General features: G+C 44.2%; 2 protein-coding genes across 2 annotated transcripts; both read left to right on the forward strand.

Moving 5' to 3' along the window:
* The first annotated feature begins 452 nt into the window (after positions 1-452).
* Positions 453-17,240, forward strand: LOC133384227 (RING finger protein 212B-like). Its single transcript, XM_061626141.1, has 14 exons — positions 453-552; positions 1,053-1,105; positions 2,054-2,128; positions 4,403-4,518; positions 5,030-5,090; positions 5,225-5,253; positions 5,759-5,805; positions 11,192-11,234; positions 11,739-11,796; positions 11,906-11,966; positions 12,317-12,356; positions 12,673-12,800; positions 13,021-13,082; positions 17,214-17,240. The coding sequence occupies exons 1-14, from the start codon at positions 453-455 to the stop codon at positions 17,238-17,240; spliced, it is 900 nt and encodes a 299-aa protein (XP_061482125.1).
* An 8,599-nt stretch (positions 17,241-25,839) lies between these two features.
* Positions 25,840-54,786, forward strand: STMN4 (stathmin 4). Its single transcript, XM_061626510.1, has 6 exons — positions 25,840-25,931; positions 34,166-34,258; positions 39,448-39,543; positions 41,746-41,954; positions 47,103-47,294; positions 52,051-54,786. The coding sequence occupies exons 1-6, from the start codon at positions 25,853-25,855 to the stop codon at positions 52,108-52,110; spliced, it is 729 nt and encodes a 242-aa protein (XP_061482494.1). The 5' UTR covers positions 25,840-25,852; the 3' UTR covers positions 52,111-54,786.
* The last annotated feature ends 17,303 nt before the right edge of the window (positions 54,787-72,089 follow it).

Below are 72,089 nucleotides of genomic sequence, written 5' to 3' on the forward strand. Positions count from 1 at the left end.
AAAATGCACTGGAAAGTATGAGATAACAATTGCTTTTTGCAACATTGTGTAACCTCCATTCAAACAAATTAGAATTAATGCTGAATAAATAGTGTCACAGAACCTCTCTGCAAACTTTGTATAAACAAATGAGGATGAATGCTCATTTAACAGGTCATCTACAAGTGACCTCAGTTATTTAATTAATTGTGAAGAACTGGGTATATAATAACACCAGCAGTACAGTTATTGATATGGACATCCCTTTCCATGCTTTCACTCTATCCACCATGGAGAAATATTCCAATTATAAACTGTCCTATCTTAAAATATGCATATCACACATCCATCTATCCTTTCCCAACTCCCTTTATTCCAGCACAACGCCATGCCTCCATCCTCATAGTTCTATTGAACACTTTTCCTGACAGGAGCTCAGTGGGAACTCTACCTCAGCTCTCCCATTTTGCAACATGGATTGGTTTCATTGTAACCAGTGCTTCAGACAGGATGGATCTGATTTTTGTGTCACCAGTTGCGGACACATATTTTGCAAAACATGTGCTGGCTCAGGTAAGAGCACCAACACATCATTTGTACTGTATCTAGGATATGACATTCAAACACTCCATAATAAATAATATATAGTCTGTAAGGTGACACAGGACCCTTTGATTGACATTCAATAAATCACCTTCTACAGATGTGCAATAAACCTTCATTTCAGCCTCCTGTACATGCTTGCACATAAGTACCGTACATTGCTAGTGTTTGTGCTGTTTAAGTCCCCAGCTCCATTCCGCAGACTTATGATAACATTAAAAAATGCTAGAATCTTAACCCCTTGGCTAATCAAAAGCCAAGAGGTCAGAAATAATTCATTTTTAAAATTGTCAATAAATTCCTTAAATGGACTATTTTAATAAGCAGAACAATTTTAAGACAACCTAAGGATTTTGAAGACTGTCTCATGATTTCAAAGGACTGGTTTATCTTCTGCTTTTAGAACAGTTAATGTTATTTGTAGTATTTTTCAATACATATACTAACTTTTTACATTTTAATCCTGACAGATAAATGCCCATCTTGTGGAACAAGCAGCAAATATTTGCTTCTCAATGACAGTGTAAGTTGTGAATTACCTTCTTCCTTTGAAGAAGAAGATGGTGGTGCGTTCCCGCCTTAAGAGGGCCTCCCCAGATCCAGAAATCTTTAACACGGTGGTTCCCAAACTATTTTTCCTTCCCACTGACCACTTGAAAGTTGCTGATTGTCCTGATGTACCATTTAATAACTTTTCCCCCTATTGTAATGTGTTGTGCGAGATGCCATATTGTTTTTAATTGTATATTTATTGCTTCTTTTATTTCTTATATTGCATTGTATTACAATTTGCATTCTATAGAATTGTTGTTACTCATTCTCATAACAGGTGGAATAATTATTTCCATGTTAATGGCTCAGGAACAAGGGCAGAGGCAAGATTATTTATTTAATTATTTATTTGTTTATATTTATTTATTTTATTTTATTTATATACCGCCCTAAGCCAAAAAGGCTCTCTGGGCGGTGTACATAAAAGATAAAACAAGGAAGATATATAAATACAGTAAATAGAATCAAAAATCAAAACAACAAGCAACAAAAACCAAGCAACATCAAAATATAAGAATAATAAGATACTGTTTAAAATACACTATAAAAACAATTATTAAAATACATTTTAAAATGCCTGGGAGAATAAAAAGGTTTTCACCTGGCGCCGAAAAGATAGCAGCGTTGGCGCCAGGCGTACCTCATCGGGGAGACTATTCCACAATTCGGGGGCCACCACCGAGAAGGCCCTGGTCACTACCCTCCGAGCTTCTCGATGGGATGGAACTCGGAGGAGGGCCTTAGATGTCGAGCGCAGATTGTGGTTGAAGTTCATGGTTTTGGGACTAGGTCTCTTTTCAGTTACAGTGCCAACTAAAGCCTTGAATGTCTCAAATTCATCAGCCTCTACAGGAGATTTAATGGGGCTTGTCCCTCATCCCTTATTTTTTTTTTCTGTGTTTGTTCTTCTAACCCACAGATGCCCCCAGAAGAAAAAAAGTTTTTCAAAAGCTGTATTGAAATTGCACTTGGCTATATTGCCCATATTTCTCAGGTAAGACTAATGATAGCCTTGATTCTGAAATTTGTTCCCAGTTCTTTATTCAGAAGTTCAACACAGAGCTCCATAAGAGGCCTGGATAAGCAACTGGAGCTTATATGTCCCTGTACTTCAAAAGAAAGTTTGGCCTATCCATGTCATATGTCTCTGTGAAGGAAGTGTTTTAAACTGAACTGTATTAAATATAATTCTTGGATGTACATTTGTTTGGGGATACGAGGTTGACTTGTTAAGTCTGACCTGTCCAGCAGAGATCAAAGGGGAAGGTAAGTTTCATTGTGATGGTTGTCACATAGGCATTGTTTGTAGCATGATCTCAGAAAACAAACTTCTCTGGAGGGGGGCATATTATATGGCTAAACTGAGAAGGAGCTGGACATGGTGAAGATCAACAAGTTTCCCAGTACAATTCAAAGTCATTGTCTTTAGGGTTGTAATTAGACTTAGGGGAAGTGGTTTGCATTTAAACTCAGTGTTTATTTTGACTGATCTTTTGCTCCATGGGGAAGTTGCTTGTATGCTAGTAACCTTTCCTTGTTAAGCATTTTCTTTCTAAAATCATTTTCTTTATCTTATAGCTATCTTTTAACTTTGCTTCATTAAACTCTTGTGGTTCCATTTATTTACCAAAGTCTGAAGCCAAATCACATGCTATTTTGAATTGTTCTAAAGGACACACAAGGGGGAGATTTTAGGCTGATTGGTGATTGGAGCCTTGCAGAAAAATAACCCAGTCACCTGGTGGCAGCAGATTCTGAGCTGGGAAGGGTAGGTGTACAGAAGGGGACATTCTGTTTGATCAGATCTCCCTTCCCCAGATGGCACAGGACCCAGGGTGCAGCTAGAGTGCCATCAGTCTCCATGACTGGGAAACTGTCATCTCCTCTGGGGCTTCAGGATGAACAATAATCTCCAGATTCCGAGCTTTATTTTCTTTTTAACAAAGTACATTCCTTGCATTTTTAGAACTTGAGATATAAGGCAAAACATACTAACACCATTCTCACCTTTTGTGACAAATTAGCCTGCTCCCCCCTTTTAGTGTTTTATTTTGCTTCCCCCAAAACAATTCCTGTGGGCACCTGTGTGTGTGTGTGTGTGTGTGTGTGTGTGTGTGAGAGAGAGAGAGAGAGAGAGAGAGAGAGAGAGAGAGGTGGAAGGGGAACATATTGTGTGCCACCCCAATCTCCAAGTAGTGTGAGACTTCCATGGGTTCCTGCGCTTACCCATGGTTTGGTTTTCTTGGAAAGAAGGTCAGTGGAGACTGGTGTCTTGATGATATGTGGTTTATTTTCACACATTCACAGCCTGAGCGACCCTATGAATAGGGTTTTCATGAGGCTGAGAGGCAGTGACTGGCCCAAGGTCACCCAGGGAGCTTCATGGCTGTGTGGGGATTCGAACCCTGGTCTCCCAGGTCATAGTCCAACACCTTAACCACTACACCACACTGGCTCTCCCAGCTTCACTAGGCTAGACTTAAAACACAAGCCTCTCTTCGGCTCTTGGATGGGGAGGGGGGGCAGAAGGGCCTCTCTCCTGAAAAGAGTTCCAGTAACAACAGGATCTCTCTGCCCAAAACCTTTGTTGTTGTTGTTATGTGCCTCCAAGTCAACTACTTATGGCGACCCTATGAATCAGTGACCTCCAAGAGCATCTGTCATGAACCACTCTGTTCAGATCTTGTCTATTCACCTGTTAATGGGCACTTGGTAGACCCATTAGCTCACCTGGCCACTCTATTAGATTAACAAAGGAGACTAGTTTGACCAGTAGAGCAGGTTTCTTGCTTGCATATCCCAACTTCAGATACAAGTTCACAAGTTTGAAGGGGACCCAAAGAAATCATCTATCTCAACCCCCAAACCCATAACAATATGTATGCATGTGTCTGTGATAGGGAGAAGTGTGTGTGAAACAGAAAGAGAGACAAGAGGGATGGAGATATGAATATGTGTTCTGTTTATATGTGGTTTGTGAAAGAGAGGAAGAGATGTACGTGTGTGTGGCCTGAGCTGGGCTGGGCTGGGCATCTGGTATATTTTTTCTGGCACTGGGAATGGTCCCTGTTGTTAGACAGTAACAGCATCATTGTGCAGGTGAGAGAGAAACCTTTAATGTTTCGTTTGTATGAATGAAGTGAGTGGTCATATCTCTAGAATGGCAAAAGCCATTCTTCATTTCCCTAAGCAGGCAATAGCCCCCAAATCTAGTGAAAATCAATATTAACAAATTCCCATAACCCATTCCCCTTGGTTCTCTTCTTAGGTATGGACTTTCCAGAAAGGCCAGATGGAACTGTTGGCCTCTTTTTACAAATACAATGCTTCAAAGGCTGAAGGAGCCCTGCAGCAAGCTCAGCAAAAACTAACGACCCAGGAAAAGTGAGCCATGCAGATTGCATTCATAGGGGGAAAAAGGCAAACAGTGTTAGTCATGTCTGTAGAGTTATTCAAGAAGGCCTACCCTGTATCTGCACTGTTCACACACTTCATCTACAAGTGTCCTTCCCTTTTCTCTCCCCTCTGAAAGAAGACTCGTGTCTGTAAAGCCATAGGAAATATCCCAAAATTATTGTTTTATTTTACTCTGAGAGAAAGTAGTTCTTTTCTGTTTGGGGGACAGGGGCAATTGATAAGGTGTGTGGCAAGCCCTCATGGTAATGCTAACATTTAACATTAGTCAATAGATTGGCTTCTTCCTAATTTTAAATTTATCTTAAAAAAAAAAAGTTAGGACAGAAGTTGTTATGACTCTAGAGCTGTTCCTTTCTGTCAGTACTTAAATTATTGGCAATAGTGATTAAAGGTTCAAGGTTGGGAATGAAAGAAAAAGATGCTAGGGATATTGCTAACTGCTTTGCCAAGCCACCTATTTTGTGTGTTAACTGCTTAGGGAGCTACAGGCACTACGGAAGGAGAACAGGGAACTGAAGAAGAACCTCAGCTTCTTGAAGGTAAGAGGTATTTCTTAGAAATAAACCCAAATCTATGTGATTTGCTTCCTGACCCCTGCTGCTGGAAGAGAGTGAAACATAAACCATCTTTCCTGCTTGTGTGTATGGGCAAATTCTCCACTTTCTCTCTACAGGATTCTCCACATCATCTCCAGAGTAGCAGGTCAGTGTTTCTGTTCTGCTTTTTTGGACATTTGCCAGGAGTTGCAACACATGAAATGTAGGCAGTAGAGCATGAGAGGAGAATCTCAGGCTTGGGGGCTGAATGCAGCTCTCTAGGACTCTTCCTAGGCCACACCCCCTCTTCCCAGGTCATACTCCTCAATACCCTGCTCTGTGCTTTCCTTGAGTGCATTTGTCTGGCTGGGATGTGACCATGAACTATGATAATGCCGCTTGCCTGAATGGAGGACAGATATGTGTGCATATTTAGTGGCTTCTGACTTTTACTGTACAAAAATAAGACTCATACCTGTTGCTCCACCCACTTTTGCCCCTGCCCACTACAGGAATGTGGTCCTCATGCTGAAAAAGGTTCCTCACCCCTGCAGTAGAGACTTTTCATACCAGAACAAGTATGCTGGGTTTCAGGCCCACACTTGACATCTGAAGCAAGAGAAGCAACGTTTCCACCTTGACTGAACAAAATTCTTTTTACTTTGTTGTAGAAACAGCACACCAAGGCTGGTTGCCATCACACCCCCTTTACAGGCAGGTAGGAAGATGGGCCCCATCTCAGTAGATCTCCATTTGAAGCTTTGGGGCAAATGTGAATTTGGCAGCATATCTTCTTGTGGATGAACATGTGAGTGTATAACGTTTGCCTGGGTGAGTCCTATGGGGCTTAAGTAGAACAAAACTTGCAAACACACACCAAAACAAGATGTGCTGATAATCATGGGGGACTGGAATGCAAAAGAAGGGAACAGAGAAGAATCAGAAATTGTGGGGAAATGGGGCTTAGGATATAAAAATGAAGCAGAAGAAAGACTTGTTGAATTCTGTGAAGCCAATAATTTGTTTGATGCAAACACATTTTTTGAACAACTCAAAAGATGACTGTACATGTGGACATCACCAAACGGTCAATATAGGAATCAAATTAATTATATAATTGGTAGCAGAAGATGGAGAAGTTCCATACTTTCTGCAAAAACAAGACCAGGAGCAGACTGAGGTACAGATCATGAACTGGTCGTATCGAAAATCAGAGAAAAGCTAAAGAAGAAGAACAAAGCAATCATAATGCCAAAATACAATTTAAACCGTATCCCAGAAGAATATAAAGATCAAATACGGTAGGGCCCCGGTTTACAGCGATTCGCTAATATAGCGGTCTCAATTAGACGCAATTAGACTAAAGCCCCACTCATACGGCACTTGTTCTGCTTTTACGGCGGTTTTCGGGCATCGCGCGCCATTCTATTCAATGGGTTCCACTTTACAGCAGTTTTTGCTTTACAGCAGGGGTCCGGAACATAACCTGCCGTATGAGTGGGGCCCTACTGTAAGGAACAGATACGAGGCTTTAAACTAAGTTGGTAGAGAACTAGAAGAACTATAGATTGAAGTCGGAGACATTATCAGGGAAGAATGCAAAAAGGCAATACCTCTAATTAAAAAGAGAAAGACCTCAATGGATGACTGACAAAACTCTTAAAATGGTTAAAGAGAGAAGGAAAGCAAAAGCAAAAGGAGAGAGCTTCGGCTATGGGGTGGTAGATAGATAGATAGATAGATAGATAGATAGATAGATAGATAGATAGATAGATAGATAGATAGATAGATAGATAGATAGATAGATAGATAGATAGATAGATAGATAGATAGATAGATAGATAGATAGATAGATAGATAGATAGATAGATAGATAGATAGAAACACGGTCAGAACCTTAAATGCAACAATACAGCGACTAGTACGTAGGGACAAAGAGAACTATTACAATAGTTACTGTATAGAACTAGAAGAGGACAACCAAAAAGGTAGAACAAGAGCCCTGTTCCAAAAGATTAGAGAAATGAAAGGAAAATTTAAACCAAGAGTAGGGATGTTGAATAATCAACAGGGGAACACAGTGACTGACTGAGATGAAATAAAAGGAAGATGGAAGCAATACACTGAAGAACTCTGTAAAAGAGATGACAGGATGACAGATTCATTCATGGAGAAAACATATGATGAAGAACCAGAAATTTTAGAATGTGTGGTGGAAGCTGCTCTTAACAAAAATCTGTCAAGAAATATGGAAAACTAAACAATGGCCCACAGACTGGAAGCGTTCAATATACATCCCAATTCCAAAGAAAGGGGATCTCTGAGAATGCAGTAATTATCGAACTATTGCCTTAATATTCCATGCAGGTAAAGTAATGCTCAAGATTCTACAACAAAGGCTCTTACCATATATGGAGCAAAAAATGCCAGATGTCCAAGCTGGATTTTGAAAAGGAAGCGATACCAGAGATCATATCGCAAACATACATTGGATAATAATAACAATTTATTTCGGTCGTTGACCAGCAGAACAATACAGAACAATTTGCATGTAGTTTATAGTTACAAGATAAAACTTAACTCATCAATAAGCTAAGAAAATATTTTAAAATCATTTAACTAAAACCTTCCTGCGAGCAATGGCAGCTACTCAAAATTTCGCTACCAGTTCTGTAACCTCGTGACATCGGTCCTCAAGTAGACTACGAATGTATGGCGTGTCTGGGACTCTCGGCATTTTAGCCAAACATGGGGTAATAAAAAGTTCAAGGAGGTCGAGATATAACGACCACTGAAGTAAAACGTGATCAATAGTTTCCACAACACCGGCTTCACAGAGGCATAGCTGGTCAGTAAAAGGAATTTTCTTGTACCTTCCTTCCAAAAGTGCTGAGGGGAGTACATTAAAACGCGCCAATGTGAATGATCTCCTATACTTGGTGATGCTCAATTTGGTTAAATAGCCCGCAGGCGCTAAGGAGCTCACACTGAGCAGATAAGGTGGATATGCCGCCACACAGCTCAGATTATTTTGTAGTTCAATGTCATGAAGATGTTGGCATATAACTTCCTTGGCCTTGCTATAGCCCAGGCCTATTACCACCGACTGTGATAGACCGATCAAATGTAATTTATTAATTACAGCAATTTGCCATCGTGATTGAAAAGTGTCTATCAGAATTAGTGGAGCAAGCCCTAGGGGAGCAAACAGCAGTTTCAACCAAAGGTTGAACCTATGAGTACAAGCGCGCGTTTCTACCAATAGTGTCCCAAGTTCTAAACGCAGCATCACATTAGGATAATGGAACAGACCAAGGAATTTCAGAAGGAAATCACCCTGTGCTTTATAGATTACAGCAAAGCCTTTGATTGTGTAAAACTATGGAATGCTTTAAAAGAAATGGGGGTGCTACAGCATCTGATTGTTCTGATGCGCAACCTATACTCTGGACAAGAGGCTACTGTAAGGACAGAATATGGAGAAACCGATTGGTTCTCCATTGGAATGGGTGTGAGACAGGTGTATTTTATCACCCTATTTATTTAATCTATACGCAGAACATATCATACGGAAAGCGGGATTGGACCAAGAAGAACGAGGTGTGAAAATTGGAGGGAGAAATATCAATAATTTAAAATATGCAGACAATACTATGCTACTAGCAGAACCAGTTATGATTTGAAACGAAAGCTGATGAAAGTGAAAGAGAAAAGCAGGACTACAGCTGAATGTCAAGAAGACTAAAGTAATAACAGAAGATTTATCTAACTTTAAAGTTGACAATGAGGACATTGAACTTGTCAAGGAGTATCAATACCTCGGCACAGTCATTAACCAAAATGGAGACAATAGTCAAGAAATCAGAAGAAGGCTAGGACTGGGGAGGGCAGCTGTGAGAGAACTAGAAAAGATCCTCAAATGCAAAGATGTATCACTAAACAGTAAAGTCAGGATCATTCAGACCATGTGTTCCTGATCTCCATGTATGGATGTGAACGTTGGACAGTTAAAAAAGCGGATAAGAAAAAAATCAACTCATTTGAACTGTGTTGGAAGAGAGCTTTGTGCATACCATGGACCGTGAAAAAGACAAATAATTGGGTGTCAGAACGAATTAAACCAGAACTATCACTAGAAGCTAAAATGATGAAACTGAGGTTATCATAATGAGAAGACATGATTCACTAGAAAAGAGAATAATGCTGGGAAAAACAGAAGGGAGTAGAAAAAGAGGAAGGCCAAACTAAAGATTTTATTTATTAATTTATTTATTTATTAAATTTATTAGTCGCTCATCTGGCTGGCTGTCCAACCACTCTGGGCGATGTACAAAACAAAAACATACAAATACATTAAAACATTAAAAATCTCAACAATAATAATAAAACCTAACCCACCCCATAAGCCTGCCTGAATTGGATTGATTCCATAAAGGAAGCCACAGACCTGAAGTTACAAGATCTGAACAGGGTAGTTTATAATACATGCTGTTGGAGGTCACTGATTCATAGGGTCATAATAAGTTGTAATCGACTCGAAGGCACATAACAACAATTTTACAAAACAATATAACTGCTCAAAAAGAGCTAAACGGATAGGTTATTTAATATAAACAATGCAATAGTCCCTCTGAGTCCAAAGACAAAATTAAACCATTCTTGTTGACAAACTTTGAAGTCAGCCAGTCCACACATGTTCTCTAGTCCACCAAGGTGCTAAACACTTCAGAGTTGCTTCTTTGCACAGAGCTTTAGTCCCCAAGTGATAGGACAGCCACAGTTAATGGCAAACTTATATTTTACAGTGTAAAGGACATTGATGCAAAGTAATAAGAGCCCAAAATTGTTACTTAGCATCCCAATAGAACAAGCTTTCCCTCCTTCCAGCTCTCTGCTATGTGACTCTACCCTACAGGGCTAAACCAAGCCAATCATGGGGGTTACAACTGCATGTGTTACAGCTTTGCACATGTATGAATAAATGTAACCTTCACTGAGGAAGAGAAAGTATGCTTGCAAATGTGCACATGCGCTATACTGCATACTTTTCATGGAGGGATGCAAATATGTCAACATACACTGAGGTATGAAAACCAGATTACAAGTGTGTATGCCTCTTTTTGTCCTTAAGCATTGAATACCTTTTGGGGAAGAGTCATCGTTCAATGGTAGAGCATATGCTTTGAATGCAAAAAATCCCAGGTTCAATCCTTGGTATGTAGGAGGCCCCTTTTCTCAAATGCTGGAGAGCTGCTGTCTGTCAGTGTCGATTGGGGTAGCCAACATGGTGTCTTCCAGATATTGTTGGATTACAGTTCCCATCAGCCCCAACCAGCATGACCAATGATCAGAGGTGACTGAAGATGCAGTCCAACAACATCAGGAGGGCACCTCATTGGCTATACCAAGATAGACCAGTGGCCTGACTCAGTTTAGCAGGGGTAGGGAACTTCAGGCCCATAGGCCAAATGTGGCCTTCTGAGCCTCTTTGTCTGGCCCATGGGACTTTGCCTAGGCCACACCCCTTCCCAGTTCACACCCCTATCCCCAGACTACACCCTTCAGGTGTCCTGCCCTGTGCCCTCCTTGAGTGCTTTTGCCTGGCTTGAATGTGCCCTTGAACTGTGATTGTGCCTTTTCTTGCCTGAATGGAGGACAGAAAGATGTGTGTGTACTGTACAACTGATTTGTATTGTACAAAGGTAAAATTTCCATCTGTTTCTCTACCCACTTCTGCCCCTGGCCCCATGTACTACTGGCATGCACACCTGGAAGGGTGCCCATGAGGAAATGCAACCCTGGGGCTGGAACAAAGTCCCCACCCCTGCAGTATAGGAACCTTCCTATGTTCATACCTTCCTTTTGACTACAGAAGAAGCTGCCTTATACTATCAGATCAACAGAATACATCCCTCTAGGATAGTAGCATCTTGCCCCGAAAGAGAATCTGCTTCAGAGCCTGATGATCCTCTTTCCATGCTATTCTTTAAGCAGAGTTGTCAGGAACTGAACTTGGGATCATCTATATGCAAAGCACTCGTTGTTACCACTAAATTAATCTTCATCTTGTTCCTCACAATAACCCACTACCTCATACTTTGCAGTTACACCACGGACCAGTTTCCAGCACTCCAGCGAAGTGGTCAGGTAGGCACAAAAGGAACTTAATATTCTTTGGGTGTGATGAATACTGGGACAATATGAGAGCTTGCTCAGAATTCCAGAGGCACATAAGAAAAAAAACAAAGTTCTGGAAACCATATAACTGTAGAGGAAGAAAAATAGAATATACATTCAAGAGGTGAATTGTTCCAGTCAGTGCAGGGATGGCCTGCTTTACATAGGTTCCCTTTGCTGCTTGCATTCTGCCATAGAATGCTTCCAGCTGTGAGCACTGCTGCTGCTTTCTATTCCCCAAAAGCAAAGTTTGATCAAAACTTTTTCAACCCCTCCACCACCTTACCTCCCCCAGACCAAATTCAGCAACTATGCAAATCAAGTTTATGTAGTATGTGGATTTTCCTTAATATGCATACATTGATTTATTCCAGTCACAGAATTTGGATTCTGTGGCTACTGAATCTGCTTGTTTATTCAGCTTCCTGTTCTCACTAAGGAGCTCTTGATCTTTTGTGCCTCTGTGCCCCATAGCCGCTCCTCTTCCATGGATTCCATTTCCTCAAGAATCAGTCACCTACCAAACTGGCAAGTGAGTTTCCACACCACCACCTCCTTCTTCTGAGGCAAGGAAAAGATAGGAGTGGGCATATTAATGCTTCTTTCAAGACTCATAGTGGAGATGTCTTGGTTTTTCCCAGCATGCTGCAGGTGCCTCCTGGCAGGATACTCATGGCAGGACAACCTCGGCTGCCTTTAATGGTAAGAAAACATGGAGTTAACTCAAGGAGGTTTTAATGCTACAATGAGTGTCAACGACAAGGGTGACAACACAGGGCTACGACAACCAGAATGGAGAGTTTTCTTCTTGCCCAAGGATTTGAGACACAGCCTTCCCTGGCTCAAGACACCACCTTTTCAGCCAAGCTGGGAAATGTGTGTATGGGGTTTTTTTGTTTTGTTACATCAGTGTAATTATATCCCTGTTGTCCATATTCTTCACCCTAAATTAGACACTGAAGATGAGATCCCACATGCTAAACCGTATTCTTCTCATTTCACTTTCCCATAGATTCTCTGTCATTCATACTAGGTATAATTCTATTTTCCAGCTACTCCTTCTCCAGCATCCACTAGCAGTTTAATCTACAGGTGAGTTTGAGGGTGGGGTGTGTGCTGTTCCATCCAGGATGCTGCTATCTCATCATCATAAAGCAGGTCTGTTTAGCTGTCTGTTATTGTACTTTTCACTTCTCATTGTCATATAAACATAAGAAACTGTCTTATATTGAGTTAGACCCTTGATCATTTTAGTCTAGCACAATGTTATCCACTCTGACTGACAACACTCTACAAGGTCTTAGGGAGAGGCTTTTCTCGTTTGGGGAGATGGAACATAGGACCACCTGCATTCAAAGCATGGGCTGTACCACTGAGCTATGGTCTCTCTGCTGCTATTCACTTTCAGGGGTACTTCCTCCTCTTCCCACACGCCAGGCTTCAATGTTGTCGCCCCACCCCCCACCATGGTGAGACAAAGTCAGAGTGGCAACAACAGGTGCCAACAGGAAACCCCAAGCTTCAGCATTTTCACTGGTGAGTAGGTGACAACCTACTGCTATCTAGAACATCCTTTATTTCAAATTTTACCTCTTCTGTCTCCATGCGTAACTTTGCAGATCATGCCACATTGTAACAGAATTTAGAGTTGACTAGGTACGTTCTTAGCTCTTCAGAATGCAGTCCAAGAAACTGGGGTAAAATGGTTTACCCTGTCCATATCAGTGTTCAATTCCTTATTGCTTTTGACCCTCAGATCAGGTGGAAGGGGATCGCATGCCAGAATGTCACAGCATCGAGAGGTTGCACCCCATACAGGTGAGAGGGAGGGTGCCTCCAGACTATCAGTAATTTCTGGGAGGGAAATAGGTTTGTACAGTTAATGTGGATTAAAGTGTTCTGTTGCATTAAGCTCCAGCACAACAAATCCACATAAAAAAATAGACTTTTTGCACTTTGGAAAATGATGGGGAAATGCATTGAAAAGTGTGAGATGAACCAATGATTAACAGACAGAATAAATGCAGGATGAATGTTCATTGTCATTTGACACATCTGGCTCTTAACACAGTTGCCTCTGAGAGCTGTCTCCGGCATTGTGGAGCCCACTTTGTACCTTGGTACACCAGTGAATTAAAGGCAAAGAAACAGGCTGGATGACGGCTAGAGCACACGTGGCGAAAGGCGTGTTGTGGGGGTGATCGGACACAAGTAAAACATCATAACTGTGCCTACTGTGTGGCGGTGAAGGCAGCAAAGAAGACCCACTTCTCTGCCACCATCACATCCTCAAGTAGCCTGCTCACTCCTCTGGGTTGCTCTCTCCTGAGATAGCTGAAGTCCCTGGTGAGTACTGCAAGGACAGGAACCTCCTGCCTGACTCTGGCTCCAGAGAGAGGCTGCAGTTAATCATGCAGCCTCTTGCATCACCTCCTGGCTGACTCAGGAGGCATAAACGCCTGGCTGCCCTTGGGAGGCGGGTCTACCGCCGGCGGGTTCACCACCAAAGGGGTGACACCAAAGGGAGTTATCCCTCGGGGAGTCCCTTAGGGAGTCCTGAGGGCAAGGGTGCTACCCTCTTCTATTTTTTAAAAAACCAATCTAGAGGAGATTGGTAGTGGGGAGGGCATATGGCACATGTGTAGTTCCTGCACAGGGTGAGAGCCTGTGCAGTGAACTGAATGATAGGAGAAAGTTGCCAAATGCCTTCAGAGTGAGAGTCTGCAACTGGCAGAAGGCTGGCCCTCCCTGTGTGAGACGAGGGAGTAGATGTGCCCTGTGTAAAAGATATGGAGTGGGTCTGACTGTTCCCAATTCTCTCAGAGGCCTACTGGGATAACTGGTTCAGGTAGGTTTTGTTGGTGTGCTCTTGTTGGGTCCATATGAGGTGTTTAGGAGGAGTCTTAGTTAGGAGAAACATGGGTGATGCCACCCCAATTTCAGTGATCACAAGTAGAGAGAAGTATAGCCACGGGGAGGTGGTGAACTACCATAGAAGACGAGGGCAAGGCTATCTATGCCTTGTTCTTTGCTCCCACTCCTTTCATGGATGGGTTCCTCATTGCTCATCTGCTGTGCCCACTGACCTGTGTGTGTTGTTGTTTAACACCAGATTGGTGCAATAAGACTACACTCATCCATGATTTGATCATGGATGAAGGTGCCGATTTGGCGTGCATTACCAAGACCTGGGTGAGTGAGCTGGGAAGAGTTGATCTGACCCAGCTTTGCCCACGTGGATCCTTGGTGCAACACCAGCACAGGCTGAAGGGATGGAGGGGAGGAATTGCTGTGGTCTACAGAACTTCCATCTGTCACCAGGAAACCACTCTGTCTTGGAGCTGGCTGTGAGAGCCTGCACCTGGTGTCAGGCCAAGGACACAGTAAACTAGGGTTGCTGCTGGTGTACCATGCACCCTGCTGGCTGGCAGCTTCTCTGACTGAGCTGGTGGAGGTCATCTCGGCTGTGGTGTTGGAGGAGCCCAGAACGATAGCGCTGGGTGATTTCAATGTCCATGCTGAGGCTGCCTCTAGTGTTCCGGCTCAGGACTTCATGGCCTCCATGATGACCATGGGGCTGTCTCAAGTTGTCACCGGCCCGACACATAGGGCAGGGCACACCCTCGACTTGGTTTTTGCTCCACATGGAGGCAGGGATGGTCTGGAGATAGGGGGGATGGATGTCACCCCATTGTCATGGTCAGATCACTTCTTGGTGAAGTTTAGACTTATGGCTCTGATCCTTCCCTGCAGGGGTGATGGACAGATTGAGATGGTCCGCCCCCAGAGACAAATGGAATCCATAAGATTCCTGAATGCCCTAGGGGAGTTCCCAGTACATAGAGCAGGTGACCCAGTTGAAGCCCTTGTCATGCTGTGGAACAGCGAGGCGTGTCGGGCTCTTGACACAGTTGACCTGAGTGCCCTCTCCAGCACTGTGGAGCCTGGTTTGTACTTTGGTACACCAGTGAACTAAGGGCAATGAAACAGGCTGGACGACAGCTAGAGCACAAGAGGCGAAAGACATGCTGTGAGGCTGATCAGGCATGAGTAAAACATAACTGTGCCTACTGTGTGGAGGTAAGGACAGGGAAGAAGGCCCACTTCTCTGCCTCCATCGCATCCTCAAGTAGCTGTCCGGTGGAGCTTTTCCATATTGTCAGGGGTCTGTTGACATCAACTCCAGGAAATGGAGTCTTAGACCCTTCGGAGGCCCACTGTGAATTGTTTGCAAGGCACTTTGAAGTTAAAGTTGCTCGCCTCTGTAGCAGTCTTGATGCCTCATCCACATTTACTGTAGTCTCCAGTGAGGTGTCCAGTGCAATGTTTGCTGCAACTTCTTGGGAACGGTTTCAGTTGATGCGGCCTAATGACATAGACAAGGTGCTTGTGATGATGCAGCCAGCAACGTGTCCTCTTGACCCTTGCCCTTCTTGGCTTATGAAAGCTTGCCAAGGGGGTTTGACCGAGTGGATCCAGGCTGTGGACAATGCATCATTGTGGGAGGGAGTGGTTCCAGCTGCCCTGAAAGAGGCAGTGATTCAACCTCTCCTGAAAGAGCCCACCCTGAACATTGGTTTGTGACAACTACTGACGAGTCACAAATACCCCCTTCTTAGGGAAGGTGATTGAGAGGGTTGTGGCGCAGCAATTGCAAGTACTCTTGGATGAAACAGATTATCTTGACCCATTCCAGTCTGGGTTCAGGACTGGTAATGGGACTGAATCGACCTTGGTTGCCCTGATGGATGACCTTTATTGGGAGAAGGACAGGGGGAGTGCGACCCTGTTACTCTTACTTGATCTCTCAGCAGCTTGATATCATTGATCATGGTATCCTTCTGGGCTGACTTGGAGAGATGGGTATTGGAGGCACAGTTTTACAGTGGTTCCAATCCTATCTCCAGGGTCATCTTCACAGAATTGCATTGGTTGATTGTCTTTCGGCCCCCTGGCAGTTGTGCTGTGGGGTACCTCAGGGTACCACCTTGTCCCTCATGCTGTTTAACATCTATATGAAGCCCTTGGGATCAGTCATCAGGAGATTTGGGCAAGGTGTCAGCAGTATGCTGATGATACCCAGCTCTATTTCTTTCTAACATCTGGATCAGGAGAGGCCGTGCAAGTTCTGGAATAGTGCCTGGACTTGGTGGTGGGCTGGATGAGGGCCAATAAATTGAGTTTGAATCCTAGCAAGATGGAAGCGCTGTGGGTAGGTGGTTCCCAAGTTCAGATAATTGGTCAATTGCTTGCTTTGCATGGGGTTGTACCCCCTTTGAAAGAGCAGGTTCATAGTCTGCGGGTGCTCCATATCCATCTTTGTCGCTAGAGGCCCAGGTGACCTCAGTGGCTAGGAGTGCCTTCTACCAGCTTTGGCTGGTAAGACTGTTGTCGCCATTTCTGGACCAGGATAGTCTGACTACTGTTGTAGAGACCTCATCCCACTCTGTGTCTGTGTTGGAATTACTTTTTAAGATGTTATTTAAACTTTTTTTGAAGATATCTTTAAAGATGTTTTGTTTTAATGTGTTTTAAAGTCTTGTTTTTAAGATGTTTTAGCATGTTTTTAGTGCTTTTGTTTGCCACCCTGGTTTCTGGGAGGAAGGGCGGGATATAAATTTAATAAATAAATAAATAAATAAGACCGTCCCATAAATAAACCAGAACAAATGTTCAATAAAGACTGGACATAGTTTAACCTCTATGAAAGCTTGGTATAAGCAAATTGGGATGAATCCTGAATGAACAGGTAATCTGAAGGAGCTGTGTGTGTGTGTGTGTTGACTGTGCTATGCTCTCATTACACTATTTTGAATAACCATTTTTGTTTTTCTCTACTTCCCAGCTGAGATTCACTCCTCACATTACACCATTATTTCAGAACAGGTAAATAAATACCTTAAGGAGTAAGCATGGATTCCACCTCACTTTGTCACCATTATCTCACAGAGAATTGGGGGAACACAGAACACCTAGAAGGTAGCTCTGAAAAACTACACATATTCATAAAGCTTATGCTATGCATTTGGGGCTTGGAGAAAACTTTCTATTGTAGGACTGCGCAACAAAAAGTTGCAGACAAAGGCTACTAATGTAAATTAGGTCAGCTTTCAGAAACTTCAACACACTTGAACAGCTTGAGAGAATAGCAGTTTGCTGTAGAGACAAGAATATAAATTCTGGATAGTATTATTTTTTAAAGATCTGATTATTTTAAGGTTCAGTCCTTTAAAAAGGCCACAAGAGAGCAATTTTAAAGTGTTGGAATTAATATCAAGCATGATTTGTCATCCCCATGGCTAGAAAAAGTCAACCTCACATTCCAAATCTCCACACAAAGCCAGTTTTTTTCTTTGTACAGAGATAGCTTTCTCCTTAAGCAAAGATTGTCAATGTGCACCATGTCGAAGTGCATTGTTTGTCACTAAACATTTTGTTGTCTTTGACTAATTAGTAAGTAGGGTTAATGAGTTTGAAATGTGCATCCTTGCAACTAGCTTACTGTACTTTTTCCTGCAGTAGGACCCCCTCCACCAACAGAGTCCACCAACAATAATGGGGAGGACTGAAGCAACTCTGCTTTTAACAGCAGCACCATGGAAGAAAAAGTCACCACAGTCCTAATTTCTGATAGCCTAGGAATGACAACAGAAAGTCTGTTGAATTTTGGAGTCTGATGGCAAAGACATTTGCAACAATTGTATTTCCTCCCTATCTTTCTTTATACATGCATACAAAAAATATTGTTCCTTATTAAACTCCAGAGATCATGGTGGTAGCATCCACCATATGGAACACTCCCCCTCAGAAATAAGGCATGCACCAACTATATTATGGTTTGGGTGTATGTTAAAAACCGGATTGTTGAATTTCTGTATTTTGGTTTGATTTTTTTTATTTATTTATCAAATGTTTTACTGCTTTTATAGATAGCTTTGGATTTTTTAAAATGTAAAGCAGTTTATGTGTCTTAAATAAATAAATAAACAAATCACGGATTCAGTCCATCTAGTCCAGCGCTCAGTTTCCAATAGTTTTCAGTTTCCAACAGTAGCCAGCCAAATGCTCCTGAGAAGCATGCTCACTTTTTGCTGCAGCCAGTAGGGGCATGGGGGAGCAGTGTTGCACACACCCTGGAGGGAGATGTGGCAACACAGGAGCATATAGATACAAATAGCATTTGAATGCTGGCCACTCGAAGTGGGCCATATGGAGTTATCATAGAATAGTAGAGTTGAAAGGGGCCTATAAGGCCATCGAGTCCAACCCCCTGATCAATGCATGAATCCAAATTAAAGCATACCTGACAGGTGGCTGTCCAGCTGCCTCTTGAAGGCCTCCAGTATTGGAGAGCCCACCACCTCCCTAGGTCATTGGTTCCATTGTCATACCGCTGTCCCTGATGTTCAGCCAAAATCTGCCGTCCTGTAACTTGAGCCCATTATTCTGTGTCCTGCACCCTGGGACAGTCGAGAAGAGATCCTGCCCCTCCTGTGTATACAATCACTTGCTGACCCCTTTCCAGCCTCTTTCTCACCTGTCGCTGCAGCACCCATACTCCTGCCCTAGAGGTGGCAGTATAGATGAGACAGGTTGCTCCTGGGCAGAGAAGAAATTGGTTGTGGATGGCAAGTGTCGTTTCCCCCCCCCCCCCAGTTATTGTATATGCACTTGGGCCGTGATGGGATACTGGCATGGGTGGAGTTGGTTTAAATAGGTTAATCACAGCTGGTACACAGTAGTGTACTGTGGAAAAAGAAGAACAGCAAGAGCCAGTGGTGATGTGAGCACCCAGAGGCACCTTTGTGTGGTTGAGGATTATCTAGACTGCTCCCTCTGCTGTGGGACCCATGGGATGTGAGGAGGAACTTTGAGACTTGTTCAGATCACGCATGGAGGGGTTGTAACTTGGAGAGGCTTCCTCAGCTTTTAAAGATGTAGCTAGTGGGCCAGAGGCAGGTAATATACTGCCTCTGGACTGGGGTACGGTCAGGCTTACCAATCTAACTTGTGGTGGTATTCAATGCTAGTGCTACTCAAAATAGACCCATTGAAGTTAAAAGACATGACTAAATTAGGTTCATTCATTTCAAAGGGTCTATATCTGAGTAAGACTTAGTTTTAGTTGTTGTTATCTAATAAATATCCCACCCTTCCTCCCAGAAGGAGCCCAGGGCAGCAAACAAGGGACAAAACACTAAAAACGCCATAAAATATATTTAAAACAAAACATCTGCAAAACATCCTTAAAAAAAAAAATCTTTAAAAACTTCTTAAAGAGCAATTCCAGCACAGACACAGACTGGGATGAGGTCTCAACTTAAAAGACTTGTTGGAAGAGGAAGGTCTTCAGTAGGTGCCGAAAAGATAACACAGATGGCACCTGTGTAATATTTAAGAGGAGGGAATTCCACAGGGTAGGTGCCGCCACACTAAAGGTCCGTTTCCTATGTTGTGCAGAACTGACCTCCTGATAAGATGGTATCTGCAGGAGGCCATCACCTCTTTCACTTAGATGTCAAAGTGTCTCACTATTGGAGGCCGCTGATTCATAGGGTTGCCATAAGTCGTAATCGACTTGAAGGCACATAACAACAACAAAATGTTTAGTTCACACTTTCACAATAGACTTGTCAGAATTTTACTGCAAATGTCTGGTTATATACAGATTTTTACATGCAATTTTCCTTAATATACATATTTTTACAAAGCAGTTTCCCTTAATATAATGTCTTTTTTGTATTTTCATTAATATATTCATTTTTATGTACACTTTCCTCTAGTATATGAGTTTTTGTATACATTTCTGGGCTTGAGAACTGCTTCAGAATTCAGAGACGTGTGAATTTCAAAGGATGGCTGTTTACATATTATTTCAGAAAGTGCAAATTAGGTAGGTTCACCTTTGAATGCAAACTATATCAAATTTCTCCTTCATTCCCTCACTGGAAGTAATACCTATTTTATTTATTTATTTTATATCCCGCCCTTCCTCCCAGCAGGAGCCCAGGGTGGCAAACAAAAGCACTTAAAGCACTTTAAAACATCATAAGAGCAGATTTTAAAATACATTAAAACAAAACATCTTTAAAAACATTTTTTTAAAAGCTCTGAAGACATCTTAAAAAGAAAAAGGTTAAACATACTTAAAAAAAAAAGGTTTAAAAACATATTAAAAAGCAATTCCAACACAGATGCAGACTGGGATACGGTCTCCACTTAAAAGGCTTGTTGAAAGAGGAAGGTCTTCAGTAGATGCTGAAAAGATAACAGAGATGGCGCCTGTCTAATATTCAAGGGGATTGAATTCCGCATGGTAGGTACCACTACACTAAAGGTCCACTTCCTATGTTGCACGGAATGGACCTCCTGATATTATTATTATTATTATTATTATTATTATTATTATTCCCCCTCTAGGATGCACACCTTAACGTGTTGAGGGGGTTTGAGTGTGTTGAAGAAGCTGAGAGCAATGCCGTCAGTAGTCTAGACCAAGAGGCTAGATTCCTAGCAGGGGCACCCAAGGTGGAATGGTCAAAGCTGAAACACCAGACTAAGATGCATCCAAACTCAGAGGAAGGCAATGGTAAACCACCTCTGAATACCTCTTACCACGAAAACCCTATGAACAGAGAATCCAAAGCTCTTGGAGGTCGCTGATTCATAGGGTTGCCATAAGTCGTGGTCGACTTGGAGGCACATAACAACAACAAATTATTATTATTATTATTAGATTTATATCCCGCCCTTCCTCCCAGCAGGAGCTGGTATCTGCAGGAGGCCCTCACCTGCAGAGCGCAGTGACCGACTGCCTATATAAGGGGGAGGATGATCATTCATGTAGTTGAATACAACCCTTGTTATTTGGGGGATGTTGATGCACTGCTGAGTTTACTGCAATTTTCTTTGATAACACATAATAAACTAATAAATTATGGCCCTAGTTGATCCAATATCTGTGTGCCACCTCTTCCAGGCACAAGCTCTCAAGGACTGTATGAAGGCTAGAATCTTTTCTTATCTCTAGGAACTGTGTCATTGTCCATGGGTGGTCTGAGTTTTCAGTTGCAGCATAGATTTAATATAATGACTGATTCTTATGATAAACTAAGTTCATAGGCAGAGAACACAATATTCTCTTGTACTGTTTGGCCCAGAATCTGGTATTCAGAGGTATACTGCCACAGTATGTGGCAGTTCCATTTATAATGTGCTGTTTCCTGAATGCTTCCTAGAAAAGTATTGTTGTTGTTGTTTTCCTGCCTTCCTCCCAAAGGAGTCCAGGGCAGCAAATGCACAAGCGATAAAATAATTAAAACATCTAAAAACAATTCCAATAGCAAAAAAGGCTTTTAGTAGGCACCAAAAAGACAGCAGAGACGGTGTCTGTCCAATATTTAATGGCAGGGAATTCCAAAGTGTTGGTGCCACAGCACTAAAGGCCAGATTCCTATGTTGTGCGGAACGTACCTCCTAATAAGATATATCTGCAACAGACCTTCACCTGCAGAGTGCAGTGGTTGACTGGGTACATAAAGGATGAGAATATGGAGAACACACATTTCAAGATAACATTTCCACATGTATTTACTTGAGGAGGCACTTCATCCATGCATCAAGCATGCATGCGCATGACTGTGCATGCAAACAAAGCAATGCATGAACATGTATTTCTCTGTATGTAAGTATGAGAGAGAGTGTGCATAAGGATGCCTGCTTTTCATATATACGCAATATTGTACATGGTGATAGCCTTCTCCTCCATGAATTTGTCTAATCCTCTTTTAAAGCCATCCAAGTTGGTGGGCATCTCTCTTTCAGCTGTCTTGTCAAAGGCACAATTGTACTAATCTCTCTGAAGAAAACCAACAGATGGATCAGCCAAATCACACCACCAGCCTGAGTGGCCCTTTTGTTCCTCTGCCTGTTTGACTTGTTTGTCCAAGTATGGTGATGATAGGATTTTATTTATTTATTTGAGAGCTGTCTTTCAAGAAATCAGAACTGAAAACCTAACTCCTTTGCTAGTTCCTCCTAAAGTCACTGTTTTGCTTCATTTCTCTTTCAGTTAGGGTTGCCAACTTTTTTTAAATCTCTTGTGCCTTTAAAAAGTAACTTGATTTGCAGACTGTGTGTGTGTGTGTGTGTGATGTGCCTTCAAGTTGATTATGACTTATGGGGACCCTATGAATCAATAACCTCGAAGAGCATCTGTCGTGAAGCACCCTGTGCAGATCTTGTAAGTTCAGGTCTGTGGCTTCCTTTATGGAATCAATCCATCTCTTGTTTGGCCTTCCTCTTTTTCTACTCCCTTCTGTTTTTCCCAGCATTATGGTCTTTTCTAGTGAATAATGACTTCACATGATGTGTCCAAAGTATGATAACCTCAGTTTCATCATTTTAGCTTCTAGTGATAGTTCTGGTTTAATTTGTTCTAACACCCAATTATTTGTCTTTTGGGAGTCCATGGTATTGGCAAAGCTTTCCTCCAACACCACAGTTCAAATGAGTTGATTTTTTTTCTTATCCGCTTTTTTAACTGTCCAACTTTCATATCCATACATAGAGATTGGGAATACCATGGTCTGAATGATCCTGACTTTAGTGTTCAGTGATACATCTTTACATTTGAGGACCTTTTCTAGTTCTCTCACAGCTGCCCTCCCCAGTCCCAGCCTTCTTCTGATTTCTTGACTATTGTCTCCATTTTGGTTAATGACTGTGCCAAGGTATTGATAATCCTTGACAAGTTCAAGGTCCTTATTGTCAATTTTAAAGTTACATAAATCTTCTGTTGTCATTACTTTAGTTTTCTTGACATTCAGTTGTAGTCCTGCTTTTGTGCTTTCCTCTTTAATTTTCATTAGATTAATTTCAAATCATTACTGGTTTCTGCTAGTAGCATGGTATTGTCTGCATATTTTAAATTACTGATATTTCTCCCTCCAATTTTCACACCTTCATCTTGGTCCAATCCCGCTTTCCGTATGATATGTTCTGCATGTAGATTAAACAAATAGGGTGATAAAATACACCCTGTCTCACACCCTTTCTGATGAGGAACCAATCGGTTTCTCCATATTCTGTCCTTACAGTAGCCTCTTGTCCAGAGTATAGGTTGCGCATCAGGACAATCAGATGCTGTGGCACCCCCATTTCTTCTAAAGCATTCGATAGTTTTTTGTGAGCACATAATCAAAGGCTTTGCTGTAATCTATAAAGCACAGGGTGATTTTCTTCTGAAATTCCTTGCTCTGTTCCATTATCCAACATATGTTTGCGATATGATCTCTGGTGCCTCTTCCCTTTCTAAATCCAGCTTGGACATCTGGCATTTCTCGCTCCATACATGGTAAGAGCCTTTGTTGTAGAATCTTGAGCATTACTTTACTTGCATGGGATATTAAGGCAATAGTTTGATAATTACTGCATTCCCTGGGATCCCCTTTCTTTGGAATTGGGATATATATTGAATGCTTCCAGTCTGTGGGCCATTGTTTAGTTTTCCATATTTGTTGTCAAAATGTGGACAGATTCAGGCTCAGTAACTTGTATCAACTCTATTGGTATGCCATCTATTCCTGGTGATTTATTTCTTCCAAGTATTTTAAGAGCAGCTTCTACCTCACATTCTAAAATTTCTGGTTCTTCATCATACAGTTCCTTCGTGAATGAATCTGTCATCCTTGTACCTCTTTCGTATAATTCTTCAGTGTATTGCTTCCATCTTCCTTTTATTTCATCTCAGTCAGTCGGTGTGTTCCCCTGTTGATTATTCAACACCCCTACCCTTGGTTTGAATTTCCCTTTGATTTCTCTAATCTTTTGGAATAGGGCTCTTGTTGTGCCTTTTTTATCATCCTTTTCAAGTTCTTTACAATAATTATTGTAGTAGTTCTCTTTGTCCCTACATGCTTGCCGCTGTATTATTGCATTTAGGGTTCTAACCGTGTTTCTGTCTCCTTTTGCTTTTGCTTTCCTTCTCTCTTTAACCATTTTAAGAATTTCGTAAGTCATCCATTGAGGCCTTTCTCTTTTTTTAATTAGAGGTAATTAAAGGTAGAAAATAGCTAGTGACAATTATTGTCTTCATGCCATGAAAAGCTTTCATCTGCTGATCTCCACACATCAAACTGCTCTAAAATGCATAGAGACAAGCCAGGCTGCCTCAGCTGGCAACTGTACTTTCAGTGACCTTGCTTACGAGGCTGAGCAAGTCCCAGCCTGTTCTTTTAAATGCCAGTGGGGTGCTTGTTCTTGGGTCGATGTACAAGTTGTAGGTAGGTATTACAGGGTGAAGGGCTGTAGGTCAGTCACAGAGCCTTACATGCAGAAAGTCAGTCTCCAGCAGCTACAGCTGGGGTGGGAATGTCCCTTCGTGCAACCTTGGAAGAGTTGCTGCTGCCAGTCAGTGTTGACAATGCTGAGCTAGATGGACCAATGATCTGGCTCCTTATACAGCATCTTACTGTGTACAGCAGCAGGATGATGTATTATCGTTCTTATTTTTATTCTTATTTACTTTATTTGTTACCCACCCTTCACCGTTAGGTCCCAGGATTGGGTTACATCTAAAAATGACAATAAAAAGGTAAAGGTGTCCCTGCACTTGTAGTGCGAGTCGTTTCCGACTCTTAGGGTGACGTCTTGCAACGTTTACTAGGCAGACCGTATATATGGGGTGGGATTGCCGGTTCCTTCCCCGGCCTTTCTTTACCCACCAGCATATGCCGGGTACTCACTTTACCGACCATGGATGGATGGAAGGCTGAGTGGACCTCGACCCCTTTTACCGGAGATTCGACCCTCCTTCCGTTGGAATCAAACTCCGGTCATGAGCAGAGCTTTCAGCTGCATTACCGCCACTTACCACTTCAGTTAAACAACCCATCCCAAATACCATACCATATATACCTACATGTAAAAGTGGTTTGTTCAGTGACATGTTTAAGGGCTGAGGTTCCCTCTAAACTGGGGGCTTCCAATATCGTCTCTTGGCAGCTACATGCATAAACAAGCTCCTAGCAATGCAATGTTATATATAAAAAGTGCACTAAAGGCAATCCTCACTCCCACCAACTTAGCCAGCTTCTCCCTGGTTATTGAAATGAAATCTAGCAGAATTTTTCTTTTTAACCACTATCATCAATTCCAAATAGTACTTGATCTTAGCTTAGGAGATTGTTTATGGGCAAAGATGTGGAAACGATAGTTTCCTATTCAAGTAGTGCATTTTTCCCCTCCTGGGGTTGGATAACAACTACCAGTTTGCTGTCGACAGGATTATTTTGTCTCAGCAGGATCCATGGAGATAGAATATACAGTATTATCCCTAGAGTATCCCTCCCTTCCTACCCTCCAAAGCAAGGATGCTGTGTCTTTCTTTCTGCATCTGAAGAACCCTCCTTTGAAATAGCATTTTTTGTGTGACATCATCCTCCGGCACACCTGGCTCAGCGAGGAATTACTCAGGCAATTCCTTTCCTTCTTCCAAAGAAGATGCTGCCCAATCAGCAGGACCCATGAGCACAGCCAATCAGCTGGCTCAGAGGTGATGTCATGGTGAAAGCTTGGCAACTTGGTGGATGCTAAGTGGATCTTTAAGCATCTCTCTCTGGAAGGAAGCAAGGGAGCGGCTGGACCAGGCACTGGGCTTGCAAGGGGGTGAGTAGCATCAGGCACCGAAGATGATACCCCATAAGCATCTGGGGCTGAGAAAGGCTAGGAAAGGCCAGGGAAACATGGAGGAACTTGAAGAAAGAAATAATAGTTCTGCCCAGCATAAAAGTTATTAGCTGAAGGAGGAGGGCAAATGCTGGAACCTCAAAAGCAGGGGCCAGAGTGGGGAGAGTTAGGCATGAGGAAGACTGTGGTGGGGGAAGGATCCCAGCACTCCCTATGTGTGTTTTGGAAGTCAGCATGAAATTCTCTGCATCCTACTGGCTGGCTATCACCATCTATCTACCCATCCATCCATTCATCCTTCCTGTAGATGTAAATATATAGAGAGGGTTGGGGGAAGTAAATCATAGAGTAATTTCTATTTAAATGTCCCTGTATCCCCTTTGTCTCCCCACATCATGCTCACTTTTGATCCACCACGTTATTATTCACCCATCTATTAATCTATCATATTGTCTCACCCTCCTCTTTTCTTTTTTGTCACCACACGCAGACACTGGGCATCCAATCCTTCCTTCCTTCCTTCCTTCCTTCCTTCCGCAAAGTGCTTTGTCCCTCCTTCTCTTCCTTCTTTCACCATTTCGGGTCTTTTTGTGTGTGACTGATTATACCCATAGAATAGTAAGAAACTGCTGCTTTCTGTCTGTTTGTAATCTGTATAACGTAAGTCACACTATATGGTCCTGACAAAATGAAGCTGTTTCTCACAATGCAGTATGAAATCTTGCATTAGTGAAAAGAAGAGAGTGCCTCCTGGCACTAGGCAGGGAGGTGGCAGAGCTTCAGGGGCAACACCATGGAGAACAGTATAGCTTTAAGAAAAGAAAGAAAGAAAGCCAAAGTCAAATCACTTTTCATTGGAAGTCTGCACTTTTTTGGGGGGGAGGGACATTTCTGACTCCCTCTTTTTCTAACTGCTCCTCCTCCACCTTCTACTTCCAATTCTGCAATTAACAGATTAATTGATGCAGACCCAGCAACAATGTGCAGGGCAGTTGGTATGCCACAATTCCATGGGAGAGCAGGAAAATCTCAGCCAGTGGTATTTGACACAGAATTCAACTTCCTAAAAATTTCAGCTCTCACAAAGGAGAGGAGGAAGAGGAAGAAGAGTTTCTTGTCCTTATGGATGGAAAGATCTGCAAGTGTGCGGGCAACGCTTGCTGAAACCTCAGGAGCCCGAGGAGTGGATGCAGAAGGCTTTCTGTGGTCAGGGGTGGGGCTTTAGTGCCCTGCAGAGTTCCTTCTTGCCCAGCAAAACCAAAATTATGCAAAATAAAATAAGAGCAATTCTGCAATTTTCTCCATTTGCATTATTTGTACAGATTACAAGATTCAGCTTTCTTGGTGCAGAATTTGGATTGCCTGCATGCAGAATTTAAGGGGCAGCCATGTAGAGTGCCTGCAGTCTCAACAATGAGTATAAAATTGGCCCTGATAATTTACAGGTAGCTACTTATACCTGTAGTCCTCCCAGGCCAATTAGAAATAGCTGTCTAAGCTTATAGGTGGAGTCTTTTCTCTCTACTGCTACCTTACCAAAAAAGACACCTTCCATTGCTTCTTCTGAGCATCAACAGGGTATCCCAAAGACTGTTCCATTTGTTGAAGAGGAGGTGGACCACTCCCATCCAGTTCCTGTTGTGCTCTCCTTTTACCATTTGCTCCTACAGGCCAAAATCAACCTAGCCTCAGCTCACTTCCATATCATGCTTTTCCTGCACAGAAAGAACCCTTGTTTAGGGGAAAAGGTGCCGAAGGGATATCAGGGGTTAATATTAGTCAGGACCAGGGTTTAGTTCCACAGGAAGCCGTTTTTAACTATCATTGTTGATCCCTGGAACATTTAAAGCAGAAATAATGAAGCAGGTCCAGAGAGCACGCGCAGAGTGTTTGTCCCACAGCTTCAGAGCAGAAATGGGAGCGTGCAAATATGAATGACTGGCACAGGCACACGTGTGCATTTCAGATTGGGGAGCTGTGGCTGGCTGTGGATCCCCCAACATGTTACATGTGGCAAAATGAAGGTCTACATGTGGGGTTCATGCTCCCGACAAATGGAAATTCCTTCCATGAAGCTAAGAGAAATAAAGATTATTGTGGCACAATAAAAGCTTAACAGATCTTTCTGTGTGTGTGTGATATAGTAACACAGCTAAGCATAGCCTGTTGAGCTACAGTCCTTACCTATCCCAGATTTTTCCTCTGAAACTGCTGATGGTGTTCTAGCTACAGGGGCACTCATGGCTGGTCACAGAGCCATTTTCCTTTCATCATTGAATCCTTACTTTTGTTTCCACGAGACAAGACGTACCAAAAGGAAGAGAAAGGAGGTCCTCTCTCCTTCCTCCCTTCTAGCCAAGCATTCAAGTAAAACTGTGAAGGGTGTGGGTGGGGAAAGACCCTTCCTGAAATCTATCCAGGAGTGGGCACTGGAATTGCTTGGAAAGGGGTGTGGAATGGGGGAGGCACTCAATGACTGAAAAAGGCAGAAACAGAAAAGCTTCAAGGGGAGAAATCAATTTCTCTCTCACACACATTCACTTTTGCAAACCGGTTGTGTATGATGACAAGGGAGGCTGTTTAAAATAATGATGATGTTGATTATGGCAGGGGATGATCTTTGCTTCTGCTGGTCTCTGACATCTAAGCATAGAGGCTGAGCACGGAATAAGATCCACTTCTTCCACATTTTTCCCAAGTGTGCAAAGAATATTTGTGGCGGGTGAGGATGGGACAGTTGCTGGATGAGAAGAAATTGCAAATTAGTTTTATGCCTTGTCATTTTTTTCTGTTGATTTTTTTGAAATTGCTGTTGGCTGCATGGGTGCTTTGTGCAATGAGTTTTGGGGAAGTAGCAGGAAAATGAGGCGAATAAATAAACGCACCTATACATCCCCCATGCATGCAAAGACATTCTCTTGCAGCTTCCCTTTAGTATGTGGCTGGCAAAGCGAGGTCTCCCATCATGCCCTGCCTGGCTTCCCCCTCCCTGCCTGTTTTCAGCCGGGATGAGCTCATCCTATATTATACAGGGCTGTGGTTTCCTCCTTTCTCCCTTATTTATTAAGCACCAGAGCATCCCCAGCGAAACCACCCATAAAGCGGCAGCATCTCTCTCGGTCTTTTCCCTCACTAATAACTACACCAGCTACTTCCAGGTGGCCATCTGTCCTACTTTACAGAGGACATTCCTCTATTTGAAGCTGTCCTTTATTTGGAGAAGGGAGAGCAGGGGTGGGGTGAAAGCTTGAAAGTTGCCCATCAACAATTAGCACCCGGGCAGCAGCCTGGGGAAGCACACATATAATGCACATACATATGCATATATATTTGCATATGCAAATTTTATGCAGATCTAGGCCCTTTTTTGTCACCTTTCCTCTATTATGGTGATGGGTAGGTGCCCACCCTAGTAAATTGATTTGCCACCCAACCCACACACCTCCAAGCTGTCCTTTTATTAAAGGATCTTTTCTTAGGCAGCATCTGGTTAGCACTGAAGAGGGTTCCTGCAATGAATCTGGGGAGGTGGGCAAATCTCTCTGAGTTAAGGAGAAGCCTCCAGGGCTGTTGGCAAAGCCTTTAAGCTTGTGAAGTCATAACAAAGGAAAGGGAACCTGTCCGTCAGTGCTGGATAACCACAGCGGGCACATCTGGGAATGTGCAGAAATTAAGGCCTTGCACATGAGGATGGGGAGGGGGAGGCTTTCCGGGTGTCTTGGAAAGGAAGAAGCAATAAGTGAGAGTCTCGTGTGGTGGTAAGGAGGGGTGTGTAGGAACCTTCATCAGAAGAACTCGCAGGGCAAGATAGGAGGACAAGATTGCCTCTGAACATGTCCCATTTCTCACTACAGAGAAACCCCAGCCAGCTTCCAGACACCTGGAGATTAACACCAGGATTTAGCTTGCATCCAAGGTTGCTAACAAACAGAATTAAAAATATATTTAAAATGAAAAACAGCAACAAGGGCTTACCAGGACTTGTTCTCAGTATCAGTATTCAGTGCCAAGTGCCACCCTGTAACATGTGAAGTGACAGCAAAAAATACATACTGCTTTTGAGTATGTTCTCACCCGCCCCCCCCCATAGGATGGCCAATCCTATCTCCACTGTTTTTTGGACACAAGTGGGCTGTTATCTGCATCACTGTTATGATAGCCAACCCGCACACTTCCTGGAATGATGGGGGGCAATCACCCCTCTTCCCCCTGTTAGTTCCCCCAGCCCCACCTTCCCACCCTTGCAGAAAACATGGATTTGTGAACTTCCATTTGGGGAGATGGCATCTTGTCCCTTTTTCGGGGGGGGGTCTGTGTTCTGTGGCCAACACTAAATTTGGTGGCTTTTCCATGCATGTGGTGTACAGAATACACACATGCAGAATTGGCTAGAAGGTCCAATCACTTTTCATGAGTGACAGAAAGAATGCTTTTTTAGACATGCATGTTGCTAATGCAGCATATACAGTGGAAGAAAGCCAACTGAAAGACAAGCATATGCCTTGTAGTGCAAAAACTGAACTAACCATCTCTTGTGCACAGACTGAGGCTCCTCCCTCACCCCCACCTCCTAATGCTGTAGGTTGGGAAGTTTCTATGCAGCTGCAGCCTGCTAGGGCTTATGTAACCAGTGAGTGGGAAGAACCTTCAGTTTTGACAGAAGCTGTGTCAGATGGGGAGGTAATGAACACTTACTTAGTGTCCTGATTCACTCTGGAGCCTGTTGCCACAGCGTCTGCGGCTATATATGGATTTGAGCCAGCCGAGATGTATGTTTGGACTGGAGGTCAGTCACGAGACTCACCACCACTCACCTCGTGCCTTCTGCAGGGGTCCCCAACAACTATCTAGCCCTGCTGGAGCTTGGTTAGAACAGAGATAGCCAACATGTTGCCCTCCAGGTGGTTTTTTCCAGACTACAAATCCCATCATACTGGCTGGGGCTGATGGAAGTTGGAGTCCAACAACTTCTGGGGGCACCACATTGGCTATCCATGTGTAGGACTATACTGTACAACAAAAGCCAAGGTGAGGATATTGGCTAGGTAAGACATTCAGTTTAGATATATGTACGTTAAGTCAAATTGATAGAGGGCAGCTACTAGTTGTGATGGCAATGTTATCTCCTGCGTGCCTCTGGGACAATTGCAGGGGAGCACAACTGGAACTGGGCTATCATGCTCATGCCCTACTTGTGAGCTTCCTAGAGGCATCTAATTGGCCACTGTGAGAACAGGATTCAGGACTAAATAGGCTTTTGGTCTGATCCAGCATTGCTCTTATGCTCCTCTTCTTCTGAAATACATGTTTAGGGCATGTTAAAAATTCCTCTGTTGCCCAGAAACAGAAAGATCCACAAAACTTACACTTGAGTGCACATGTTACTCTTTCCTGCTGCTCTGTGAGTGTAACCGATGTCTTGTACTGTATTTGGGACAAGAGAAAGATGCCCTTAGATTCTCAGGGCATCCAAACCCCATACTGGGTAGTTAAGTCTAAGCACACACGGTAAATCCACTGAATCCGCATACAGTGGTTAGAGTGTGGGATTGAGACCTGGGAGAGCAGAGGTTGTGTTCAACTAACTTTTACTCAGAGTAGACCCACTGAAATTAATTACCATGACTAGCTTATGTCCATTATTTTTAGTGGGTCTACTCCACGTAAACATTAGTTAAATACAACCCCAGGGCACTCATCCTGTGCAAACCAGGGAGCCATCTGTACTATACATTTACAGCACTATCATACCACTTTGAACAGTCATGGCTTCCCCTAAATAATCCTGGGAACTATAGTTTGTTAAGGGTGCCGAGAGTTAAGAGACCCCTATTCCCCTCACAGAACTACAATTCCCAGAGTTCCCTGGGAAGAGGGGCTGACTTAAACCACCCTGGGAATTGTGAAGCTTACTGTGAGTGACCTTGGGCCAGTAGCACTCTCTCAGCCAAGCCTACTTTGCAGGGTTGTTGTGAGGATAAAATGGAGAAGGGGGAAAGAACCATGTATATCACCTTAAGCTCTTTGGAGAAAAAGTGGGGTATAAATCATAGAATCATAGAATAGCAGAATTGGAAGGAGTCTATAAGGCCATCGAGTCCAACCCCCTGCTCAATGCAGGAATGTAATTATTAATAATAAAAACACTATTCCCCACAATAGCTACATAGAGGCTCCAAATTCAGTGGCATTAATTTGAATTTTGTGGACATCTGGCTGGGAACATGATTGGAGTGTGATACAGAAAATAGAATAAACACATTGGGCTGACCTCTGTGGGAGAGAGGATGCTGAACTAGATGGGCCGCCAATTTGATCAAGCGGGGCACCCCTTATATTCTTAAACATGCCCATTTTCCATATGCCAAGTTTATGCAGAACTGAGCTATCTGACAGAAGACAGGGATTTTGACTGCTCCACAATCCCAGCTAGCTAGCTTTTTTTAAAACCCACCTCCATATTTCTCTTTCCTGCCTTTCCCTGCACCCCTCCACTGCCATTCCGCGACATTTTGGTTGTACGCTTTGCTCTGCTTGCCTGGTGTTCCCTTTCTAGACAAGATGGCAGTGCAGCAGCCACAGAGCCACACTGATTTATTAAAAGACAATTAATGCAATCCCGTCTTGACAGAACAGCTGCATCGCCCTGTGTCTGGTGCTGAATGGTTCCCATTGTTTGATTTTCTGTTTCGCCTTCCTGGTTGCAAGGACTGTGTTAACTGGTGTCATCCCAGACATGGTATCAGCCTGTTCCAAGTGCTGATTCAAACTGTCAGGTGGCCTTGAGTCAGCATTGGTTAGAATGCCAGTCACAACTCTAGAAAATTATCTTGGCAGCTGAATGGAGCCAAGATACCTGGGCTAGCTACAATACTCTCATGAACTTGTTTTTACGCAGTCTCTGAGCATATGCCAATTACACTTTATGCCATACTGCTTAGCCCTGTATCTTTTCCCATGGGGAAGAAAATCAGCTGGGGAGATTAGCCATTGGGTTAGACTAATTATGCTCTTCCAAAACAGAGCCTATTTCTGCTGCTGCTGCTGCTTATTATTATTTACATTTGTATACTGCCCCACAGCCGAAGCTCTCTGGGCAGTTTACAACAATTAAAAACATTAAAAACAAATATACAAATATACAAATTTAAAAACACTTAAATGACTTACTTCAGCTGGAAAAATAAGTTGAACCAAAATGCAGTGAGTGAGTAACAGTCTTAATGTGAGTTGTGGTATTTGGGCAAGCAAGACCAGATGGAGAAAATCAACTCTACAAAGTTAACCTGTGTATATTACAAAATATGGAAGGCAGTTGTATGAACCAACCCTTACAATGAAGAGTCTCTGGGAAACAAGTGAAAGAATTTACTGAGGGCCAGTATGTTGTTAATTGGGTTTGTTTTGGTGCTATCTTCCAATCTCTCTTTTTTTCTAAGGCTAATGGCAGCCTGGGGGTTAGTTTTCATTGGGATTATGGCTGGGGAGGGAATATTTAAATCCCCCCTCTCTGTGCATTGTGATCCTGGCCAAAATTGGAGCCCCTGCTCTTGGTACTAAATTTTTGAAAACCAGATTTAACTGCTAAGAACACATTTAGCATCATGTCTGGTTTGGTTCTCAGAAGCCAGAGGGAGCTGAATACAATATTGTTAGGAACCCGGAACCCAAGACTGAAGGAGAAGGAGCTTGGAGGGTAGGAAATGAAGCTAGGACATTGGGAAGTGGAGTCTGGTGGAGCACCTCTGGTGCCAGCTGAAGGCACTGGATAGTGACTGGTGGGTTAGGGGGCCTTGACTGGCAATTCTCTGTTCAGGGGGAGAGAATACAGCAAAGGTTTTCATCAGCAGGGTGGGCATTTAATTGCTCAACAGAGCTCTGTGCCTCTCCCCATGCTTTCAGAAACAGAAAAACGGGCAAAAGAGTCAGATTTGATTAATTTGTACCATTTTTGTTGCATGTTGCAGAACCCAGCTTTTTCTTAGCACAGAATCTGGGTTATCTCGCTGCAGAATTTTAAATAACAATAACAATAATAATTTCCACAAGGTGTGCAATAGCCCTGCCTATGGAAGAGAGATCAGTGATGGTTTTCCCTTTCTTTAGCACATTAGTTGCAGGATTGTGATGTTATGTTTCCTCACTTTTCCTGAAAAAATGCAAGTATAAACTCATAACTAAATTTACCCTTGTTTGCTTGCTTGTCTCTATAGATTGCAAGCAAGAGCTGGACACTATCTTCGCCTATTCAGACATCCGCTCAGTCACCAGGAATTCCAGAACATCAGGCATCATGACACTGGCAGGTATGGAAACAGACATTCTTGCAGCTTGGTCAACAAACAGGCCCATGAGAACCTAAGCAGAGCCCTGCTTTGGATTAGACCTAGCCCAGTACCTTGCTTTCCACACTGTTCACTGTCATATCTCCCCTGCCCACACTCTGACTTGCAGAGGTAGAGATGCTTTTTTCACACACTAAGATTAAAACAAAGCTATTTCTGGAGACCTTGCTTTCTTCTCCCCAGCCTTTGCTTACCCTGGCAACAGCAAGCCTCAACCCCTCTGGATACTTTATAGCCTATAAAGATCCCAGCTATGGGTGTTTCTTCTGATACCAGTAACTGTTTCACTGCCCCATAATAATAATAATAATAATAAATTTTATTTCTAGGCCGCCTATCTGGCCGCACAAGCGGCCACTCTAGGCGGCGTACAAGATAAAGTAAAATACAACATACAAACTACATAAAAACCCAAGAACTACAATATAAAACGAAACCGAACCCACCCATAGCTAAAACCAATGGCACCCAAAAGAAAACAAATACAAAACAAAAGACAAAACCCCAGGCCACCTCAGCCAGCCGGCTTCTGTATCCCTCCCAAGAGGGACAGGTGATGGAAATCAGTCACAGCTGGCTGGGTGCCTGGGACCTGGTCCTGCAGGAGGCACGTCTGCCAGGCAGCAGTCCCACTGGGAAGGGTGGTGGAGGTGGTGTTCCAACAGCAGCAGCAACAGCAGGCTCTCCTTCCCTGGGTGGCGATGTTCTCCTTCCTCCTGCAGGCACTGGGTCTCCCAGGCCACCTCAGCCAGCCGGCTTATGTATCCCTCCCAAGAGGGACAGGTGATGGAAATCAGTCACAGCTGGCTGGGTACCTGGGACCTGGTCCTGCAGGAGGCACATCTGCCAGGCAGCAGTCCCACTGGGAAGGGTGGTGGAGGTGGTGTTCCAACAGCAGCAGCAACAGCAGACTCTCCTTCCTTGGGTGGCGATGTTCTCCTTCTTCCTGCAGGCACTGGGTCTCCCAGGCCACCTCAGCCAGCCGGCTTCTGTATCCCTCCCAAGAGGGACAGGTGATGGGAATCAGTCACAGCTGGCTGGGTACCCGGGACCTGGTCCTGCAGGAGGCACATCTGCCAGGCAGCAGTCCCACTGGGAAGGGTGGTGGAGGTGGTGTTCCAGCAGCAGCAGCAACAGCAGGCTCTCCTTCCCTGGGTGGCGATGTTCTCCTTCTTCCTGCAGGCACTGGGTCTCCCAGGCCACCTCAGCCAGCCGGCTTCTGTATCCCTCCCAAGAGGGACAGGTGATGGGAATCAGTCACAGCTGGCTGGGTACCCGGGACCTGGTCCTGCAGGAGGCACATCTGCCAGGCAGCAGTCCCACTGGGAAGGGTGGTGGAGGTGGTGTTCCAGCAGCAGCAGCAACAGCAGGCTCTCCTTCCCTGGGTGGCGATGTTCTCCTTCTTCCTGCAGGCACTGGGTCTCCCAGGCCACCTCAGCCAGCCGGCTTCTGTATCCCTCCCAAGAGGGACAGGTGATGGGAATCAGTCACAGCTGGCTGGGTACCTGGGACCTGGTCCTGCAGGAGGCACATCTGCCAGGCAGCAGTCCCACTGGGAAGGGTGGTGGAGGTGGTGTTCCAACAGCAGCAGCAACAGCAGGCTCTCCTTCCCTGGGTGGCAATGTTCTCCTTCTTCCTGCAGGCACTGGGTCTCCCAGGCCACCTCAGCCAGCCAGCTTATGTATCCCTCCCAAGAGCGACAGGAGATGGGAATTAGTCACAGCTGCCTGGGTACCCGGGACATGGTCCTGCAGGAGGCACATCTGCCAGGCAGCAGTCCCACTGGGAAGGGTGGTGGAGGTGGTGTTCCAGCAGCAGCAGCAACAGCAGGCTCTCCTTCCCTGGGTGGCGATGTTCTCCTTCTTCCTGCAGGCACTGGGTCTCCCAGGCCACCTCAGCCAGCCGGCTTATGTATCCCTCCCAAGAGCGACAGGAGATGGGAATTAGTCACAGCTGCCTGGGTACCCGGGACCTGGTCCTGCAGGAGGCACATGTGCCAGGCAGCAGTCCCACTGGGAAGGGTGGTGGAGGTGGTGTTCCAGCAGCAGCAGCAACAGCAGGCTCTCCTTTCCTGGGTGGCGATGTTCTCCTTCTTCCTGCAGGCACTGGGTCTCCCAGGCCACCTCAGCCAGCCGGCTTATGTATCCCTCCCAAGAGGGACAGGTGATGGAAATCAGTCACAGCTGCCTGGGTACTCCCCTCTCTCCACACCATATTTATTCTAATACGAAACTATTCCAAAGCATTACGTGTATAACTGCTTATAACAACACACGTAAAATGAAACATCACACCCACCAAACGATGAAATGCTGCCAAGAAGCCCACAAGTAGAACATGGGACTACTTGTTGCCTGCATTTCTCCAGTGGTAGCTGGTGCCCGTTGGGACTGGTAGGGCAGAAGACAGGGAGCCCAACAGGAGTCAGCGCCAATGACAGGCAAAGGCAACTAATATTAGTTTTCTCCCCCCTGCTCCTCTTCCCTGCTGAGCAACACTGTGACTAAGGAGGAGAGAAATTATAGCCAGTCCCACCCCCTGGATTGGTTGTAAATACGAAGGTAGGCAGGTAGGATTGGGGACTGGTTGAAGGCAGACTGAGATTTGTGCACCAATTTCCCAATTGCCTACTAGATGAACCCCCCACTCCTCCTCTCCCCCAGAAACTGCTGCTCAGTGCCTATTGCCTTTGAACACAAAGTTCCATATAGTTATCTTGTATCCTGTATGCCTGTGCAGCTGCAGTGAGCACATTCTCCAAGTGTTGATCCGTAGGCAGCGAAAATGACACCACCCATACATAAATGAGAGGTATCAGCAGGCTCAGGGGACGCTCAAAGTTTTCAGAAGGACAAGAAAAAATGTGTTAGGAAACACCTCCTAAAGGGGAACTCCCTGCCCAAGAGCTGCATGAAGGCAGAATATTGTGTGGCCACAAATTCTCATAGTATGGGAGAAGGTGGAAAATGTCCCTCTCAGGGATGGCACCAGACTGTAGGGGCCCTTGGTGGTGGTGGCCACCATGGAGGGCTTAAATAGGCCAATGGATTAGTGTGCTCTGTGCACATGCCTGCCATCACCCAAGATGTCAGGGGAGAATGTTGACACCCCCCCCACGGCCATCTTGGGTGATGGGAAGTGTGAGCATGTGGCGCCTCTGCGCTGCAGGAAGTTGTGCAGCCAGCCCACACCAGTAGCTCGGGGGGGGGCTGGGAGGGTGGCTGCTACTTCACGATCTGTGTCAGCATCAGGTTGTAGGGTGCATGCTCCACAACCTGATGCTAGTGCAGATCATTGAGTGGGAGCTACAGACCCAGCAGCAGGGGCCCCTCTCAGTGACAGGGGCCCTCAGCCAGTGCCCAATATGGTCGCCTGCTGGCACCAGGCCTGGTCCCTCTATCTACTTTCTTCACACCATGCATGATTTTATAATATTTATTTTTATTTATTAATTATTTGATTTATATCCCCCCTTTCCTCCCAGTAGGAGCCCTGGGCGGCAAACAAAACCACTAAAAACACTTTAAAACATCATAAAAACAGACTTTAAAATACATTAAAACAAAACATCTTAAAAAACTTTTTTTAAAAAGAGCTTTCAAGGCATATTTTAAAAAAAGGTTAAAAATACATTTTTTAAAGGTTTAAAAAGCACTTCCAGCACAAATGCAGACTAGGATAAGGTCTCAACTTAAAAGGCTTGTTGAAAGAGGAAGGTCTTCAATAAACACCAAAAAGATAACAGAGATGGTGTCCGTCAAGATTCCTCCTGCTGCCACCACCTGTCCCACCAGTCAGGATCCTGGTTTTTATTTGTTCTCTCACTGGCTCTAGCACAGATCTCGCAAGGTCCCACTGCTAGGCAGCACCACCAGCCACTCCCTATTTCACAACATTGCCTTGGGACTTTGCCTTAGTCTCCTTCTGGCTTATTGTTACTTTGTGTCTGGGTGTACTTGCAGGCCACAACCCCCCTGTATCTTTGTGTCTATAAAGCATACAGCCCTGGGTTGCTCTGGATACTTGATGATATTACACTATCTTTTCACTGCTGCCACCATTGATACTGTTTCTCCACCTTGGTAAATACCCTGCCCACCCTTCTGGTCTGTGAAAGCCCCAGCCAAGGATCAGACTTTTGGTAAACCAAGAAAATATTTATTTATAAACACCAGGAAATAACAAGATTACTTAAGGTATTTTTAACAAGCATATGGTTTCATATATTGTGTTACTCTTTATGTTTCTAGTCATATATAATCTGCCTCAATACCAGCCTAATACAATCCAACCCACAACCAACTCCAACCCACAACAACCAACCACAGAACTCCCAAACTCCACCCCCTCTCAACTGTCATCCTCTCATTTATACCTTCAGCCACTCAAACACTCAGCCAATCATCATACAGCATTCTCTAGCATTCTAGCCCATGTACTCCCCCCTCTCACTCAGTCCACTTACCATATATACTTTAATAAACCTGTTCTTACCATATTTACAGTAATATCTATATACAGGGACATCACAGTGCCTGTCTAAAATTTAAGGGGAGGGAATTCCATAGGGTAGGTGCCGCCACACTAAAGGTCCACTTCCTATGTTGTGCGGAACAGACCTCCTGATAAGATGCAGAGTGCAGTGATCGACTGGGCATATAAGGGATAAGACGGTCTTTCAGGTATCCTAGTCCCAAGATGTATAGGGCTTTGTACACCAAAACTAAAACCTTGAACTTGGCCCGGTAGCAAATGGACATAATATGCATGTACCCGTTGCCTGTTTTTCTAAACTAAAAACTCCACAAACTGTATAGTCTTTCTTTGCAGGGAAAATGTTCCAGTTCCTTGGCCAGTTGGCTGCCTTTTTTTAACAGCCCTTCCAAGCTCCACAATGCCCTTTTGGACATGGGGCTACCAGAACAAGTCACACAAGTACAGAGATGCTAGGCTTGAGGGACCCTTGGCCTTATCCAGTAGAACACTTCTTATGTTCTTATGAGTAAGGGCCCCTTTTTTTGGGGGGGATGCACACATGCCCTTGGGTTAGAGGGTGAGGGGTATCTGATATGTCCCCCTAGTATGGATGTGTGAGCCTTTTTTGCTGACGGAATTTTAACTTTCCTGGCAATGTGTTTTTCCCCCTACAGCGTACAAAGAAAAAATGAAAGAGCTCCCCCTAGTGTCTCTGTTCTGCTCCTGCTTCCTCTCGGACCCCTTAAACAAACCATCTTATAAATATGAAGGTAAGTACGCCAACCTATTAACTCCCAGACATTTGTGGATTTGGGGCTGCTAGTATTTGAATCCCATTTGCTTAGCGCCTTCTGCTCATGACCATTTCCACAAATGATGGACGGCACCACTTTTGACATTCCTCCCTTTCCCAAGGGCCTTGGGAAGGCTTCAAGGTAATATATTATATATGATAATATGTTATAAATCTAATAGACATGCATTATGCATTCTTATGTTCTAGACAACCCCAGCAAGCATGCCCATACCTTGCAGATAATATGGGAGAGGCTCAATTTCTTTCTTTCTTTTTATTTTCAGGATTTATATCCTGCTTTTTGACAACTGAATTTTTAAATATATTTTATTTACTGGGGAGGGTGAGCTATGAGAGAACTAGAAAAGGTCCTGAAATGCAAAGATGTATCACTGAACACTAAAGTCAGGATCATTCAGACCATGGTATTCCCGATCTCTATGTATGGATGTGAAAGTTGGACAGTGAAAAAAGCTGATGAGAGAAAAATCAGCGCATTTGAAATGTGGTGTTGGAGGAGAGCTTTGCGGATACCATGGACTGCGAAAAAGACCAATAAGTGGGTGTTAGAACAAATTAAACCAGAACTGTCACTAGAATCAAAAATGATGAAACTGAGGTTATCATACTTTGGACACATCATGAGAAGACGTGATTCACTAGAAATGACAATAATGCTGGGAAAAACAGCAGGGAGTAGAAAAAGAGGAAGGCTAAACAAGAGATGGATTGATTGCATCAAGGAAGCCACAGACCTGAACTTACAAGATCTGAACAGGGCGGTTCACGAGAGATGCTCTTGGAGGTCGCTGATTCATACGGTCGCCACAAGTCATAATCGACTTGAAGACGCATAACAACAACAACAAATTTATTTATTAAATTTATTTACATCCCTCCCTTTCTCCCAGAAGGAGCCCGGGATGGCATATTGATATGCTGCTCAGGTTTATGCAGCTCTGTAGCTGAGATGGTGCTGAGTGATTAATACAACCAGGAATCTACTGTTAACCTTGGCCTTGATATGAGTGCAATCCAGTCCACATGTTAGCCTCTAGCAGTGATTCAGTTCTAACAGCAGCAAGGAGAGGCGCCAGCAGCTGGACCGCCCTCTGCCACCTCTTTGCACCTGCTTTTGGCAAGGGGAGAGACATCACTGTCCCCTCCCTCTCCAAACAGCCCTTGAGCAACCAGAAAGGAAGAAGGAAATGAATGTTTACTTTCTCTTTATGCCTCAGCAGTATTTTCCTACAGTAAAGAGGAGGGCAGAGCTGGCTACTCAGAAGATGGAGTGGGGGGGAGGAGGGGAAAGGGACTTTTTGTTTCGTTTTGTAAACCATGGTTTTCATACTTTCTACTTATGTTTTTCCCAAACCTACTTCTTTGGTGAAGAGCCCTTCTGTGTCTGTGATGGAGCATCCCAATGTTGCAGAGGATTCTGGGAACATGATCTAGGACACCCACTAAGTTATCACAGGAGACCATGGTAGCAGCCTGATTGGCAGCAGATCCAATGTGGGACCCAGATTATTTTGCCAGATGTCTGCAGGATGGTCAGCAAGAAGGAAAGGGCTGGTAGTTCAGCGACAGAGGCCCCAGGTTCAATCCCCAATGGCATCTCCAGGCAGGGCTGGGAAGAGACTCCATCTGAAACCCTAGAGAGGCTCTGCCTGTCAGAGTAGACAATACTAGCTGGCCCAGTGGTCTGACTCAGTATAAAGTCACCCAGGAGAGATATGATAGCACTCTTCAAGTACATGAAAGGTTGCCACACAGAGGAGGGACAGGATCTCTTCTCAATCGTCCCAGAGTGCAGGACACAGAATAATGGGCTCAAGTTGCAGGAAGCTGGATTTCGGCTGAACATCAGGAAAAACTTCCTAACTGTTCGAGTCATACGACAATGGAACCAATGACCTAGCAAGGTAGTGGGCTCTCCGACACTGGAGGCATTCAAGAGGCAGCTGGACAGCCATCTGTCGGGAATGCTTTGATTTGGATTCCTGCATTGAGCAGGGGGTTGGACTGGATGGCCTTATAGGCCCCTTCCAACTCTACTGTTCTATGATTCCTATAACCTGGTCCCCCTGAGTTATTCTCAGTGTGACTTCCAGCACTAGCTTAATTGCTTGTTAATGTGATTACATCTCAGCCTCTTCCGCCCTCTCTCTTTCAGTAGACACTGTAGATCTCACTTGGTGTGTCATTTCTGACATGGAGGTCATTGAGCTCAACAAGCGCACCTCGGGCCAGTCCTTTGAAGTGATCCTTAAGCCGCCATCCTTTGATGGAATCCCTGAATTCAACGCCTCCCTGCCCCGACGGCGTGACCCCTCATTGGAAGAGATCCAGAAGAAGCTGGAAGCCGCTGAGGAGCGACGCAAGGTGAGAAACCGCTCAGCACCTGGTTGGTAAATGTGGCACACATTTCAGGAGCAGGGAAGTGGTTTGGTCACACAAGTGAATTGGAAGGGGATCTATATTACTTTGGACACATCATGAGAAGACATGATTCACTAGACCATGATGCTGGGAAAAGACCATAATGCTGGGAGCAGAAAAAGAGGAAGGCCAAACAAGAGGTAGATTGATTCCATAAAGGAAGCCACAGACCTGAACTTACAAGAACTGAACAGGACGGTTTATAACAAATGCTTTTGGAGGTCACTGATTCATAGGGTCGCCATAAGTCGTAATCGACTTGAAGGCACATAACAACAACTGCCCTCTCCTCCACACGTCAGGAAAAGGGCAACTGAAGGGCACTTTTGGAGTGGTCCTGATGTCACATTAGGCCAGTTTCATCCTTCCAGCATTTTCATTTGTGAACCAAAAAAGTGTGGCTGTATCTGTTATACCATTTGCAAGTCATACGCAGAGTAGACCCATTGAAACCAATGGACTTAAACTGTTCACAACTAACTCAAGTCCATTGATTTCATTGGGTTTACTCTGAGCATGACTTAGCAGGATACATCAGCCTAGTGGGACTTGTGTCCAAAGAAACATGCCTAGGATGAGGACTGCAGATATCATTCCCAATGAAATACATGAAACTTCTTTTGCTTTGGCTGGATAGTGCCCATGAATTGCACTCGCTGAATCAGGCCGGGGTTTCCTCCTTTTTAAATCCGGTCACTGCTGTTTATTGCATTTCATTATATTTTTTGTAATGAAAAAATGAAATGGACTGCCTTCAAGTCGATCCCGACTTATGGCGACCCAATGAATAGGGTTTCCATGGTCAGCGGTATTTAGAGGGGATTTACCGTTGCCTCCCTCTGAGGCTGAGAGGCAGTGACTGGCCCAAGGTCACCCAGTGAGCTTCATGGCAGGGTGGGGAGTTGAACCCTGGCCTCCCAGGTCATAGTCCCACACCTCAACCACTACACCAGGATAGGTTATAAAACACAGTAAATATATTTGAAGAATGTGTTTCATAAGAACATAAGTAGAGCCCTGAAGCCAGGTCAGGCCAGTGGCCCACTTAGTCCAGCATCCTGTTCTCACAGTGTCCAACCAGATGCCCCCAATGGGAAGCCCACAAGCCACACCTGAGCGCAATAGCACTCTCCCCTCCTGCAGCTTCCAGCATGCTGCCGCTGCCCATGGAGGCAGAGTTTAGTCATCATGAACATCAATTTGTCTAATCCTCTTTTACAACCATCCAAGTTGGTGGCCATCACTGCCTCTTGTAGGAGCAAATTCCAGAGTTTAACAATGTGCTGTATGAAGGAGGACTTTCTCTTGTCTGTCCTGAATCTTCTAACGTTCAGCTTCATGGGTGTTGTAGTGTTACAAGAGAGGGAGAAAAGCTTTTTCTCGATCCACTTTCTCCATGCCATGCATAATTTTAGACCCTTATATCATATCGCCTCTGACTTGCCTTTACTATAAACTAAAAAGCCCCAAATGCTCCTTAAAGGGGAGTCTCTCCATCACCTTGATCATTTTGGTTGCCCTATTCTGAATCCTTTCCAACTCTACAGTATCCTTTTTGAGGCGAGGCAACCAGGACTGCACATGGTATTCCAAATGAGATCACACCATAGATGTGTTTCGTTAACAGACCTTTAAACATGCATTTTGAGGGATTTGGAAAGCAGGATTTGGATTGGACTTGCCTTCAAGTCGACCCCGACTTATGGCGACCCTATGAATAGGGATTTCATGGTAAGCGGTACTCAGAGGGGATTTACCATTGCCTCCCTCTGAGGCTAGTCCTCCCCAGCTGGCTAGCGCCTGCTCAGCTTGCCACAGCTGCACAAGCCGGCCCCGTCCTTGTCCACAACTGCCAGCTGGGGGGCAACTGGGCTCCTTGGGACTCTGCAGCTTGCCCACGGCTGCACAGGTGGCAGGGCACATAAGCCCTGAGCCACTCCCTGTGGGGGTGATCTTTAGCTGGCCCTTGACACCCAGGAGACACGAGCGGGGATTGGAACTCACAGACTCTGGACTCCCAGCCAGGCTCTCCTCCCCACTGTGCTATACCAGCTGTTGCAATGTAGGAAGCAGCCTTATACTAAGTTAGGCCCATTAGTCCCTCTAGCTGAGTACACTGACTGGCACTGGCTCTCTATGGTTTCAGACTGAGGAGATCCCTAACCCTACCTGGAGATGCTGGGATTAAACCTGGGACATTCTGCATGCTGCAAAGCTGATGCTCTTCCCCTGAGTTATCACCCTCCCCCAGAACAGGAAGGTGCCTTATACTGAGTCAGACCATTGGTCCATCTAGGTCAGTACTGTCTACACTGACTGGCAGTAGCTCTTCAGGATTTCAGGCAGGGACTCTTTCCCAGCTCTAACCAGCTATGCCAGGAATTAAACACAGGTCATTCTGCATGCAAAACATGTTCTACCACTGAGCTATCACCCTTCCCACATTTGGAGGGGGGAGGAACAGATCAGGGTAAAACAGCAAAAATCTAAATCCGGCCAAGTTAAGCACCATTGTACCTCACTGAGTTGGATCCAGCCATAGAATAGACCCACTAAAATCAATCGGACTTAAGTGTCTCAAGTGCTGTTGATTCCAAATGTGTGTTTTTCTAAGCAGGACTAAGTCTGGATCCAACCCATTGATTTCAGTGGAAGAGTTAAGTAAGTGCTTTAATATCTTCCACTGAAACCAAAGTGCTTAACTTTAATTCCATTATCCCCTTGTGGTCTACTATAAATTAACATCACTGAATTTATTAAAATTATTTGAAGAACATAAACTTTTTAAGAGTGCCAAGAGCTTGCTGATTATTCCAGCACCTTTGCACTGATTGGCCAGAACACTGCAAGTTGGGAAGAGGCTTAATGCAGAGGAATACTGCCTGCTCCTTTTCTCTTACCTCTCTGCACAAAAAAGACGAAAGACTTAAGAACAAACCAACAGCAGCACCAGTGCAATGAAACATGACGATATGATGCAGGTACCCTGGGATATGTTATGTGCCAAGTGTTGTTGGAGTTTATTCTCCAGCAAGGGGGAGGTGGGGTGGACATGGGGTCTAGCAAAATTTCAGGCAACTCCTCAAATGCCAACAAAGCATTTCCTGGTCAAGAAGGCACCATGTGCAGATGATGTAAGGAAGTTCCCATAATGAGGAAATGTGTGTGGTTTCATGCCAGCATGTGAATTATTGATCAGCCATTAGGAGGCATCTCTCATTCATCCTTGTCCCTAGCCAACCTTGGCAGACAGTCATGAATGGGCATTGCTAGCCACAACAGCTCGGATGTGGAAGATGAATGAATTCCTGTCCACAGCTCAGTTTCCTTTCAGTCAGAATAACCTGTACCAGCATTAACCCCTTTGCTGTTTTATCTCTGTGTGAAGTGGTAGCTGTTTGGAAATACTTTCTAAGGGCTCTGGATTGCTTGCTTCCTGTAATCCCATCCCATAGGGCTGCAAGCACACCTGAATGTAAATGCACTTTTATAACCACTTACAAAACTTTAGTTAGTTTAAACCAGGCACCATTCATGAGCCATGTTGTTCCCACTTCCAGTGTAACCACATCCATCCAATATTATTATTTCGTTAGTTATTTAAAATATTCATATACCTCTGAAACATTTGCATTTCTAAGTGGTGCACATAAAACAAAACAAAACATAAAATAAACACTAGAACAATAAAATCTTCATCAAACCAAATGGAAATGGACTGCCTTCAGTTCAATCTTGACGTATGGCTACCCTACAAATAGAGATTTCATGGTAGGGCCTGCTCAGCTTGCCACAGCTGCACAAGCCAGCCCCTTCCTTGTCCGCAACTGCCAGCTGGGGGGCAACTGGGCTCCTTGGGACTCTGCAGCTTGCCCACGGCTGCACAGGTGGCAGGGCACATAAGCCCTGAGCCACTCCCTGTGGGGGTGATCTTTAGCTGGCCCTTGACACCCAGGAGACACGAGCGGGGATTGGAACTCATAGACTCTGGACTCCCCACTGTGCTATACCAGCTGTCTCATCAAATGAAACACTACCTTAAAATGTCTGCTGGAACAAGAACGTCTTTGTCATGCACCTGAAGTTCGACAAGGAGGGGGCCTGTCTAATCTCAGCTGGTAGGGAGTTCCACAGGCTTGGGCCCCATAACACTGAATGCACAGCTTCTCCTTATGATGAGCTATGCATTTGAGTCATGGGGGACCACCAACAGAGACTCCCCCAAAGATCTCAGTGATTGGGCTGGGATATAAGGGGCCAGGTAGTCCTTAAAATGATACCACTATTCATACAGAAGATTAGAAACATACTGTGAGTCAAACCACTGCTTTATCCAGCTCAGGATTGTCTATGGTACTGCTGGCCAGATCCACCCCACCGCCGGTTTACATTGACTGCAAATACTTTTCTAGGGTTTCAGAAGGAGAACATTCCCAGCCCTGCCTGGAGATGGTCCCAGGGACTGAACCTGAATGCAAAGCAGGTGCTCTGACACAGACCTATGGCCCCTCTGGATAGTTTACACATTTCTTGGGAGTTTAAAATTTGAAAACAAAGGCCAATAAAGTATACTCTCCCCAGCCTGCCTGCCTCAGATGCTGGCCAAAGCTGCTCTATATTTGAAACCGAGAAGGTCAGAAAAGGGTATTGTCAGATTCAGAGAAGGAGGGATATTGAAGGAACGTGGCATCCATTAAATGGACCAGACTTTCTCTGTTAGTTTCACTTGAGAACAGTGGAGAGTGGTGATGGTGATGGGAAAGTGCACTGGTGAAAATGATAAATTCCCCCCCATCCTGTTTCCTTACTGAAAGGTTAACATTTGAGGTGAGGGTGGGGGAAATCCATTCTCACATGTATATAGTTCTGTGCAAGGAAAATGGTGGGTGAAGGGATCAAAAGCCATTTTGCAAGTGACAAAAAATGCAGAGAAGCTGTAACACCGTTGTAAATCCACAGCAAGAGCTAGAGAGAGGCATAGAAGTATTTTGAAGTGACGTGTGACCCTCTCCCACTCCCCACCCCCAATGGGGATTGTGTCAAAGCAAAGGATGGCTGGCCTTGACTTCTCATTTTGCTCTATGAGTTTAGTACCAGGAAGCAGAACTCCTGAAACATCTGGCAGGGAAGCGAGAGCACGAGCGAGAGGTCATTCAAAAAGCCATCGAGGAGAACAACAATTTCATCAAGACAGCCAAGGAGAGGCTGATGCAGAAGATGGAGTCCAACAAGGAGAACCGGGAGGCACATTTAGCCGCCATGTTGGAACGCCTGCAGGAGAAGGTGAGGAGGAGTCAATTGCAAGGAGAAGAGGGGAGGGAAGCGGGTGGCATGGACTAAGTCAGAGAGACGTGCGGGAAGCGACAGTGAGTGGAGGGAGAACAAGGAGCACAACACCCCTCTTTTCATTTGGAAATTATACAATCATAGAATCATAGAGTTGGGCCTATAAGGCCATTGAGTCCAACGCCCTGCTCAGTGCAAGAATCTAACTTAAAGCATCCCCGACAGGCGGCTGTCCAGCTGCCTCTTGAAGGCCTCCAATGTGGGAGACCTCACCACATCCATAGGTCATTGGTTCCATTGTCACACCACTCTAACAGGAAGTTTTTCTGATATTCAGCCTGAAATCTGGCTTCCTGTAACTTGAGCCCATTGCTCATTTATTTTATCGATTTATTTAAAATATTTCTATCCCACCCTTCTGCCCTACAATAGGGCACTCAGGGTGGCTACAATAAAATTGCACACATATATTGAAATACACAGTAAAACCACAAACATTACAGTAAATTAAAATGCATAGAATACAATTAAAATACATAAAATGCATTATGCATACACATACACACACATACATAATTGGTCAGTTGCCTGCTTTGGATGGGGTCATACTCCCTCTGAAAGAGCAGGTCCGTAGTCTGGGGGTGCTCCTGGATCCATCTTTGTTGCTAGAGGCCCAGGTGACCTTAGTGGCTAGGAGTGCCTTTTACCAGCTTTGGCTGGTGAGACAGCTGCGGTCATTTCTGGACTGGGATAGCCTGGCCATTCTTGTCCACGCACTGGTAACCTCCAGGCTGGATTACTGTCATGCACTCTATGTGGGGCTGCCCTTGAGGTTGGTCTGGAAGCTGCAGCTGGTGCAAAATGTGGTGGTGAGATTGCTTACTGGGACAGGGTATCGCCAACATGTCACCCCGCTGGTGAAAGAATTGCACTGGCTGCCCATTTGCTACCAGGCCAAGTTCAAGGTTCTAGTTTTGGTGTACAAAGCCCTATACAGCTTGGGACCAGGATACCTGAAAGACCATCTTACCCCTTATATACCCAGCCGATCACTGTGCTCTGCAGGTGAGGGCCTCCTGCAGATACCATCTTATCAGGAGGTCCAATTTGCACAACATAGGAAACGGACCTTTAGTGTGGCGGCACCTACCCTGTGGAATTCCTTCCCTTTAAATATTAGACAGGCGCCATCTCTGTTGTCTTTTTGGCCCCTATTGAAGACCTTCCTCTTTCAACAAGCCTTTTAAGTTGAGACCTATCCCAGTCTGCATCTGTGTTGGAATTGCTTTTAATATGTTTTTTTTTATTTAAAACAATATGTTTTTTAACCCTTTTTAAAAGATGTTTTTAAAACTTTTTTAAAAAAAATGTTTTTAAAGTTGTTTCGTTTTGGTGTATTTTAAGGTCTGTTTTTATTATGTTTTGATGTGTTTTTAGCGCTTTTGTTTGCCGCCCTGGGCTCCTGCTGGGAGGAAGGGTGGGATATAAATAAACAAACAAACAAACAAATAAATAATACATGTACACATGTGCATACACATGAGGAAGTGAGAATAAAAGAACGTAAAAGATAAAAATAAAAGATAAAAAATGTTAAACAGTGTCAGGCTGACCCGTCAGTCCCAACCAAAAGCTCTCCGGAACAAAATAGTTTTTACAAGTTTCTGGAAGACCATCAGGGAGGGAGCAAAGCGGGCTTCTTGGGGCAGGGAATTCCGAAGTTGGAGCCACAACTGAAAAGGCTCTCTCCCTCGTGCCTGTCAATCTAACTTCTTTCACTCGAGGCACGCAGAGGAGACCAGAGGCAGATGGTCTTAAATCCAGGGTAGGAACATATGGACATAAGCAGTCCCATAGGTACACTGGTCCAAGGCTGTTTAGGGCTTTAAAGACCAAAACTAGCACTTTGAATTGGGCCGTGAAGCAAATTGGGAGCCAGTGGAGTCGATAAAGCACAGGGGTGATATGCTCCCTGCGCCGTGCTCCAGTTAACATTCTGCTGCTGCATTTTGGACCAACTGTAGTTTCCAAATCATTTTTGTTGTTCCGTGTTCTGCACTCTGGGATGATCAAGAAGAGATCCCGGCCCTCCTCTGTGTGGCAACCTTTCAAGTACTTGAAGACTGCTATCATATCTCCCCTCACTCTTCTTTTCTCAAGGCTAAACATGCTCAGTTCTTTCAGCCTCTCCTCACAGGGCTTTGTTTCTAGTCCCTGATCATCCTTGTTGCCTTCCTCTGAACCCGTTCCAGTTTGTCTGCATCCTTCTTAAAGTGTGGTGTCCAGAACTGGATGCAATACTCAAGATGAGAACTCACCAGTGCCAAGTAGAGGGACACCAATACTTCATGCGATTTGGAAACTATACTTCAGTTAAAGTAGCGTAAAATAGCATTTGCCTTTTTTGCAGTCACATCGAACCGTTGGCTCATATTCATTTTGTGATCAACAACAATCCCAAAATCCTTCTCGCATGGAGTATTGCTGAGCCAAGTATCCCCCATCTTATAACTGTGCATTTGGGTTCTTTTTCCTAAGTGTAGAACTTTGCACTTATCCCAGTTGAATTTCATTCTGTTGTTTTCAGCCCAATGCTCCAGCCTATCAAGATCCCTTTGAATTTTGTTTCTGTCTTCTAAGGTATTAGCTATCCCTCCCAATTTTGTATCATCTGCAAATCTGATAAGCATTCCCTGCACCTGAATTTGTTGGTATATGATTGAATCTCATCCAAAAATAACGACAGCCTAGAAGAGCCCTAGAATTCAGTTGTGCAGCATGGTGCTTTGAATCCATGAGAGTTAAATAGGTTTGAAAATAGTTTAATTTGCATTGTGGACATGCCCTTAGGATAGCCTTCGCTAACCTGTTGCCTGGGTCTAGGATTATCAATACCTCGGCACAGTCATTAACCAAAATGGAGACAATAGTCAAGAGATCAGAAGAAGGCTGGGACTGGGGAGGGAGCTATGAGAGAACTAGAAAAGGTCCTCAGATGCAAAGATGTATCACTGAACACTAAAGTCAGGATCATTCAGACCATGGTATTTCCGATCTCTATGTATGGATGTGAAAGTTGGAAAGTGAAAACAGCGGATAAGAGAAAAATCAACTCATTTGAACTGTGGTGTTGGAGAAGAGCTTTGCGGATACCATGGACTGCAAAAAAGACAAATAATTGGGTGTTAGAACAAATTAAATGAGAACTATCACTGGAAGCTAAAATGATGAAACGGAGGTTATCATACTTTGGACACATAATGAGAAGACCTGATTCACTAGAAAAGACAATAATGCTGTGAAAAACAGAAGGGAGTAGAAAAAGAGGAAGGCCAAACAAGAGATGGATTGATTCCATCAAGGAAGCCACAGATCTGAACTTACAAGATCTGAACAGGGTGGTTCATAACATGCTATTGGAGGAAATGTGGTGTTGGAGGAGAGCTTTGCGGATACCATGGACTGCAAAAAAGACAAATAATTGGGTGTTAGAACAAATTAAACCAGAACTATCACTAGAAGCTAAAATGATGAAACTGAGGTTATCATACTTTGGACGCATCATGAGAAGACATGATTCACTAGAAAAGAGAATAATGCTGGGAAAAACAGAAGGGAGTAGAAAGAGAGGAAGGCCAAACAATAGGTGGATTGATTCCATACAGGAAGCCAGAGACCTGAACTTACAAGATCTGAACAGGGTGGTTCATGACAGATGCTCCTGGAGGTCGCTGATTCATAGGGTCGCCATAAGTCATAGTTGACTTGGAGGCACATAACAACAACATTGGAGGTCACTGATTCATGGCATCACCATAAGTCGAAATCAACTTGAAGGTATATTATAGCAGCAACATCTACTGCCAAGCTGGTGAAGGCTGTCCTAAGGTTGTCTACACTGCAAACTGAACTAATTTTAATTGGTGGAGGCTGATTTAGGTGGTGCTGTACGTAAGGATGTAACAAGAGATGTGCTGGATCAGTTCAAAGGTCCATTTAATTCAGTATCTTGTTCAGCCAGAGGGTCAGGCAGATACGGCATGTTTGGGAAGCCCGCAAACAGGATAGCCTTTTCCCTTTCTTGCTCTCTGGGAACTGGTATTCAGTAGCAGACTGTCTCTGAACTGGGAGATCCCATTTATCCATCATGATTAATAGCCCTTTATTTATGACAGAAATTTCTAAACCACACCTCCATCCACAACACGGGTTTCAAAGCAGTGTACATAAAAACAAAACACTGATATGATAGCATTTTATATATAGATAAACAAATGATCGTCCTCTATGAATATGTTTGTTTGTTTGTTTATATTTATTTATTGAATTTATATCTTGCCCTTCCTCCCAAAGGTTGTTGCCAACATATCATCTTTTAAAAAAAGCATTCTAAGACAGTTACAGTTAAAAGCATTTTTTCATTCAGTGATCTCAGGGTTGCCAGGACCAGTATCCGTCATCCATCAAATGCTGGGCAAACAGGAAAGTTTTCAAATCCCTCCTGAAAGTCAGTAATGATGGAGAGAGAAGTGTCTCACCAGGGAGAGCATTCCACAAATGGGACGCCACCACTGAAAAGGCCCTGTCACAGGTCAATGCCAAGCAGGCAGCCCCCAGCGGTAGCACCACCAACAAGGCCTCACCTGACAATTGTTGGGTCCAGGATGGCTGACACTGATTAATAAACCCAGTTTTAAAGCTGTCTGATCTAGCGAACATCACCTCACCCTGGGGGTGTCTCCTTCCTTCACAGGACAAGCATGCTGAAGAGGTCCGGAAGAACAAGGAGCTGAAGGAAGAGGCCTCGAGGTAAAGGAGCCCCCCCTCGGGGGCACATACCAGTTTGGACTGACAGCTCCAAAGGAGGAGGATGGCAGGCGGCTGATGAGATGGTGACGGCGGCGACTGCCTCAGCGCAAAGAGTTGACTGACGAATTGGGATTGTTCTCTGCTTTCGTTGTTTGTGAATGTAAAGAATTGGTTGGTGAAGCCATCTCGTGTGTTTCAGGGAGGGAGGGGGAACGTGAGGGGAAGAGAAAGCTGGGAGGAAGATGTGTGGGTATTTGGGGGGAGGGTTCGGGGATGGGAACCGATGATTAGACGCAACCCTCCCCCCCCAAATGGTGGGATGCTCTAGCCCAGCTTCTGCCATTGCCATGTTCAATATGGAACCCAGCTAATTGAGGGGTGATAGGGATGGCCTATGGCAGGTCCCGTGGGGGAGGTGTCAGGGCAGGGTTGTGGGGTGGGGGGCGAAGCGGAAAGAGAAACTGAATCTGGTGACAGGCCGGGAGAGCAAGCCGGGGAAGCAAAGTCACCTCGGGGGTGAGTGTTGTCGTGTGTGTTTTGCCATTAATGTCAATCGCTGCCGTGAAACAAAAACGTCTTCATCTCTGTGTCCCTTCTCAATTCTTCATGTCATCACTTAACTCCCAGGTATTGCAAGCCTGGCATTGTCGAACCAAAGGCGGCTGCAGTGGTGGTTTTGAACCCACACGCCTTTGTTTCAAATAATAATAACAATGATAATAAATAGCTTTTGCCAGAGATTCGCCATTGTCAGATATGGGCATAATTCCTCCTCATCTTCCTGATGAGAAGTCGGAGTTGATACTCCCTAATTACTGTATGGATCCAGGAAATTCTTGTGGGATAATGTGAAGCTGGCCTGTGCTCTGGACGTGAGGAAGGGCGAGGTATAAAAATATCTGATAAATAAAATTTAAAGCCATCTGATTTGGATGGGACACCTCCAAATAAGAGGTCAGGTCACCTTCTGGAGAGCAAACGTGATTAAAACAACAGTGGAGAAGCTGGTTTACAGGGGCCCCTGACTTTAGAATATATAATCAGCAGAGCTGGTATTGAAGGCTAATATGAATTTCGAGGGGGGGGGACATTCCTAAGCACACCCACAGAATTAAAATTTCTGGCATAAATTCAGATTGATGTCTTCTCTCTGGTTAGAATTTCCTTCCACCACCACATTCCCAGTTATAAAAGCTGTTTAGATATTTTAAGGGTGGCAGCAAATGTAATGGATTTGGGAAAGTGTATCTTGCTTTATAATATTTTCAAAAATTGTCTTCAAGACAAGGTCAAATTACGCGTAGAAAATCAGTTTTGGGAGGGGATGATTTAGAGCCAAGAAACTGTGAGGGGTGTGTGTGTGTGTGTGTGTGTGTGTGTGTGTGCGCGCGCGCGTGTGTTTAACCCTTTCACCGCTTACCATTTCTTGCTCCCTTGTCCATGAGGTTTCAAATGTCTGTTTACCAGTGTGCAGAAGAGGTCAGGAGACAACCTTTGGAGTTTGTGCAGCCATCATGCACTCTCCAAGAGTTTTCACCCCATCATTTCCTGAAACATTACTGGGAATCCTGATGCAGGCTGTTTGGACTGTGGGCTGCTTAAGTGCCATCCCATGTGTTTGCATGTGGGACGTTTTTGCTGCTGAGCCAGCCCTGTCCTCACAGGTCTTTCAGTTTGTTTTGCCACTTCATTCAGCTGATTCAAACACTTGCAGTTCAGCAGAGATTGACTGTGGCTGGCTTTCGTTGAGAGATGTCACTGCAGAGCACCCCTTCAGATCATGTGGTGCAGCCTTGGGGATGGCAACATGTCTTAAGCACTCTGGCTCATGTAAAGTAATAGTAAGGAAAGAGTGTTTCTGTGTGCGTGCAGAATGCACTTCCTCATCATCACTAATGAACGAATGAAGCAGAGTACCTCAGAATGACAAGGAGCGTTCCCAAATACAAAGCAGGCAATGCAAACTTGAGGTGGTGCAGGAATACGCAAGCCTTTCAGTGCCACAAAATTCCTTTTCGGCTAGCATCAGGGCACTCTTCACACGCTTCAGAAGACAAACAGGATTTTTTTCTCTGCCAGCATCAGTCCCAGGCCATATGGGGAAGCTGTGCTTGCCTCATTAGCAGGTGGATAATGTATGCATGCTAGAAATATGCTGTATGAAGAACGGGCCCTCAGCTTGGCTTAATTAAGTGGCAGAATCTCTGGGCCCCTCAAGAAATGACACCTCAATAAGGAAACGGAAAGAAGGCTAAATAAAAGAAGCAGAGCTGGGAGGGCCAAATTGAAGGAGGTGTCTTTTGGCAAACCCTCCCTGGATTTGGCAAGCAGATAGACAGACAGACACTGAGAGGAAGGCGCTCCCTTATGAGGGTGGGGGAGGGGAGGTTGCCAACTTCCCACTGTAAAGCTCTATCCTGTATTGATTGCAAAGCCCTTGGCTCCCTGACATCCGGAGGAGGTATTTAGGCTATCGATTAAATAAGGAGGGGCAGAGTGAAAATGGCATCTCTGGGGGTTGTTATGATGAGGGTCATCCATCATTAAGCGGCTCCTTCTTGACATGAAAATTCTGAACAAGAAAGGTGAACGAGAGGGAAGGGAATGAAATCTTTGAAGCTGTTCTAGTTGTGGCAAGAAGCTGTCCTCAAGTTTTTGTACACAATGGATGTAAATAAAACTGTTGGCATTCCTTTTCTTTCTGACAACTTGGGCAACGAGTTTCATTTTTTTGGGCATCCTGATCTCTGATATATAAGGCAGTTTGAGTGTTTGTGTGTGTATGCCGGGAAATTAGACCCAGCTAAAGTAAAGGTGCTGAAACTCTGGTTTGATATTTAAGAACATAAGAACAACCTGCTGGATCAGGCCAGAAGCCCATCTAGCCCAGCATGCTGTTCGCCCACCCTGTCGCTGGATCGTCACCTTGTAGTGGTGAGTGGGCTTGCGTGTTCCAATGAACCCTGTGAGCGATGCCGTCGGGAGTCATGTACTCCCAGCAGGGTCACCCATGGGGGTAAGGTCAAGGGAGAGGAACAAGACAAAGAACGATCCAAGAATGTCCTCAACAGCAGAACAGGAGGAGGATAACAATGTGTACGTTACAACAGCTGCGAAGGCGGATGAAGGCTGCAGCAGATAAAAGACTTCCAATAGTCGTGGTATCCATGCCATTGGATCAAAGCCTTTTTCTGTCAACATTGAGTGTTGATCGTCATGCGCCGATCTCCCCACGTAAAACAAATGCACCCACAGGCATCTTCCAAGCAAATACCTTATCTTGGAAGACAATCTTACTCGGCCATGAGTGATCGCCAATGAAATGCTGTTCGCCCAGTGGCTAACCATTTAAAATATTTACAGCCCACTTTTCCAGCTCTCATGAATTGCCCAAAGGAACTTGCATCCGTACTTCAAAAACAATCGAACACAGTCCTTAAAAAGCAAATAGTATGCAACAGAGTAGATAAAATTATTTTTAAAAAAAGCAAAACAAGAAACTATGGGGCGAGTGACAAAGACGTTTCAGAAGGACCAACAAGGCTCAAAGCATGTTCACATGTGAGACTTCAAAGCAGTCCTTCCTTCAGCTGAGTTTTAGTTTATTCAGAATACAGCCACAAGAGGCTCCAAAAGCAGCTTACAAAAGATTCTCAGAGTAATCAAATGTATAGTACTGGAACAAAAATTACATGGCAGCCGAATGGAGCCAGGATTATGCAGGCTCTTGTGACTGCTTTTCCCTGGGATCGTCCCAGGTGGAAGAGCCCCAGCAACGCATTCTGCAGCAAAGGAGTGGGGCTGAGTGGGGCTCGTGTAGCCCATGACAGAAGCTTTAATGTCCCCCTTGCCTGCTGGACAACATCTCCCTGAGATCCTCATGTGAACATACAGCCTACATTGCTCAGAATACACATTTGCATTACAAATTCCCCTCCTCCACTTTCATTTAAACAGCAAGAGAGAAGCTCAATGGAAATTTAAGCCTCATGTATAAGAATACCCTTAAATTCTGGAACATCCAAAGCAGTAATTGATAGGATTCCTCTGAGCATGTACAGAGAACCTTTCCCTCATTGCTGGAAAACCTCCATCTTGCCCCATCGATCTGGGATTAGGAGAGCAGGCCTTAAAGCAGGTTTAAGGCCTGCCTCTCTCCTTTGAAAATTTACCCTTTTTGGCTACAGTCCTGCTGAGAGATCAGTATGCTTAAACCCATGGAAATCATTTATGTAATTCTGGATTGTTGTGTCATGCTGTGTGTGAAAATATGCTGTGTGTAGTTAAGGAATATTGTATATGAGCATTAAACTACCAAACTAAGCCATTCTGGAAACTTCAATGTCCAAAAAATGTTAGAGATTAGGAAAGAGCTGGAACTTGTATTCACTATTTATTGCAAATATTTTCAGCGATGGTGGTGGTAGGGACTTGTTTCCTGGCAAATAATATCTTTCTTTATCCATTTAAATTGCTCTCAGTTGCCTTCACTTTTGATTACCCTCACTTGCCTTCATCAAAGTCATTGTGCAGCAGATCTGATTGGCTACCCAGTGTCACAAGGCTGTCGCATTTGCTACGTCATCCTCGATTGGGTGGATTCATATAATCCAGAAAGTGGGAGGTTTGTCAGCAATGCTATCAGACACCCAGGACCGGAGAAACTAAGATGATGAACAAGATTGTTGTTGTTGCTGTTATTTAAGAGGAATAGTTTCACAGTCGAAATATTTTCCAGGAGAAATTTCCACCTCACTTGAAATCACTAGTTTTGAAATCACCAAAAGTGGAGAATGTTTGGCCCAGCCCTAAACATGCCCGATCTCATCTGATCTCGGAAGCTAAGCAGCATCAGGCCTGGTTAGTACTTGGATGGGAGACTGCCTGGGAATACCGGGCGCCGTAGGCTTAGAGGAATGCAATGGTCAACCACCTCTGAATACCTCTTAGCATGAAAACCCTATGAATATAGCAAAAAAGATTCATAGGGTCACCATAAGTCGTAATCGACTTGAAGGCATATAATAACAACAACAAAATATCCATCCAAATATCTCATAGAGAGGGATGCCTATTCAGTGCATTTGATTGACATTTCGGTCTCTTCTCACTGCACATCAATGCATTAAAATATCGTTTAAATAATTAAAAAGATATTGGCAAAAGCTCAATGAAGACTAACTCACAGCTCTCTCATCCCAATGCCCCAAAGCCAACAGAGGGAGGGCCTCTGGGAAAGGGCCATAGAGCATCTGCTTTATATACAGAAGGTCCCAGATTCAATCCCCAGCATCTCCAGATAGGGCTGGGAGTGTCCCTTGCGTGAAACCCTGGGAAAGCTGTTGCCAGTCAGTGGCAACCGTACTGAGCAAGATGGACCATGATATGACTCAGTTCAAGGTCCCATGTTCCTATGTTTGCATCTTGCACTGTTCCTGAAAGAGCTTTGGATGTTGGTGTTTGGCAGTCTTCCTCCCTACCACACAACTTGACTTGCACCTAGGGCCACCGAGTGACATGATGCAATAAATGAAACAGAAGGCAACAGAATAAGCTCAGATCAAACCCTATTGCCTAATGTCATCCAAAGGCTGTTGCTTAGCAATCATTGATGCAGCCTAGATTCCACAGGGGCTAGAACTGCAGGGAGGCGATGGGGGTGGTTAGTATAGGAGATGCAGGAGGTAGGGGAGAAATGCAGTTAAATGACCAAAGAGGTGGTTGCCTTGCCTTTCCATAGACACCTGTTTTACTGGAATGGGATGTTCTTTCTTTTATGCCAACAGCCAGTCACTGCTCTTCTCTTCTTTCTCCTGGCCTGAGTCATATTTAGTAATGACCACTCCTTGCTGATTTGCAAGTACTGAGGTCAGCTTCAATTGCAATTAACTCCTTCCAACAGCAAAAAGTCCCACAAGGTAAACCACACCCTCCCAGCATTTGCCAAGCATCAAGATTTCATAAAAATGGAAAGTTACCATTGGCCATGATTCTCAATGGATCCAGAGTGGTGTCACTCTATCCTTTGGTTTCTCTAGGGCAGCCTTCCCAACTAGTAGGCCACCAGATGTTGTTGGACCACAACTCCCATCAGCCTCAGCCAGCATTGCCAATGGTCAGGAAAGATGGGAATTGTGGTCCAACAACATCTGGTGGCCCACTAGTTGGGAAAGGCTGCTCTAGGGTGAAAGACACACACACACACACGCACACACACAAACACACATACAACCTTTTTTCTATCTCATACTTTGGACACATCATGAGCAGACAAGATTCACTAGAAAAGACAATAATGCTGGGAAAAACAGAAAAAGAGGAAGGCCAAACAAGAGATGGATTGATTCCGTAAAGGAAGCCACAGATCTGAACTTACAAGATCTGAACAGGGTGGTTCATGACAGATGCTCTTGGAGGTCGCTGATTCATAGGGTCGCCATAAGTCGTAATCGACTTGAAGGCACATAACAACAACAAAATGTTTAGTTCACACTTTCACAATAGTTTGCATTAAAAAAAAGTTCTCATGAAAATTTGTCAGAATTTTACTGCAAATTACTGCTTATATACAGATTTTTATATGCAATTTTCCTTAATATACATATTTTTACAAAGCAGTTTCCCTTAATATAATGCCTTTTTTGTATTTTCATTAATATAGTCATTTTTATGTACACTTTCCTCTACTATATGAGCTTTTGTATACAATTCTGGGCTTGAGAACTGCTTCAGAATTCAGAGACATGCGAATTTCAAAGGATGGCTGTTTGCATATTGTTTCAGAAAGTGAAAATTAGGTAGGTTCACCTTTGAATGCAAACTATATCAAATTTCTCCTCCATTCCCTCACTGGAAGTAATACCTATTTTATTTATTTATTTATTTCTTTTATATCCTGCCCTTCCCCCAGGAGGAGCCCAGGACGTCAAACAAAAGCACTAAAAACACTTTAAAACATCATAAAAACAGACTTTAAAATACATTAAAACAAAACATCTTTAAAAACATTTTTTTAAAAGCTTCCAAGACATCTTTTTTAAAAAAAGGTTAAAAACACTTAAAAAAAAAAAAAGGGTTAAAAAATATTAAAAAGCAATTCCAACACAGACGCAGACTGGGATACGGTCTCCACTTAAAAGGCTTGTTGAAAGAGGAAGGTCTTCAGTAGACGCTGAAAAGATAACAGAGATGGCTCCTGTCTAATATTTAAGGGGAGGGAATTCCACAGGGTAGGTGCCACAACACTAAAGGCCCATTTATTATGTTGTGCAGAATGGACCTCCTGATAAGATGGTATCTGCAAGAGGCCCTCACCTGCAGAGCACAGTGATCGACTGGGTATATAAGGGGTAAGACGGTCTTTCAGGTATCCTAGTCCCAAACTGTATAGTGCTTTGCACACAAGAACCAGAACTTTATTTATTTATTTTTATTTATTTATTTATTTTATTCAATTTCTATACCGCCCACAGCCAACGGCTCTCTGGGCGGTGTACAACATAAATATAAAAATACAGTAATATAATAAAATCACATAGTAAATACAAACATACCACAAAAATTCCCCAGAGCTAAAAACATATTACACAATTTAAATTTAGAATACCAGAATGTGCTAAATATGCTAAAATATGTTAAAATGCCTGGGAAAAGAGGAAGGTTTGAACCTGGCGCCAAAAGGATAACAAAGTTGGCGCCAGGCGCACCTCGTCGGAGAGACTATTCCATAGTTCGGGGGTCACCACTGAGAAGGCCCTAGTTCTTGTTGTCATCCTCCGGGCCTCTTTATGAGTCGGTACCCGGAGGAGGGCCTTCGATGTTGCACGTAGTGTACGGGTAGGTTCATATCCTTGAACTTGGCCTGGTAGCAAATGGGCAGCCAGTGCAATTCTTTCAGCAGCGAGGTGACATGTTGGCGATGCCCTGCCCCAGTGAGCAGTCTCGCGGCCGCATTTTGCACCAGCTGCAACTTATTACTTAGCCACACTCTTCTGTCTGTTGCTATCAGAAACCAATTGATCGACCCAAACAGAGTGCTTCTGGAGAGTATTTTATGTTCTCCTTTGGTCACACAGGGATGACTTAAATTCTGTTTCCTGTGGTGGCTTAGGAGTAGACTGTATTTTCAGACTGCCCAGGGATCTAACCATGCTTTTGAAGAGACTATATCACTGCTTTGCTCTTGAAGTGGCTTAGTGGCTTGCTTTCTAACAACCCTGCAAAAGCCAGCAGAGATTAGCTCAATCTTAGGCTATATCGTTGGCCTTGAACAAAAGAGTCCTGGGTTCAAAGCCACAAAGCTGCAGTTCTGTACACCTGTGCCTGGAAATAAATCCCATTAATTCAGTGGGACTTATTTCTGAATAAATAACGATAGGATTGGGCTGCAAGAGACCTGGGTCAAGTCATCACCTTTCTGCATAAGTTACTTCACAGAGTTGTTGTGAGGATAAAAATAGGATACATTATACAGCCACGAGAGTGCCTGTATACTATAGTCAGCGTGGATTTTTCGCATTCTGCAATGCAAAAATACCCCCCATGCCATTCTGATCCTTCCCATAAGCTCATTTCAAAACAAAACTTTACAAAATTTATAGTCCTGAACTCAGAAACACTTGCTTAACAACCCCCTAAATTTTCATGGCAATGCACAAAACAGTAAGAGAGAATCGAGAGTTAGAGGGAGGAAAAAACCAGACCTCTTTTGGACTTTTTTCTGTCAGAGTTCTCATAATTCGTTGAAATTAATTAAATAACACCCATGTTCACAGAGTACCTGTAATCCTAATACTGACCTTGCCCCATACTCTGACCTTCATCTTCTGCAGTTTAAAAGTTTAAAAAATGCCTTCCAAGCTACACAGGAAGTGGATTGTACTGTGAAAGACCAACCCAAAGTGTCTTTGCATTTTTACAAATTTGTTGGGCAGTACAATATCTCAGAGAGGAGGTCAGGTCTCCTGCTCCCCTGGTGCATTCACTATAGCTGCCCCATTTCCCCACTTTTTAAAGCTTGATAGAAATATCTGTGGGCTATAGGTATGTTCTTAAACCGCAAGGTTTTTTGCCTATTAGTGAATTATCCTACATTTGCCTTCCTGAAATCTCCAAACAAAGGAGAGATAGAAATGAAATTATCTCCTTAATAAATACATATACATTGGCTACCTGGTAGCTGCTGTGCATAGGTCCTTTGCCATCCCAAGATCTCCTGCGCCCTCAAAAGATTCCAGTTTTTCTCCTTTGCTGCCTCTATGCCTGGGACTACCTCCCAAAACACCTGCAAGATGCCACCACTCTTATGCCGTTCCAGTCCCTCCTCAAGGGGAGTCAGTTTGCATTCAAAGCCAAATTTATTAAATTTGCCCTTTCCAATGCAATATGGGAACTGAAACACAGCCATCCTGTGAAAGTTGCAGTTATCTAAATTTTGCAATGCTCTAATCAAACAAAAATGCATATATTAGGAGGAAAGTGTGCATAAAAATGAATATATTAGTGAAAATAATATACAAAAATACTTTATGATGGAAGAAATTGTTTGCAAATATGTTTACATTAGTGAAAACTGTTTATCAGGAGAAATTAGCATTAAAATACTGAATAATTTTCATGAGAATTTTTTTTAAAAAAATCAGATTGTTGCAGAAATGTGGAGAACTGAATTTAAGGTTGGAAAAATGAGAAACGGAGAGAACCAAAATGGGCAGATCCTTCCATCCCTACTTAAAACGAGCCTTTTCTGGGACACCTTTGGCACAACCAAAGTGTTGTAAACTGCCCAGAGAGCCTTGGCTATGGGGCGGTATACAAATGCAATAAATGAATAAATAAACCCCCAGTTCTCCTGCTCTGCTGTAACTCAAACTGGGCATTTCCTGAGCTGCTCTCACATTGGGCACTTACTGTGAAATAGCCACACTTTGTTCACTCACCTTTTTATGGGGCATCTGCTTATCATCCTAAGCAAAACATCCTCCTATCTTGTTTTCCCTGTACAGCTTCTGTCCCCCACCCTGAGCTCAGAAAATCCAGCTTTTAAAAACTCAGTGGAATAGCTGTGCCATTTCCCAGGTGTGGACCATCCATTCCACTCCTATTCTGGCTGGTAATAACCTGTACAGATTGCTTTAACCATTTCCGAGATTGCTCTAGCCATTCCATCTTCTGTAGTCTGCCTCTCATCTCTAGGAATCACCTCTGTCATTTGCCTTTCCAAGTTACATTTCCTTGATAGTGTTATGGGATTGAGGGATGAGATAGATGATTTCTTTGGATCCCCTTCAAGCCTGTGATCTTGCATCTGAAGTTGGGATATTCAAGCAAGAAACCTGCTCTACTGGTCAGGCTTGTTTCCTATGTTAAGGTAGCCTGCGAGTTGATGGACTTATTGAATGGTCAATCTGCATATCCAAAGGGAGTTCTTTTTAGGGGAGAGGCCCTCCTCCCCCCATCACCTGGCTGGAGCCCCTCCCCTTACTGGAGACAAGGGGAGGCCTGTGTGTTTTTATTCTAGGCTGAGGAAAGGTTGGGAACTGGAGATGCTGGCTTGCTCTGCTATGGGCAATGGGGAGCAAGATCTGATGGACTGATAAAACTGTGAACCCCTCCATCTTAAGCTCAGGTTGGAATGTATGTAAATAAAAACCATATATCCTATAAGACACCATAGTCTCTGCTGACCTGCTTTCCACAGAAAACAAACCCTGAGTAAGCTCAGGAACCCTTGGAAGGCTTGCACCACTCAGAGATTGGGCTGGTGCGCAACAATGTGTTTTACACACACACACAGAGAGACACACAAATTGCACTTTAGGGGTGGGATCATGATCAGGAGTGCAGTGAGAGAGGGGGGGTATTTACTCCTTTCCACACACACAGTGGTCAGTGAAATTCCCCCCCCCCTCTAACTTTGGGGACTGGGGGAAGGTGGGTGGCTACAGTCTTGGAGTGCAAGAAGTTTGGAAGCAGAGTTGCTCTTCCACTTCCAGCTTAAAGCAGAACAGCTATGATAGAGTGCTACTAAATCATCCACAACTAGAAGCACCCTGAGCATGTGCATCTGTAAGAACTGCATAATGTTTCCCTGTTTAGCCTTGCTTCAGCTTCCCTGTGTCACATTTTAGATTGCAAACCTCTTGGGGCAGGGACCTATTCTCTTGTACTCTCCAAAGCACTATACACGCTGATGGTGCTAGCTGGCGAAAGAAACTTCCACTAGAGGGCAATAAAATCTAGTAAGTGGTCCAGGGTTTGGTTGTGTGTGTGTGCCGATGTGTACACATCTTTCTCCTAACTTTGGGAGGGATCCGTTTTGAGCAGAGAAGTGGTGGGATGAGGGGCCGGCTGCACTTGCCGCTTCAAGCCTGCCTGTGATCAAGCGACTGCCCCTGCACCTCTCAGATTCCCCATTATGAATTATAGGGGATCTCAGAGCCCTCATTGTGCATTTTCAACTCTATATCACTCCTGGGGGTACAGATTTTGTTTAACTGTACAAACAATCCCTCCTTACTGCAGCTGCTGCATCAACATAAAGTAGACAATATGTTTGTAATATGAGAATTTTCACCCAGCTGGGGGGACCAGAACTTGGACGTGGGGTCTATGTCCCCCCCCCTTTCACTCGCTCACATTAATTGGGGTCTTACTTAATGAAAGCTTTAAAAACAAAACAGGAGGTGGTGGAGTTGAAACCCTGCAGGAGAATTGACCCTTTTATTGTAGGATAGTGAACAGTATATTGTTGTTGTTATGTGCCTTCAAGTTGATTACAACTTATGGCGACCCTATGAATTAGCGACCTCCAAGAGCATCTCTCGTGAACCACCCTGCTCAGATCTTGTAAGTTCAGAACAGTATATTAAGGGGCGCTGATTGCTGGGTGTGCGGAGATTCACATTTTTAATCCTTTAAGGGTCATTTATAAGGGCTAAAAATGAACATAGAGGTCTTTGGGGCCCTGAATCCTGTGCCTGGTGCCAAATGTTATGGGTTGCCTCCCCCCTCCCTTGTTGTTATGTGGTATGGAACCAGCTGGCTACTAGCCATTATGGCTATGCTCTGCCTCCACGGTCAGAGGCAGTAATGTTTCCAAACACCAGTTGCTGGAAACGTCAGGAGGGGAGGGTGCTCTGGTGCTCAGGTCCTATGTGCAGGCTTCCCGGAATGGGCATCTGGTTGGCCACTGTGAGACCAGGATGCTAAAAGGCTCTTCTCATATTCTTATCTCAGTCCTGTTTTTAACTATATGCGGTGCACACACATCCCCCCACCTTCTCTATTACCATGTGGGCATATTAAATATGTTTGTAAACTAGTTTCTCTCTACCCCCAACGTTTTGCATTTTGATAATAAAATGGACAATTGTTGTAAGCCAGCCTGGGAACAGCTCACTATGGAAAGGTTACATATTGTTGCTCGCCACCCCACTCTCAGAGCGTTGAGGGATCTCCAGGGGTCCCTGTGCTTGCCCAGAGTTTGGTTTCTTTGGAAAGAAGGTCAGCGGAAGCTATGGTGTCTTTATGAAATATGGTTTATTTATTTACACACATTCAAACCTGAGTCTAAGATGGAGGGTCCAATTTCTTGCTTTTCCAGCAGTTTTACAGGAGGAATCCTAAAGCCATGATGCAGGGAGCCAGCCTCTCTGCATGTCTCCAGTTCCCAGCCTTTTCTCAGACTCCACTCAAAAACACAAGCCTCTCCTAGGCCCAGGAGGGGAGGAGGCTCTCCTGAAGAGTTGCAATAACAATAGGATCTCCCTGGTCCATTCGCCAGTTATTGGGCACTTGTTAGACCCATTAGCTCACTTGGTCACTCTAGTAGACTAACAAAGGAGACTCATCTGACCAACAGAGCAGGACTCTCAGCTCCAGAGCCCAGCTCCAGATGCAGGGTTCCAAATCAGAGGCTGGAAGGGGACTCATAGAAACCATCTATCTCATCCCCCAAACCCATAACAATATAAACAAACCAAACTAAACTAAACCTGCTAGGAGCTGGGATCAAGCGTGGTGTAGTGGTTAGAGCAGGGGTGGGTTAAGCTTTGGCCCTCCAGATGCTGGTGGACCACAACTCCCATCGTTCCTGACCCTCGGCCATACTCTCTGTGGCTGATGGGAGATGGAGTCCAACAACATGGGTGTTTCCCATGCCCTGGTTACAGTATCAGAGTACGCACACCAGATACAGTGTCTTTTCTTTACATGTTCTTCAATCTAGCGATTTATTCTGATACTTGGGAAGTTCTGATTTGTTCATGGATCCTTTGCAAAGCTAGGGATCTATGAGCAGACCCGCCTTCTCATAAGAACATAAGAACATAAGAAGAGCCTGCTGGATCAGGCCAGTGGCCCATCTAGTCCAGCATCCTGTTCTCACAGTGGCCAACCAGGTGCCTCAGGGAAGCCCAGAGAGCTTTGGCTATGGGGCGGTATACAAGTGCAATAAATAATAAATAAATAAATAAATAAATAATAAATAAGCAGGACCCGAGTGCAAGAACACTCTCCCCTCCTGAGGCTTCTGGCAACTAGTTTTCAGAAGCATGCTGCCTCTGACTAGGGTGGCACAGCACAGCCATCACGGCTAGTAGCCATTGATAGCCCTGTCCTCCATGAATTTGTCTAATCGTCTTTTAAAGCCATCCCAGCTGGTGGCCATTACTGCATCTTGTGGAAGCAAATTCCATAGTTTAACTATGTGCTGGGTAAAGAAGTACTTCCTTTTGTCTATCCTGAATCTCCCAACACTCAGCTTCATTGAATGCCCATGATTTCTAGTATTATGAGAGAGGGAGAAAAACTTTTCTCTATCCACTTTCTCAATGCCGTGCATAATTTTATACACTTCTATCATGTCTCCTCTGACCCGCCTTTTCTCTAAACTAAAAAGCCCCAAATGCTCAGATGAAGCGCATGAGGAGCACACACTTGGGGCTACAGATTAGGACAGTGGATGCTGACCACAGGCCAGGTTCTTTGTGGAATCTGGTAGCAGGAGGTTGTTAATCCTGGAGTGCAGTGCACCCTCTGCATGGATTCTTCAAATCACAAAAGACATTTATTAGGGTAGGGAAAAGATCTGGACAGAGTTTTGACATCAGCACTAATTAATTCCCAGCAACTCTTCCACATTGTTTCCCCCATTCTAAAATATTTAAATGATGTCCCAAGCAAGCCTATCCTCTTTCTGAGACCTCCCCCCCCCGGTCTTTCGCTTAGTCACAGTTTGTTGGCATGGTCACAAGTTTGGAAGCCCTAAACCAGTGGAAATGGAAATGGACTGCCTTCAAGTTGATTCCTACTTGTGGCGACCCTATGAACAGGCTTTTCATGGTAAGAGGTATTCAGAGGGGGTTTACCATTGCCTTCCTCTGAGGCTGAGAGGCAGTGACTGGCCCCAGGTCACCCAGGGAGCTTCATGGCTGTGTGGGGATTCGAACCCTGCTCTCCCAGGTCGTACTCCAACACTCTAACCCAGTGATTCTCAAACGGTGCTCCCAGGCACACTGGTGCGCCCTAAGAGGTGGCTTGGTGTGCCTCAAATATTATGAAAGTATATTTTAAAAATGAGAAGAAACCCATTTGTATAGGGTATGTAATAGTTTTCTATAGTTTAAGTTATTTTTATTCATAGTTTAAAATATATTTTTAATTTTGTACACGAAGTGCACCAGAAAATGTTTATATGTTTTATTGTGCGCCGCGAACCAAAAAAGTTTGAGAACCACTGCTCTAACCACTACACTACACAGTGGAGAGAGTGATTATTTCAGCCAGTGGGGAAACCGCATGCCCGGGGCCAACATTCTGCCACAGATGTTGCTTTCATCTTCAGCAAGCAGCTGTGAAGATGCCCCTGGCAACGTTGGTTTTGCAGTTCCCCACCTCACTCCCAAACTGAAGTCCTCTCCACAGCAGGCAGAGGCTACAGATGGATATTCCAGCGCCATCTTTCAGGAACTCTGAAAATAGAAGCCTCTCATTTCTTAGCTCCTCCGTCCTAGAGAAGGGATGGAGTCTTTGCGGGAAAGGATATCTAGGACCAGGGCAGGAATGCAGTATCACCCTCTCCCTTCTAAAGCGCTTGAGGTGTATATTTCCTTCCCCTCCTCTTCCTACTGTGCTAAACAGTTTTGTTTCCTTGCTGTATGTTGCTACTGCTAAGAAGGCAGTAGCTTCTGATATGCTACCGAAATATACCCGCAGATTGTCCGATCCCATTGCAAACGAGGGCCTGGTGAATCTCCATTCTCACTCCTGCAAAGCAGTTCCTCTTGCTTGCCAATAGATGCCACTGGAGACTCCTGCATCTGAAACTGATAAGCTGAAGAGGGACTTCTTGGTTCAGCCTGCCAACACAGGCCACCTTCTTCCAACAGATGGCAGGACTGCACCCCTACAAGCATGTCCTCCACCCTTCATATGATAGATCAACATTTCAAACTCATTTCACTGATTCATTTTTGTTATAGCCTGTGTCATTCTCAGAAGGAAATAACACCTGGCAGAACTGGAGGCAACAATTCCCCAAGGAACCACAACTTCCACTGGGCTGCAGGCTGCCCTTTTCACAGCCGTCAGAACATCCATCTTTTAGGGAGAGCTCCAGTCACCCCTTGTTCAGTCAAGCTAGTCTTGCTGCCATCTGCAAAAGCTGCTAAGGGCCAGATTTTGTCAGCTGCTCTTTGCCTTCTTCACATGACTGACCGGCAGTAGGGGCCACATCTCAGTACAGATAGACTATGATGCAGCCATCCAGCCATCAGAGCTTGCAAACCAGATGAGATGAGGCAAGAAGGAATTCCCAGGTTCCTTCACAGGGAGATATGGGGTCAGAAAGTGCGGGGTCGGATCACCATGGTGACTCTCTTCAGGGAGTAATAATTGGTGTCCTTCCAAGTGTACCATACCACCCCGTCAGGTCCAAGGATCTTGCGATTCTTCAGGGAGTATCTACCACCCTGTGCATTTGGGCAAGGGAAGGAGGAAGGGAGAAGGGAGAGAACAGAGAGTTAAGCTGCACCTTCCAGATGCACAAGTCTGACATCTATGGGATAATGTAGGGGAGGTGGGGGAGGTTAGGGATGGATGAATCTCTCCATTCCAGTTTCTCTCACTTTCTCATTCTTCCAGTCTTATGGTCAGTTCTCCACATTACTGCATCAGGGAACAGGATGAGGTCATCTTAAGGCTGGCTCCGCAACATGGTTCCTGAGCCAGAGCAGGTACAGAGGTGACGTGGATATGTGGACAGGACTTCCTGTTTCCTAACTTCTTCATCCTATGGGGGTGGATAGACCTCAAGAGAGCATCTCACCCCTTATATGCCCAGTTCATCACTGCAGTGTCCTGGAGAGGGACTCTTGCAGATACCATCTCATCAGGAGGCCCATTCTGTACAATACGGGAATCGGCCTTTAGGACACCTGCCCTTTGGAACTCCCTCCCTTGAAATACTTAAGGGCACCTTCGCTGTTGTCTTTTCAGCATCTACTGAAGACCTTTCTCGTTCAACAAGCCTTTTAAGTGGAAATATTTCCCAGTCTGCATCTGTCTTGGGATCATTTTTAGATTATTTAGATACATATATATATTTAAGTAACATTTTTGAAGATGTTTTGTTTTAATGTGTTTTAAAGTGTGTTTTTATGATGTTTTAATGTTTTTGATGCTTTTGTTTGCTGCCCTGGGCTCCTGCTGAGAGGAAGGGTGGGATATAAATCAAACAACAACAACAACAATAATAATGATAATAATAATAATAATAATGTAATTGTTTTATCACTTGTGAATTTGCTGTCCTGGGCTCTTATGGGAGGAAGAGCGAGATATAAACCCTATGGATAAGAGTTGTAAAAAATTCCAATTTGGATGTTCTATATCCATATTCATTCCCAGGGTCATAAGGTCCAAGAAGCTATTTTGGGGGGGCAGAAAAGCACATGGCCGGAACCTTTTATTTTATCTCTCAACTGAAAAAAAAAATGACAGGAGAGAGATTTCATGCAAGGAGTCTGCAAGAACTCTTTTTCATTCAAGCTCCAGCAAAAAAAACGAGAGCATGCACAAAATGAAACAAGGGCGTGAGGTGGTCCCACTGTGCTTCATGCTGTTTGATCTGCTGTGTGTCTGTCTTAGTTGAACAGCACTGAAGTGCATTGTATAGATGTGTGGGGAACCTTTTTCAGCCGAGGAGCAGCATTTCATTGTGAGAAATGTTCTGGGAGCCCCATGCAAGTGGTGGGTGAGGCCAGAGGCAGACATGGGTAGGGCAATGGGTTTGACTCTTCTCTTTGTATTCAGCACGCCACATTTCAGCCACACAAGAGTTAGGGGTCTCTGTTCACACATTGCTCTGCCCTTCATCCAGGCAAGCTCAAGACGTCATCACAAGACATATTTCAGCCAGGCATAAGCCCTCAAGGGAGGGTGTGGATGAGGGCCAGTGAGGGCGTGGCCTGTGGAGGAGAGCGCCTTAGTGAAAGGCCTGAGGGCTGGATGGTGAGGCCTGGGGGGCCACATTTGTCTCCCTGGGCCTGAGGCTCCCCACTCCTGCCTGTCAGTCAGTGGCGGCCGGTGGCTCTGATGTCATCGGGGCAGTGGAATCCACATCTGATTTTAGTCCAGACTTTCAAGCTGTCCAAGGTGCCAAAACCAGTTCACAAAATAGATTCAGCACCTTGGACAGCTCCTTGAAAGTTCGGGCTAAAACCAGCAGTGGATTCCACTGCCTTGCTGATGTAGAGCCATAAGCTGCCACTTCTGTCAGTAGATATTTGATTTCATTAGTTCACAGTAGATCAGGCTGGGGGATCTGTGGCCTTCTAGATGTAGGTGGACTACAACTAATTTAATTTAATTTAATTTTTCATAAATTAATTTATATACTGGTTAATGCCAAAATAGGCTTCTAAGCGGTTTTACATTATGGACTGCCTTCAAGTCGATTCTGACCCTATGAATAGGGTTTTTATGGTAAGCGGTATTCAGAGGTGGTTTACCATTGCCTTCCTCTTCTAAGAGGTTTACAATGGATAAAAACCAAGTAACATCAATCCATTAAAACATAAATAGCCATAATTAAAATATATAATAAAACAGTACAATTAAAACAACACAGCAAATGAAAAACAGGAAACTCATGACATTGCCACTATCCCACAGAAAATTAAACCTCGTTAATAGTCTCTTTTGGTTCTAATTATAATATGTTAATATTTTATATCATAATTTTCAGTCTCTGGACCGGATACTTTTAAAAGGTAATTTCCCCCCTGATATTCTTGATGGATGCTGCAGCTCTTAGTATGCCAGAGGCAGACATTAATTATAGCATCAGGTCTAGCTGAAGAGACATCACAGTGGCCCAAGAAGGCCACGGAAGTGGCACAGAGATGTCTGAAGGACAGCCACCATCATTCCTGACCATTGGCGATGCCAGATTGGGGTGCTGGAGTCCAACAACAGAACACTCTGGATGCAGGAGAGCAAAGTTGGAAGTTTTTAAAATGCAGCGGGGGATATTCTGGACAATAATTCACCCAGATATCCTCTTATGTGAAGACCAGCCTGGAACTAGGGGATGGGCAAATACGTCGGGTTCTGTTTCTCTCAGTTCCTCATTTTTCAGATCTTAAGTTCAGTTCTCCACATTTCCACATCAGTTTGTGATTTTTTTAAAAAAGTCCTCATAAAAATTCTTCAGCATTTTCATGTGAATTTCTCCCAATAAACACATTTTTGCGTGAAATGTTGCCTAATCTACATATTTTTTCCAAAGCAGTTCTCCCTAGTATAATGCATTTTGCACCCTGTTTTAAGCAGTACATGCATTTATATGCATATCTCACCCTCGTGTATGCATTTTTGTATTCTCTATATGAGCTGACAACTACATTCCAAAATTTGGACAAGTGCAAATTTCAAAGGGTGGCTGTGTTTCAGTTCTCATATTGTTTCAGAAAGTGCAGATTAGGTAAATTTACCTTTAAAAGTGAACTGAATCCAGTTTCCCTCCCACCTCCTACCAAAAACTACACCTACCTGAAGAACTGATAGAAGGCATGCTTGTGCTGATTGTTCCAATCTTCCAGGTCAATGTGAAGAGAGTAGTCCCCTTGGTTGGTGATCTTGTGAATGTTTTCATTGCCCATCCAGAATTCATCACTCAAATCCCCAAAACCATCCTTGTACTCATTCATCCATGTCCAGTTAAAATTGATTGTATCATCTTGCCGCCACTGGATGACTGTTCAATCTCCACCTGCCACGCAATCAGGACAACAAATGTCACTAAACTAACAATTCAATAAAAAGCTGACTCAGACTTCTCCTGCTTTGGCTTAAGATGGCAACTAAAAGCCAGCCCAGGCAAATAGATCTGACAGCACTTCTGTAAGAAGTTCAGATTTTAATGAGCCTTTTGCAGGAAGGAAGTTTCAGAGGCTAGAACATCTCTCTACATTTACAGGAGGGTAACGAAGCAGACTGGCCTTAAAGGTTGCAACAGCACATCTCTAGCGCTGCCAGTGGGTGGCTGGGCCAATGGTTGACCTCAGAGAGTCTAGAAAGGCCTTCGCCATGATATGAATGGGAAACCATGTCCTGTGAAGAGTGGTTGGAAGAGCTGGCTGTGTTTATCCTAGGGAAGAGAAGATGAAAGGGTGGAGGGGACACATGATCATAGCAGTGGAGAAAGCACCTTGGACAGCTCCTTGAAAGTTTGGACTAAAACCTGGAGCAGATTCACTGCCCTACTGGCTTTGGAGCCACCAGCCTCCATTGGTCTTAACCAGCAATTCTCCACATGTAACAAACTATGGTTCCCAGTATTCTTTGGGAGGAAATGTACTTTAAACATGCTTTAAATGTATGCTGCTCCCTCATTGCAGGTGAATATTGCAGGGAAGCAGCTTTTTGCTAAACATTTATTTATTTTTATTTTATTTTATTTATATTCCACCCTTCCTTCCA

Source organism: Rhineura floridana, chromosome 4 (assembly GCF_030035675.1).
Source record: "Rhineura floridana isolate rRhiFlo1 chromosome 4, rRhiFlo1.hap2, whole genome shotgun sequence".
Taxonomy (NCBI): domain Eukaryota; kingdom Metazoa; phylum Chordata; class Lepidosauria; order Squamata; family Rhineuridae; genus Rhineura; species Rhineura floridana.

Excerpts from the sequence above, each read along its gene's own strand:
- LOC133384227 (XM_061626141.1), top strand. The coding sequence starts at position 453 with ATGGATTGGTTTCATTGTAACCAGTGCTTCAGACAGGATGGATCTGAT. Across the intron at positions 5,091-5,224 it reads AGAACCTCAGCTTCTTGAAG|GATTCTCCACATCATCTCCA; the intron begins GTAAGAGGTATT and ends TTCTCTCTACAG. Across the intron at positions 13,083-17,213 it reads AGAGGTTGCACCCCATACAG|AGAATTGGGGGAACACAGAA; the intron begins GTGAGAGGGAGG and ends ATTATCTCACAG.
- STMN4 (XM_061626510.1), top strand. The coding sequence starts at position 25,853 with ATGCTAAGTGGATCTTTAAGCATCTCTCTCTGGAAGGAAGCAAGGGAG. Across the intron at positions 34,259-39,447 it reads AGGCATCATGACACTGGCAG|CGTACAAAGAAAAAATGAAA; the intron begins GTATGGAAACAG and ends TTCCCCCTACAG. Across the intron at positions 47,295-52,050 it reads TGGAACGCCTGCAGGAGAAG|GACAAGCATGCTGAAGAGGT; the intron begins GTGAGGAGGAGT and ends CTTCCTTCACAG.